Source organism: Armigeres subalbatus, chromosome 1 (genome assembly GCF_024139115.2).
Source record: "Armigeres subalbatus isolate Guangzhou_Male chromosome 1, GZ_Asu_2, whole genome shotgun sequence".
Lineage (NCBI taxonomy): Eukaryota > Metazoa > Arthropoda > Insecta > Diptera > Culicidae > Armigeres > Armigeres subalbatus.
Window position 1 is genome coordinate 180,803,770 of NC_085139.1, and position 72,089 is coordinate 180,875,858.

Below are 72,089 nucleotides of genomic sequence, written 5' to 3' on the forward strand. Positions count from 1 at the left end.
GCAACCTAAATAACTATTGCAGTGCTTTCTAGTACCGTCATCGGTCGGGTGTGACAATGGATCGTTGCTGGAGGTCCGATAACAAAATCGTTCAAAAAGGTCTCAAATATTTTAGTTTTCTTACACTCAGATACATTCAATCTTTTCTACATGTATTCCAAGTACATAGTCAAAACAGTGACTCATTCTCACCTCAATCTAACCCATTGTCACGCCCCACGACGTGACGCGACGGTACATTGATTGACTCGGGCGTAACGCCACATTTGGCATCGCAACAGTAAAGGATACTATTACCGACCACAAGGGATTCGTGGCCGTGCGGATAGCAACGTCAATCGTCTCGACGCATGTGCTATGGAGTGTGGGTTCGATTCCCGCCCCGGTAAGGAGGAAACTTTTCGTGATCGAAAAATTCTCCACTGGTCCACTGGGGGTTATGTGTCCTGTCCGTTGTCTCATGCTAGCCTAGCATTGCTAGGTGTTAAGTGTTCAGTCTGTACGACCTCTGGTCGACCCTGTCTTTTTTTTCTATTAAATCCATGTACAGTTCGGGATTACGCAAGTTCGTTGCTTTTCAACTTAGTATTTTATTTAGGATTTCCTCAGTTGTGAGTATAAAGCTTTTCTATGCACGCCATTTCCTGAGTGGTATCTTGTATACTTTGTTAAAGGATAAAAAATGTATACTGTGTGGCAAGCACAATGGAGGCAAGCAAGCCAAGATTGTTTCCCACCCGAACACACCCTAGCCAGACGAGAATCGAACTCGCGATGTTCGGATTGGCGATCCCACGACTTTGTACGCAAGGCTTACTGCAGATAATCTATTATGTCTAATTGAGCAAAGTGTAACACTTAACCTTTCCTGTAAAAAAATTTCATTCACTTAATCGATTCTTTAATTTATACTCCTCGTCATCAGCCTTTATTCAAGCACTCTTTCTCTCCAATCATTCAAAGCTAAATTTGATAAATTGTATCGCAAAAATTGTTGATGACATGATTGATTATCACATTATTTCTCTTTTTAGATACTACTCCTCCCAAGATAATCTTGTCGCCTGAAAGCACATTGGTCGAAGCAAAATGTGTACCGCAAGCCATCTTACATGTTGGATTCGAGGGCGACGTTAAACCAGATAAACCGCTAAGAGCAGATCTATACGAGCGCCTTTCGAATGCTACAGGGGCGGCGGAGCTTGCGGCTCAATCCCGAAAGAACGCGTACGGCAGTTTGCCGTCGACAACGTCATCCGTGATGGAAATCGATTTGGAGGAGGACACCGGCAATGCAGCCGGAACCGAGCGTAGCCTTAATCGGATACCAAATGCAAACTTTAGACCATCGTCCGTACAATCTGCCACAAGCAGCGGAGTTAAAACGCCCAAATGGTTTAAACCAGTGGGAAAATAATATATTTACTATGTTATCATTATACTTATTAGGTTTTGTTTTTCAAATATATTGTGTTTTTGATAAGTTGTAGGTAGTGAATAAACATTCAGAATGAATTTCACTGGAGGAATTTTTTATTTCTCTTCAAATTGATCCGAACATCATATTGTCCAACGGTCTACGGTTTCCTTTTTTGTGTCCCGCGGCCAGTAAAAAAAAACGAACAGTGGGTAATGTCTGTGCCATAACTGCGAAGTGGACGTAGGACTTGACTTGACCATGCCCATAAAGATACATAATATGTCCAAATCTCTCGCACATCAACTAATTTGGATAAAAAATCGTCGTTGTATACCATTCTTTGGCAACACCTTTTCATCAACCGACACTAAAAACTACCTCGAACAAAAATATTCAAAAACTATTCAGGAAGTATTGTTTTGACTCAAATTCCGAACATGACTCATAGTCATGTTCGCTTTGTGTGCGAACAGTATCAATCAATGTTTTTCTACATTTTTTTATCAGTAACGAAAAATTTAACATTTGATAAAAAACGATTGATAATTTTCGCAGTTATGTCACAGACATTATCCACAGTTCGTTTTGACACTATTTATAGAAAAAAAATCATTTCTCTAGATTATTGGATTTGGCACCCAAACACGATTTCTAACGCGATACCCTTTGAAACTTTTATATTGAATTCTTTAGTAATTCTATCAGTGGTTCTCAGAAGAACCGTTTGTTTTGTAGACATTATTATTTATTTATTCAGACTAAGGCCGAAGTGGCCTGTGCAGTACATAAAAGCCTTCTCCATTTGGCTCGGACCATGGCTACACGTCGCCAACCACGCAGTCTGTGGAGGGTCCGCAAGTCATCTTCCACCTGATTGACCCACCTTGCCCGCTACGCATCTCGCCTTTTTGTGCCCGTTGGATCGTTGTCGAGAACCATTTTCACCAGGTTACTGTCCGAAATTCTGGCAACTTGCCCGGCCCACCGCAGTCGTCCGATTTTCGGGGTGTGAACGATGGATGGTTCTCCCAGCAGCTCATGCAACTCTTTAACGATACTGGTACTTAACGATCCTCGTCCAGGTCTCGCGTTGGTAGAGGACTCCCGGTCTAATAAGCGTTTTGTAGATTGTCAGTTTGGTGTCGTGGCCGAGCGAATATCCTTAGGACATCCGTCGAATATCTGAATTGTCATGGGCTATGTACCCATAGGTATGTCCCGACAGAACAAGTAGCTTTAGTGATACATAGGCGATGCACCAAACCTTCAGATTTGTATCAACTCTTTTCTTCATTTCGTTCTGTCAATCGAGCTCATATTTGTGTGATAACGGGTGCCTACTATTTGAAAGCCGTTTGCTTTGATCAGCATTTCAGCATTTCAAATTTTATTCAAATAATTCATGCGTTCATTCAGTATCTTCAATTATTATTTCAATACCATCTGATACTACCACATTTGGTACGGCGGCAAACTCTATTCCATCGGAGCGTCTTGCGGGGTCCAAAGTACGTATGATTTCCAGCCACTATGCGTCTCCGAATTTCTCTGCTGGTATCATTTTCGGCAGTCACCAGTAAGCCCAAATACACAAATTCTTCTACCACCTCGATTTCGTCACTACCGGTACAAACTCGCGGTGGGTGGCTCACATTGTCTCCTCTTGAACCTGTTCGTATAATGTACTTCGTCTTCGACGTGTTGATGACTAGTCCGATCCGCTTAGCTTCCCTTTTCAGTCTGATGTAGGATTCCACCATCTTTCGTATTACCCCTTCCAAAGCGATGTTGAATAGCAGACACGAAAGACCATCACCTTGCCGTAGCCCTCTGCGCATTTCAAAGGGACTCGAGAATGCCCCTGGAGATCCGGATCCGGTGAAATTATGTCCTGCACGCGTTCTCCCAGGTTCATCACCATCGTCTGCCACATCGCCATTCAGGTGTTCTTCGTAGTGCTGCCGCCACCTTTGGATCACCTCACGCTCGTTCGTAAGAATATTCACGTTTAATTCCTTACTTCTTCTTCTTCAATGGTTCTACATTCCAACTGGAACTTGGCCTGCTTTTCAACTTAACACGCCGAATACCGTGATCAGAAAATCATGGCAACTAAATATTCAAACAGCTGGTTCTCAGCCGTCTTTTGACCGATTCTCACAATTCTTTTACGGATGTCTTACCCATCTCATCTAATTTCACCATACTGGTGAGTTATGTTTCTAGGGATGCTCATTTTTTCCCTAGAGGGGCGTGTGTAAGGATGTTTTTTTAAACATAGTGAAATATACTTTACATGACATATTTCAGTGTGAACAACACTTACAGGTTCCAAAAATGTTTCATAACACTATTCTAGCATTGACTAAACTATATGTGAACAATATGTTTCTTCTGGACATTCCAAAAAGACCTATATAACTGATGAAAGATGATATGCAAATTTTGCAGAAGAAAACTACGAAAACCCGTGCCAATGGAAATCCGTCATGTCCTTGCCAGTTCGTAGAGGCCATATGTACCATATTCCACTCAGTTTTGCCTAAACCAGATGTTCTAGGTTTTCCTAACTGTTCTGGAGTTTGAATCAATTGGTCTTCCAGGTCAACTGCGCCGGATAGCTATCCGAAATCGACTAGTCATGCCCTTAAAAGTCTGTAGAGCCCACGCGTATAATTTACAGCTCAGATATACCCGAACCAGATGTTCTAGGCTCTCCAAACTGTTCTGGAGTTTGTATCAATTGGTCTACCATGTCAACTGCCCTCGATAGCTATCCGAAATCGACCAGTCATGCCCATACAAGTCCGTAGAGTCCATGCGTATGATTTGCAGCTCAGATATATCCAAACCAGATGTCCTAGGCTTTCCAATGTGTTCTGGAGTTTGGATCAATTGGTTTACCATGTCAACTGCGCTCGATAGCTATCCGAAATCAACCAGTCGTGTCCAAAAAAGTCGGTAGAGCCCACGCGTATGATTTGCAGCTCAGATATACCCAAACCAGATGTTCTAGGCTCTCCATTGTGTTCTGGAGTTTGGATCGAATGGTCTACCATGTCAACTGCGCTCGATAGCTTTCTGAAATAAACTAGTCATGTCCGTGCAAGTCCGTAGAGCTCACGCGTATGATTTGCAACTCACTTATATCTTAACCAGATATTCTGTATTCTCCAAACTGTTCTAGAGTTTGGATCAATTGGTCTTCCAGGTCAACTGCGCTCGAAAGCTATCTGAAATCGACCAGTCATGTCCATACAAGTCCGTAGAGCCCACGCGTGTGATTTGCAATTCAGATATACCCAAACCAGATGTTCCAGACTCTCCAAACTGTTCTGGAGTTTGGATCAATTGGTCAACCATCAGTTCAATCAAAGTTAATTGCCTATTTCCGGGAATTAAACCACCCGACTTGGACATTAATTTACAATGTTGTGAAAACTCATATGTGAATATGTACATTATGTGGAAGATATTGATTTGGAAAATGTATTGGAGGTAACCACTTTCCCTTCGATGGGACTCGAACCCATGACCCTACAGTACGCTAGACTGGTGCTTTAACCAACTAAGCTACGAAGGACCTCCGTCGGCCTTCGCAACCTAGCGGCTACTGAACGAGCTCGAGATTCCCAAATTGGACGCATAGTCAAATCACTCGCAATCCATTTCTCAAGCCAACACTTCCACATGTGTGTAGTACACTTTCACATTAGAGGAGCGTGAGTATTTAGAATGTCTGGCGGCTATACACATTCTTCATCAGCAACTGTACTGATCAAGTGAGGTTGTGTAAGCTATTTGCCAGTCGGTCGTCAAGCTCAGACCCGACCGCATTGCGTAGACAAGAGCACGGGCCGAAAAAGCTGATGATGCGGACGATGCTTCCTTGGCAAAAGGTGCGAGTGCTTTCGAATTGACGCTGATGTTGTTTCGCTTGTCCCGGTCAGAATGAAAGTCGCGCTATTTTATACCTTCTCGGCAGCTCATTTGCCGGTGTCTGTGCCAATCAGAACGTGGTAATGGAATGATGCAAGAACGATGCGGTACTCATATTTATAGGCTCCGGTGAACTCAATGTTTTTCATTGAAAACAGTTTTATGCCTATTGAAACAAGTTTTTCGGGTCTTACGTTTAAAATCTTTCAACGCAGCGTAACGCGGTTGATAAGGAAATTTTGAAATCGGTATAGAAAAGAGAAACGTAAGTCCTACGTCAAAATGCTTCATGACCGGCCCGCAATATGTAAAAATTCTCGCAGGAGATCTAAAAACTACGCTATACATGAAGATTCTAGACTCTACATTTTGCTTCCGTGCAATCGCATTCTGGTACACCGCAAAGCACTGATGTGAAAAATATGCAGCACTTTTTCGGTTTTTATTTTCGATTTTTAAAATAGTTAGAGGCTTCAAAAAAATGTGGGTATTTGGGAAAGTTGACCTTTAATAAGCCAAAGAATCGACTGAGACAATAAAATGAGATACAATTTTTGAAGGGAAAGGTCAACTAAAACCCATTGTGAATCCAATGATCGTTGCACTGTTCGATTACCATTTATCCGGATACGTTGGAGGAGTGCTCCCGAGAAGAACAATACATTTTTCAGTCATCATCAGGCAGTTGTGACTTACCATCAAAACGCCATCGTATGGACTGCTCATCTGGCATCTGATGATGGTTTGGTGGCAGATCTGGAAATCGAACCCATGGCCATCCGCTTATAAGATGAATGTGTAGTCAACTTCCCTACGGGATCCCATACGTTGTGCAACGCAAACCAGGAAATTCTAACATGGACTTTAGTTTCTTTCGATTCAAAACGACAATGTTTGCACTATGGAAGAAAAGGAAATGTATATTTCTCTTGTTCGACGAGTAATAGATTGATATAACTGAAATATCGTGCGAGCATACTTGATCAGCATGCATCTAGAATTGCTATTTTTACCGCATTTTTTCAGCAGTGCAGTAGTGGTTCATTTGAATATATCTGTTCTATTTCACAATTTAAATCTGTAGTTTATATTGGTGATGCATCCTTACCGAAACTACATCAACTAATATTAACCGTTATGTTGTCGACATTATTGGCTGTTCTGCTTGATTCAATAACAGCATTTCATTCGCGTATCTCATTCTAATTATAATCCATTCCACTTTCACTGCATATGATAAACAATATTTGCTAAATGTCTCGATCGAGTTAATAATTTACAACACGCGTTGGAAAATCAACGAAACCCGGGAGTAATTTACGACTGACATTCATGATACCGTTGGGTATTTGGATACATGGTGTTTGATTTGAACAAACCGGTAATCAGGGAGTTAATATTCCAAACCAGAAAACGCTTCTAATACCTTCGCCTAGATGGAGACCGGGAACGACTCCGAGATCGTCTTCTTGATGATTTGTACCGATCGCGAGATCTGGATCGAGAACGATCGCGCGATTTATACGAATACTTACGATCTCGGTCGTCGTCTCGGGAGTCTCTTGAGTAAGATCTACGCCGTCGCGAATAGCTGCTTTTTTCGGAACTACGCGATCTACGCGAATGCTGCGAATACCGATCATCGTCGTTATCGTAGTAGTCGTCATCATCGTCGTCGCTGCGACTGCGACGAGACCGTTTACGTTTTTTACTTTTATGCGATTTATGCGACGCTTTGCGGGTTTCCGTTTCACGTCGCGAGGATGATGCCCGACTGCTAGAGGCATTAGATGGTGTCTCTGAAACAACACTGCTACCTCGTCGAATATCTTCCAGATGCCTTGCCGCGGCTATGGCTGCAGGAAAAAGGGGCGTTGATGTTGGATCGACCACTGGCGGTGAAACCACAGTACTATTCACGGCAGACGGAGGTACTTGGCTAGCCTTGGAAACGGCCAAAGGGGGTACAACTTCACCTGGTTTGTGGTTAACGATCGCCACATGCGTTATGTGGGTTTGACGAACGGTATCTTTCGGGTCGCTAAACCTTGAAATTCGCTTATCACGTGTTCGCCCTGCAAAACACAATGGAGAAGAGTCCGTCTGATGAAAAGTTAACACTTTCATCAGGTTCGCAGAGAACTGCCATATTTGTTGAGTAAATACTTGTCTAACGTAATTAGAGTTTCGAATCAAACTGATTTGGCAATCCCCTGCTTATTTATGAATCGTTATCTCTTAGGGAACGGTTCCTAAGAACGGGTACACATTGTACTCAAAATAGTAATCACGCTCACAACATACTTGACCCAAACTGAATGAACTTACCGAGCTTGTAGGCATATAGTTTATCATTAACAGGCTGGGTCTCACCGTCTCTTGGTCCAAATTTACCACCACTGGTTCCCGCAACCGCTGCCTGGGGATGTCCCAATCCAGCACGATTACTACTGCCGGCATAGTCCTCTTCGTCGCTGGCGTTGTTCTGTTGACTCTGTTGGCGCATCATTTGTTCATATTCTCGTTTTTTGCGTTCCTCTGCGGCTTCTTCCTTAGCAATTTCCTCCTCAATCTCACGCGCAGTCCATTCAAATTCCTTCTGCCGCAGCTTAATAGAACTCTGAAAATATAGTTTTGATGTAAAATGTTTTAATGTACCTAATATTTCAACAGAATCTATATGCATAAAAATAAATTTCTGTCTGTTTGTCCTTATAGACTAGGAAACTACTGAACCGATCGGCGTGAAAATTTGTATGCAGACGTTTTAGGGGCCGGGAACGGTTCTTAAGATTGTACGAGACCCCTCCATCCTTTGAAAAGGGGGGCTCCCAAACAAATTAAACCTAATTTTTTTCATAACTCGAGAATTAATTAAGCAAATGGAACCAAATCTGATATGTGGAGGCTTTGGAAGGGAAGATATATTTATGTGGTGGTTCGAAACCCCTCCCCTTTCTGGAAAGGGCGGCTTCCATACCAATGAAACAGGAATTTCTGCACAACTCAAGAACTAATCAGAGAATAAATCAATTTTTGGCGAAACAAAGTTCGTCGGGTCTGCTAGTGGACTAATAAATTAAATGATGACAGCGCAAGTTTAAAAAAAAATCCAACTTAATTCACTGAGTAGTGATACTGCCTTTCTCGCATTTAGCCAAGATACCAACCTTATATGGTGCTAATATGGTTTAATGTACCATTTTCTTCATAACTTTTAAACGCAACGGTCGATCGTTATCAAATTCAATAGTGATAAACTAGGCCTCTGTCGAATGAAACTTGTTGCGAGAAAATCGGTTGAGGATTACTATATGAAAAGTAGTCTAATGTTTTTCTTAGTTTTTGTGCACACACATATACACATACATACACACGGACAGACAGACATTTGCTCAGCTCGTCGAGCTGAGTCGATTAGTATATGGGTCTCCGAGGATTTTATAAAAAGTTCGTTTTTGCAGTGAAATGATAGCCTTTCGGTACAACTTTATTATACGAGAAAGGCAAAAATAGTACAGGCAGATGGTGTTCCGGGTGAAATTATAGGATAAAGGCATATAATTTATCTTCCGTTGGCCTACTTAACAGAACACATTATAAGGTACTTTGGGGATAGCAAGGCATTAATGTGATTTTAAAGACTAATATATCATCCGCAAAACAAATAAATTGACTGGATACTACCTATCTGCGACAGTCGCACTTCTATATTGGTATTGGCTACGGCCAAAATCAATTCTCTAGCAGTCTCTTTGCCGTGCGATCGATGCAATCTTCGTTCGGGGCGTCGATAGTGCAAAGGCAACAGCAGCAGCGAATGCTGCATAAGCCAGCTAAAAACAAACCGTCGTCGGTCGTCGTATACGTACATCGAGGGGCGAACCCTCGATCGAATAATTGTTTCGTGTATAGTATTGATTACAATTACAATAAATGTAGTGTCTAAATAAAAATAGCTTTGTTAAATAAACTGTGTAGTAAATTGGAACTATTGGTGTTTGTGTGATAAATGGTCGTTTGATGACGAAAATCCCCCAAAAGGATTAGTGTTTTGGGTCAAATGTTCACTTGTGTTGTTATTGGTGGAAAACATAGTTCTAGGTCGGGAAAAAACCCGAAAGAACTCATGTAAATAAAATACATATTGTTCAGCAGTTTACTCTTGTGTGTTGCCTTGAAATCAAAATTCAATGCATTTTTTCATGCATTCAAGAATTTGCAGTGCATAAAAGTCTTCTCCATTCAGCTCGGTCCATGGCTGCACGTCACCAACCAAGCAGTCTCGTTTTGTATGGATTAACGGTTAACACAGCAAAAATGAGAGCATATTTTAACACTGTGAAATAAAACTGAGAACAAATTTAGCTGTCAATAAAATCAACATGATTACTAAGGTTGAAATCATGAGATTTTAAATTTGATATCAAAATGAGATTGTTCTTATGAGCTCTCAAAACAACAACAGCAAATTTTGTTTGTATTTTGCCTTTAATCTTCGTAAATAACTCACTTTAGATAAGGGATTGTACAAACTCGTCTTATGACAAGTCACTTTAGATAATCGACAGCATAATTTGATGTAAAGTTGCTATCATTATGATAACTGAGGAATGTATATTGAAAACATGTTCCGAAATCAATTTTTATTAAATAATAATTCACATCAAGTTTTGTTTTCAATATAATCTCAACAGCAGAGCTTACTATCAATTTGCTCTCATTTTGTTAACCAACTTTGCTCGGGAAATCGTCCTCCACCTGATCGATCCACCTTGCTCGCTGTGCGAGGTTTCTTATTTTCATCGGATAGTTGTCGAGAACCATTTTCACTGGATTACTATCCGACATTCTGGCTACATGCCCATCCCACCGCAGTCGTCCGATATCCGCGGTGGTTCTGCCAACAGCTGATACAACTTCCAGTGGGAATTGGTCCTCCACGAGCATCATCCAGGTTTCGTATCCGTAGAGGACTACCGGTCAATGAGCATTTTGTAAATAGTCTCTAATAAGACGTACCGGATGAGCGAGATGATCCTTGAGCTGAAGCGGGGCGTCTCGCAAAAGGGCACCGCCTACAAGAAGTTGGCGGAGGAAGTCCTAGGCGAGACAGTCAAGGTGAGGGCACTCTCCATCAAACTCTTGGGGGTAATGATCGACGATAAGCTCACCTTTGGTAGCCACGTCAATTACGCCTGCAAGCGTGCCTCCACAGCTATAGTGGCATTGTCCCGGATGATGTCCAATAGCTCTACGGTGTATGCCAACAAGCGCAAGCTTCTGGCTAGCGTCGCTCTGTCCATACTGAGATATGGGGGGCCAGCTTGGGGCACGGCCCTGCGTATTAACTGCTACAGAACGAAGTTAGAAAGTACGTATAGGCTCATGCGCCTAAGAGTTGCGAGCGCGTATCGTACCGTGTCGCACGATGCACTTTGCGTCATCACCGGTATGATGCCTATTGACATCGTTATCGGTGAAGACATAGAGTGCTTCGAAATGCGCGGCACGAGAGGCATCCGTAGGACTGTCAGGTTGGCCTCAATGGTCAAATGGTAGCGTACGTGGGACAGTTCCACTAAGGGTAGATGGACACATAGGTTGATACCGGAGATAGGTACGTGGGTGAAGAGGCGCCATGGGGAAATCACTTTCCACCTGACCCAGGTCCTTACAGGCCATGGTTGCTTCAGACAGTACTTACCCCGGTTCGGACACTCGGCCTCGCCCGAGTGTCCGGTGTGCGCAGATTTAGAGGAAACGGCGGAACACGTGTTGTTCGTGTGCGAGCGTTTTCGCACAATGCGTGACCACATGCTTGCCACATGTGGTCTGGACACTACCCCGGACAACCTAGTTCGGAGGATGTGTAAAGATGAAGTTGGCTGGAACGCCGTTTTATCGGCTATCGTCCTAATCGTCTTGGAGCTACACATAAGGTGGCGCGTGGACTCGAGGAATGGCTAGTTCAGGCGCAAATAAGAGGTGGTCCAAGGGTTCGGAGTCGGCTTCATGGGTCATACCGGTGCCCTGTGGTCGAACTCGATCCTTTTATCGAACAAGTGGCCGCGTGAAGAACAACATGGTATCGTCGCTTTCGCGGAGTCGGTCAACCGGGCGGGTTCCGAGCCCGAGGACGTAAAGGGGTCCACGTCAAGGCTGGGGCAGGCGTAGGCACCGCGAGGACACGCAGCTAACCTCGAGGGTGCGTTATGCACTGGCCCCCCTTTGAAGCATTACTCTCTGGTTGTAGCGAAGGGACGATGGGCTTGGCGGCAATGGAAAGGGTTTAACGGGTCGGGGATCCAGTCCTGCCTCCCTCGTTTGCTGTTGGAGGTGGCCTCTAACCCCGCACTTCCTGGACAACCCAGGATGTCTGTTGAGCAGATTCCCTCTCCATTGCTTAGGAAGAAAAAAAAATAGTCTCTATTCGATCGGAGCGTTTTGTGGAGTCCAAAGTACGTACGATTTCCTGCCATGATGCGTCTCCGAATTTCTCTGCTGGTATAGGCTTACCAGATCATTTCGGGGAAAAAACGGGACAAACGCACTTTCAAAACGGGACATGTCAAAAAATCTTGTGACGAAATTCAAGAGCTGTGGAAATTTCAAAATGTATGGGCTTAATTTTCATTTCCCGTGTAAGATGTTATAGAAAATTTTTAGAGTGAATCATTCACCACCATAACCTTCTATTGTATTAAGTTGTGGAAAAGTACTAAACTACAAATATTGTGGAATTTTGAAATTTTATTTAAATCTACTCTTAAACAAGGATTTTATTACTGACCAATATCAAAAATTTTTCCAATTCTAAGCAATTGAAAATAACAAAAATCACGAAAAAAAAATTTGTCGAAAGACAAATGCGAAAAGCAGTAGAGTGGGATTATTGATTTTCTCGTGCTAAAACCTTTTTTCATGAATATAAGAAAATCTTCAAGTAAAAAAATAATAAAATGTACCTAATTTAAATTATTTCCACTCACCGCATCAAAACAAAGTCGCTACTGTATATGTAGGTTAACATGCGAGAGGTTTTGAAGTTTTGAAGGACTCATGCAATTTTGTCGCGAAAAGTAAAACAAATCCTGGCTAAACTATAGACTGGTCTACAGCTCGGACTCTCGGAGATTTCCGCCAGTTTATAATCGGGCCGAAATATAAATTCTGATCACACATATGAAAACGAAATGTGCAGACAAGCTCCTGATCTGTAAACTAGCCTTAAAGTACGTGATGACACCCGCCTGAAACGTGAAGCAACAAAAGTTGGACTGGTGGTGAATGCGTCAAAGACAAAGTACATGCTTGTGGGCGGAACCGAGCGCGACAGGGCCCGCCTGGGAAGCAGTGTTACGATAGACGGGGATACCTTCAAGGTGGTCGAGGAATTCGTCTACCTCGGATCCTTACTGACGGCTGACAACAACGTTAGTCGTGAAATAAGAAGGCGCATCATCTGTGGAAGTCGGGCCTACTACGGGCTCCAGAAGAAACTGCGGTCGAAAAAGATTCGCCACCGCACCAAATGTGTCATGTACAAGACGCTTATAAGACCGGTTGTCCTCTACGGACATGAAACATGGACAATGCTCGAGGAGGACTTGCAAGCACTCGGAGTATTCGAGAGACGGGTGCTTAGGACCATCTTTGGCGGTGTGCAAGAAGACGGTGTGTGGCGGCGAAGAATGAACCATGAGCTCGCCCAACTCTACGGCGAACCCAGTATCCAGAAGGTAGCTAAAGCCGGAAGGGTACGATGGGCAGGACATGTTGCAAGAATGCCGGACAGCAACCCTGCCAAGATGGTGTTCGCTTCCGATCCGGCAGGTACGAGACGGCGTGTAGCGCAGCGAGCGAGATGGGCAGACCAGGTGCAAAACGACTTGGCGAGCGTGGGGCGTATCCGAGGATGGAGAGATGCGGCCTCGAACCGTGCATTGTGGCGTCAAATTGTTGATTCAGTGTTATCTGTTTAGATGTTAACTAAATAAATGATGACCAACACATTGACGTTAAGGCGTGACCTGATTTTCAGGATATACTTGCCTACCAAGTTACCAGTTCCATTCAATCCACAGATGAAATTGGTCAAATTTTAATGCGTTCGTTGTCGTTAAATGTTAAAAACCTTAAGAAAAGTAGATCCATGCAAAATACATAATGGCATAAATAGCATTATTTTAAAAGCAACACTAATAACACAGACAAACAGACGTAACAGTTTGAACATTTTTCAGAAAAATCCATCGCCCAACTCCTCTACCACCATCTTGCGAGCATGTTTCACGAAACAAGGTTTCGTATGACATTGTCACCAGAAGGCGCTGGAGTGAAATGTCAAACTCGAAGGATTACGACGCTAGCGCCTCTAGTTGTGAAACGCGCAATCGATCAAATTCATATTGGTCGTTGAAGTCATGGTCGATGGAAATTTCTCTAGTGTTACGTCTGTTTGTCTGTGCTAATAATAAAACATCTCACACCTTATTTATGGGTTTCGTCCACTTTCTTTGTATTTGGTTTTAAATTCACTCCTAAAACACGTGATGAACTTATTGTAAATATAAAAAATCACAATAAAGATCTAAAAAAAAAAAAATCACTCCTAAAACATTGAATTTGTTTGAATAATATTTTGGAGCACTTTGGAAGAATCAATGAAAAAACGGGACAAATTGAGGATTATTTAGATTACGACGGGACAGCACAATAAGGTCTAAAAACCCAAATTTATCCCCAAGTGGTGATTATGCCTTTCTCGATTCGATATGTTGGATTCGAATTAATGTTGTAAATGCTGTGCTAATTGCCTACATCTTGGCGGTTAAAATATTTGATGCAACTCTATCACGCTGCTTATAAATTACTCAATAATTGAGTAATTTTTAAGCAATTATTATGAGAGTAATGGATTGCGTCATGGCTAAATTGATTAATGACTTAAAGTGTGCATGTAAACAGCGTATTTGTTAAAAGAAAAATAGAAATATTATTCAAATCGAATGAGTTATTAGCAAACAAAAACAATAGTGTCCAACTAGGAAAGTTTCTCCGTCGAATGAAACTAGTTGCACTCGAATCGGTCAAGTCCTTCTATATGAAACGTGTTTAAAAAAAAAAAAAAACCCGCGGCCACACACACACACACACACACACACACACACACACACACACACACACACACACACACACACACACACACACACACACACACACACACACACACACACACACACACACACACACACACACACACACACAGTCAGACATGTGCTCAGTTTTTCGAGCTGAGTCGATTGGTATATAACACTATGGGTCTCCGAGCCTTCTATCAAAATTTGGCTTTTGGAGTGAAATTATAGCCTTCTGGTACAACTTTGTTGTACGAGAAAGGCAAAAACGGTACTGTCCCGTTAAAAACGGTACGTATGGTCAGCCTACTGCTGGTATCGTATCGGAGGTCACCAGTGCGGCCGAGGTAGTAGTCGAATTCAATATTCGCACTGCGATAGGTGTGAATGTTCTTGATGTCGGAGAAGAATTTACCGTCGATTCGGTTTTCCATGGTGATCTTCATGTGGCCCGTTGTAGAGTGTTAGCTCATGAATCCCTTCTCCTGCAATTGGTGCTAGTCGACGGCATAAAACTTGGGAGAGTACCTTGTAGGTGGCGTTCAGCAATGTGATTGCGCAATAATTGCTACGAATCGAATTATCGCCTTTTTGTAGAAGGGACACACGACACCTTCCATCCACTCCTGTAGCTCTTCCAAATCTTGGTGATAAACCAGAGCAGCGCTCTAGCCAGTGCCTCATCTACGCATTTTACCAGCTCTCCTGGTAGTTGGTCAACCCCAGGGGCTTTGCTGTTTTTCAACAGGTTAATCTGAACTCGTGCTCCCAGGTTTGTTACCATACCGCCCTCGTTGTCTGCTACATCGCCATTCAGGTGCTCTTCATAGTGCTGCAACCATCTTTGGATAACTTCACATTCGTTCGTAAGAAGGTTCCTGGTTCTGTCCTTACACATGTCAGGCACATGTGGCACGTGGCCTCTACGCATCTTGACGATCTCGATCTTCCTGCTCGCGCTTTTTCTTCCTGGCGAACAATCAAGTATTGTTCGATCCCCACACGTTTGCATCGTGCCTCGTTCGCTGTCGTGCGATGTTGCATCAATATCACCCATGCTGCATTCTCGTGGATATTATGTTATGTATTACGGAGGAAGAAAGTGCTGCGGATTTTTGTACGAATGAAGAGGTTCTTGAAAAGTTCTTCTTGTATTTTATCTCGAATAAAGTTGTAGAGCATGTCTACATGCTTCATTCTTTTGTGGTCCCGTGATTCGTCGGCAATAGAAATGCACGACTGATTGTCTTCAAATAGCGGTACAGCATGTTGTAATGAGATTCCGAATTCTTGAATAAGATTTCGTTACCATACTGCTGCACAGATGTCATTGCTAAGTAAAACGTATTCAGCCTCCGTCGAAGAAAGAACTACTGTATTTTGCTTCCAAGTCATCCATGAAACGGTTGCATCGAAAACTAGAAAATCGTTCCCAGAAATTGAAATACGTTTATGTGGACCTTTATCCCAGTCGGCGTCAGCATATCCCTTGAGGGGTTCCGAATTATCGTTCGCTTGAAATACTAAGCCAAGATCCACAGTCCCTTCCAAGTAACGAAGAATACGTTTAAGACGAGTTGAGGGCTGCGCTGATCTTGTGAAAGTGCTAGATATCAAACATCCTATCAGCTCACTTGTAGTTTGCATCTAACGGCGTAGATGTTAATGCTGTCCAATGAGCAGCTCGAAGTAGCTCGATCCTGCTTGTTCTTTTTTGTCAACAAATGGACATGAGAGGGATCACCTTGTTTTCTCTATGAGTAGAGACAGCTTAACATCCATTTGGTGTGGATATGATACTTCCACAGACAAACAGACGTAACACTTCTTATTTCACCATCGTTCACGTGTTCAACGAATGATTTGAAATACATCTGTGCTACGCGATTGTGCCAAGAAAAGCGCCAGCGTTTAATCGCTTTGACGTTTGATTAGTGTACATATTGCTGAATGTTTGCTGCATTGATGATCTTAAGTATGCGTTAGGAGCAAACGTCAAATGGGAATCCACCATGGTCGACTGTTTTTCTCGCGATTCTGGTAATAGCATTTTTTTTTCTGTAAAACGAATGACGATATTTTTTCAAACAATTTATATGAAGAGTTACGCCTTTTTACATGTGATATTTCATTTGATTTGTCACACGTACTGTTGTGGCTTTGGGTGCTGGTGCATACGTCTCGTCATAATCAAAGCCTTTCCGCTGGTAATAACTTTTGGCAACATAACAAGCTTTATAACGGTCTTCCAGCTTCGTCCTTTTTGATTTTGTATACCCATCGGCAATTGATAATAGTCTTTCCTTTGGGGTTTGGAACTAGCACCCACGTTTCATTTTTATGCAACGACTCTAGCTCACTTTCAATGGCATCCTTCCAATGCTTCCAGTCGCTTCGTTTCCGCAGTCCAATGATCGTGCTTGGCAGGTCATCCACAAACGTTCCAGCATTCAGCTCCACCTTTTGTCCTTCCTGGTGTTATTTCGCCGTATCTACTTTTTGAAACGAGACTGAGTATATTCCGCCCGAATCCAATTGTTCAAGAATTAAACAATAAATTTGTAGAACGGATCCTTTGTTCTAGTCCACTGTATCTCACTATAATTTATAAGGGTGATGTGGTGCAGCATGATCTAGACTATTGTTGATGACACTCTAGAAGGCCAATCGGCACAGCCAGAGCAGTGCACACTCTTTTCGGGTAACGTTGACATTGATCTTGACTCTACAGAGAAGCTGACATGTAAATGATCGGAAGATACCTTCATTAAGAACTATTAACCTGGACATGTCGATTAGATTGTTGGACAAAACTAGGTCCATCGTTAAAACTCGCCCTCTGCCTGAAGTAGATGAAGAGCATTATCTTTTATGCTGTTTTTCTTCTCCAAAAATACTTTGGTTCCACCTGGTCAGATTGCTGAGTTCTTGTTTTAGCTCGTTTAATTCAAACTGGGATAAGCAGAATTATTTTAACCAAAGTGTCTGCAGACAGCATGTACGTGTAGTACAGTACTTGGGCTTGTTTAAGGATTAGACTTTTATGAATGTTATGTTGCTTATCAACGACAGATAGCTCTGGACACTGGACTCTCTCTTCACAAGGGTGGCCGAGATGAAACAAGTGTGTTTCGGCGTGTTTCAACTTACGCTTGATTTGAATAGGCCATTCTTAGTTTGATTACTACGTACTTATCGACCAAAGCCAACAACGATACAAGGAATGTCAAAACATGGCTAAAAAGTGAAAAGTATCTAAACCTACCTTCAAAGCTCTTTCAGCTTCCTCATCGTCTTCACTGTTACCATCGTCGTCACGATCGTTATCCGAAGCGCTGTCGTCCTCCTCGTCACTGTCGCCATATATGCCTAGACCTAAAAGCAAACAGTGCACCGATTATTTCGAATCCTGAAAATGCTGCCTCAAATTGTGTCGATGAAGCAACTCGATTTTATCTAACATTCTGTCCAATTCTTTATGTTATAGCTAATATCACGCAATCTCAATTTATTACGAGCGGTGATTGTTTTATTAAAATTACTTCCAGAATTAGCAAAACTAACTTACCAAGTCCACCAGTGAGAGTTGCGAGACCGGTCTTTCGTAGCGCTTGAGCTGTTGGTGCTAAGTTTTTTTTTATATTGGGAAACGACAATGAAATGTACGCAAAAGAGAGGAACAGTTTTGATTTTGGGCTATTTATGGGGGATTGAAAAAGAAACGAAAAAGATGGGGAAAGCAGTCGAGCTGGCCGACAAAACTTTATCAGGGACTCTTATAATAAAGACGTAATGGTTCAGAATCCGCCGAGAATTACATCAAGGCCGCATATTGACCCAATCAATGCTACAAAAAGAGAAAAGAAACTGGGGTTAGCACTTAATCTAATCCATCGGCTACCTTTCCTCCGTGTTTTATTAAGGGTTTCTTTTGCCACAAGAGCGATTTCTTCATTTGTCACCTCCAGTAGGATTTCAGTTAGATTTTTGCGAACGGCAATCATCTGAAAAATTTTAGAGCTTTTTAGTGGAATATCAATATTTGCCAGAAGAGTTACAGAGCTATTCCTTTTAGTGAAATTACTTCATTGTAACGTCCCAGATACGTGTTTCGACCTCAACATTAAGTCAAATCGGCTACAAGACACTGAAGATAGCCAGACTGATAAGATCGAAATACGTGCTTGTAAAGTTAAAATCAAGTAATGGTATTAAATCGAAAAATAGTAACTCGAGTTATGATGATTGAGTTTGTGATAACAATTTGACTGTAACTCACCAGTTCTTGTAGAATTTCTTCCCGTGAGCGAGTAGGTACAGGGCTATCTTCTCCTCGCCGTTCCGCTTCAGGTTGATCATCATTTCCCGTATCGTCGTCATCGGAATCGGATTCCTAATCATCGAAAAAATAAGTTAAAATAAATATTTCAAAGTTACATATTAACAAATTTTAATTGTGGGAACAGAAACATATTCACGAATTTGACAAGTTTGCAAAAAACATCCGATTTTTAATGAATCTTGCATATTAAAAAGCTATGAAAAATGTGAATCACCCCCAGCCTCGCATTTCAAGAGTACTCACAAATTTGCTTTTCCTTTTGGCGGCTTCCAATTCGTTTAGAGCTTCCAACTCAGCCTGTCTTCTCTGCTGCAGCATCTCGGCCCGTTGTTGCTGCTCTCGTTCCTTTTCTGCTTGCCTTTGCTTTTCGCGTTCCATCTTTTCCAGCCCCTCGCGTATCCAAGCCGGCAGAAGTTTACGCTTGGCATCGTTCAGGGTTTGCGTTGGATCGTCTTCCGGATCACCTTGATCGCCTACACCATCCGAATGGTGGTCAAACTTTATCACCTGATCCATGAGACCAGGGATTCGCTTTGGTGGAGCCGATGAATCGTGCTGACTGGAGGACTGACCGATAGGTTGAACCGTTCCAGCGATAGCATTCGAACCTTCCGAGGCGTCTCCCAGTTTATAAATCCGTGCCATCTTTGCCTGCCAATTGGCAACAGCGAGGGAAGCATTCGGATTGATCGTCGAAGCTGCGAAGGAGCTCGCATCATAGTTTTTGTTTGCGTCAGAAGCCCCAGATGACCAGTTCTGATCCCACGCTTGGTTTCGCCACTGGGATTGTGCAGGATATTGCCAAGAAACTGATCCATTATCCCACGGATTTGCCGAATGCTGGGCCATCGATGTATGATCTTCATCGCGTTCCACCTCCATCGGCGCTTCGCCTTGCTCCTCTACTGATCGCGTGAGATTACCGTCTGGCAGTGAATCCCTACTATTGGAACCGTAGCTCTCCGAAATAATGGGAGGTGGAGGAGCGGCTGGGACCATATCTGCGGGAAGGGTTTCCTTCATCTGAATCCACTGCTGAGCCAGAGCAGCCCAGTCAACCTGCTCGTTGGACATGTTTTGATACAGACTGGGATTTAGCGAGCTCCACTCGCCTTCAAGCATTGCTCCTCCACTTGAGCCGATTAATCCCGAATCCGAGGGAACTGTTTGATAGTTTTTCACGGGAGCCATCAAGGTGGATGAGCCTCCGCCACCACCGCCGGCTGTCGAACGAGCAGAGTAATTTTTGGACCCGTTTTGACTCCTTCCATCACTTTTCCCGCGTCCATACATTTCATTTATTTTTTGGTGAACACAATTTAACACTAATAATTATTTTGGTAAGCGAAAAATGTTGGTATTAACGGGAAAAGAATGAAAATTTTCACTTTTTCATTCGTAGAAACCACGGCTTCGCCTTTTTTTTCACAATGACAGAATGATAATAATGACATGTAAACTAAAAGGGCCAAACGGGTAAAAACATTACAGTGACTATAATAACAGTGTCGTCAAGTGTCAGAATTGGAACAGAATCGTCTGTCAGTTCCATACAAATGCGCGTTCCAAACGAGCAGGAGACCTGTCAAACGTGGCACATGACGTTACTCTTCTTATAGGACTCTAAAAAACATTAAAAACTTGGAACCGTGCGCCCAGCAAATGCACGAACTTGGAATTACTACAGTGACTATAATAACAGTGTCGTCAAGTGTCAGAATTGGAACAGAATCGTCTGTCAGTTCCATACAAATGCGCGTTCCAAACGAGCAGGAGACCTGTCAAACGTGGCACATGACGTTACTCTTCTTATAGGACTCTAGGAATTACATTACACGGAAAGCAAAAAGTATACTAAAATCAGAGTGTATGTAATAGGCCTTTTCACGAGACGTTTAAAATTCTGCTGATTTTACCGTCAATTGACAGTTCTTCTATGAAAGTGACAGCTTCGGACTTGCGGGCCTGTTCAGCGGTTGTAAACAAGTGCAGTCTCGGCAGTGTCACATGAAAAGGCCTATTAAGAGTGGCGACACTGTCAGAATTGGGACAAAATTCATCTGTCATTCCCATACAAAATCGTGTTCCAAACGAGCAGGAGACCTGTCAAATGCGGCACATGTCACCACTCTTAATTACATACACTCTGACTAAAATTTAAAACAAACCTCGTGTGCGATTACGGCTTATGGGCCAAACACAATGCAATCGAAAACAAAAACTGAAAAAATACTGCATTTTTTGAAAGGAGGAGGGGGGGAAATCGAAGATACTGAAAAAGGGTGGTCGTATTTTTGGAAGGACCACTTACCGTAAGTTTTGCAGTTTCTGACAAACTGGCAACCGTGATTGCTGTCACACGACTGTCACCATTTTCTGATGCTTTTGATGTTGTCGTTTTTCCTCTCAACCACCATCAGCAGCAGCAAAAAAGAACGTCCCAGAAAACTCAAAATATTTTCCAGTTTTGTTTCAATTTTCCTCATGAATAATTAGAGAAAAGTGTTATAAAAGTGAACGATTGCGTTTTTCAATAGTGCTGCAGTAATGTGTTGCTAAAATTTAATCTTAAACCACGGTTGCAGCTAGCTAGAAAAGACAAGTTCAAAGCATTATCTTCTCCATCAGAAAAAAGGAGGAAGCCACCGAGCGATCCAAAGTACGGTAAAACTGGAACGGTCAAATCTAGTACAGAAAATGGCCACGGTCAATCTGAACGGCCAGTCCCGGGAGGGTGGCGGAGGAGCATCTGCTTCCGGGTGCGATCCTTCGTCGTCATCGTCGTCGGCGTCGTGCTCCGCTGCGTCACAATACCCCATTCAGGGTAAGAAAGATCAATGGATCAAGCTGAACGTTGGCGGAACCTGCTTTTTGACCACCAAGACCACCCTGTCCCGGGATCCAAATTCGTTCCTGTCCCGGTTGATTCAGGAGGACAGTGATCTTATTTCGGATCGAGTGAGTAGTTTAGTTATTTTAGTAAACGGAGGGTCAAATTACGTAGGGAGTTTTTCTTTTATTTCTGCACATCAGCTTCAATTATACTCACTTGTGATGAATCGATACTATTATGCGCTATTACTGTGATGATAACTGTTATTTACCTTCTTTGTTAATTAACATCTAATTTATTGATGAGTTTTCGATTTGAGACAGATAACGCACTTATAGGTACCTAGTTAAAGCACTATTGTGCTGTCTTGAAGCTAATTTGACATTAATTTCCATTAAATTAATGATTTTGTGTGTGTTACTTCTACGTGAAGTTAAACGATTTACAATGATATGGAAATGCTAATATCATATTCCAAACTTAGACGCACATGTTCATGATAGAATTAGAGGTGAAAGTATAGAATTGATAGTTCCGTTAGGATACGGCAGGCATGAAGAATGTTTTTTTTTTATAAAAGTCGATTTGAAAGCGAGCGAAGGGCAATATTTGTGATGGCACATATCACATTACTCAAATTCTTTGTATCGAGCTAATAATACCCGAAATCGGATGCAAGACGGCCAAACTTTTGCCTATATTTTTCAAGGGTGAACCCAAACTTTTGGCCGGGAGTGCACATATCGTATGTGACTGACGATGACTATCGGATAATGTTGTTATACACCAATAATAGTAATGTGGATTTCCAAATTGTAGCATTCAATAAAATATTAACATTTAAACATAATTTACTAAACCCAACCGGCGGTTGTTAGATTTTCAAACAATTATGTATATGAATCTACCAAAACCTGTATAAGAATTGACATATGCGAAATTGTTAGATTCTTATACAAAAATTGTATAAGAATCTAACAATTTCGCATATGCCCAATTCTTATACAGATTTTGGTGTGATTCTTATAAAGAATTGTTAGAAAATCTAACAACCGCCGATTGGGTGTAGAAAGAATAATTTACGTTTTTCAAATTATGCCAAACGTCCATTAGGCCAAACAACCATTAGGCCAAACAATCATTAGGCCAAACGACTTTAGGCCAAATGACAATTAGGCCAAACGGCCTTATGCCAAGCGTCATTAGGCCAAACGACTTTAGGCCAAATGACCTACAACCGGCACGCCTACTCAGGGCTGCTCAACGTACGTCCCGCGGGCCGGATGCGGCCCTCGGTTCCATTTTCTGTGGCCCGCGGCGTGTAAAAAAAAAATAACCTCATAGTCGGCCCGTCAGCTCTTCTATCTAGCTTGAGAAGCTCTTTTTTATTATTCATTATTTAAATACGTAAGTTATAAATCAAAGCTCACACTGCAAAACCATTTATTTAAATTTGAAACGAAAATCAATATTTTACATAATTTGAATTGATTGCATTAAGCGACCCTAAGGGAAGATCCATTAATAACGTAACACAAAAATTGGCCGAATTCAACCCCCTCACCTTGTCACACTTTTTGCATGAATTGCATTGAATTTTTTTGTATGATTTGTCACACTTCGGTCCACCCCCTCCCCCTCTGAGCGTTACCTAATTTATGGATGCACCCTAAGACGCAGAAGGTTGATGTGGAACATCGGGTTTTCAATAAAGATTAGTCAGAGTAGTTCATGTTCACGTTGAAAAAAGGAAGGCTGGTTGGCTTAATTTGTTCGGAAATTTTTGATACATATATTGAAGGAATAAAATCTGAATCCAAGAATTGTATGAAATATGACATTTGAAAGGCCCCAGTCAATACAACTTTAAAGGCTCAAAGCTCATTCAATTTACATTTCCATTAAGGACGGAACAAATACTTATTTCTTCTTTGACCTTTCGATAATGAAGGGTGTAGGAAATAAAAATTGGGGCGTAAATTGATAAAATCGAAAAACTCATCAGTTTTCGTAAATAATTTTCTATGAAAGCTCAATATTTTATTATTTTTCCGGTAAAACTTTGTAATCCCCCCTCAAATAATAAAATTTAGCTACAAAATTTTGAGGTAACATTAGTTTGCGCGGAAGACGATGAAGAGTAAAAGTTCTCGCAGAAGATTTGAAAGCTACGCCTACTCTCTCGCAAACAATAAAAATACTGACGTGAAAAACGTGGCGTACGTGGCGGTCTTCATTACAGGAATTGATGGTCATTCTCAAATGACAAAGAAATTGGCAGCTTTGGTCCCAATGCAGAGAATAACTAACGTAAAAAACTGACGGCTGTTAAGACCTGTATGAAGTAACTTATTTTCTCTTTCGAAAACTTAAAGTGACCTTACGATTGAGCATTGGAGAATCAGCAATGACAGAAAAGAACAATGGCGTTGTTACAAATTCCTCAAGTATTGACGCTCGTTACTAAGACAATCAACTTTATCTACGTTTAAGAACTCAACCTTGCGAATTTCAGTTACTAAGCCGTGGTACCATGCTTGAGAAATTTTGTTCTTTTCGAAATGAAAATGGCACCATGTCTACAAGATGAAGGAAAACCACTGCCCGAGCTGAATGATCCTGAAAAGATGAGTTACTTGGTGTTTATAGCAAATATCGCCAAACATCTTAATGATTGGACTTTGCACAGTGATTTTCTGAAATCTGGTACATTTCTACAAATAGTTCGTGCAATTCTTTTCAATATGCTGGTAAAGTAACGAAATTTTCAACTAATGCAACGACGAAAACGAAATAAACAGAAAAGATTGTTTGAACACAACAAAATCGTGTTTAGTTTTTCTAGAAAATGAAAAAAAAATATGGTTGTTCTGAAAATATTTAAAAGTTATATGTACCGTCGTCGGGGGTGACAATGGGTCAAATGGGGGTGAGAATGGGTCACTGTTTCAACTACTTAGAATGCTTGTAGAATAGATTAAATGTATCTGAGGGCAAGAAGACTAAAATATAAGAGACCTTTTTGAACGATTTTGCTCTCCGACCTCCAGGCTGTCGGTGAGAGCGATGACCCATTCTCACCCCCCAGACCCATTGTCACCCCCGATGGCGGTACCGAATATTTTCTGGCCCGCCAACAAGTGTGAATTCTAAGAATTGGCCCATGGCTCGAAAAGGTTGGGCAGGCCCTACATGGATAGGCCTGCTACATCTCCCCCTCTTAGAAAATGTCATACGATGATACTGCCGTACTACGCATAATTGTCCCATGTTACCTTTGATGAAAAATCTCAAACTCGAGTCAATTTGCCCCACTGAAGAGAATAACTTGTTGTTTGATGATAATTGAGACTGAAAACCGTTTAAATAGGTAGTGACTCGTTTTATGTCCTGGTGTTGCCTACGCTCATAACATCCAAGCTTGCTTGTTGGACGAAGTGGTTGTTTCGGACCTCCTTACGTAATCGCCTTCTTAGTGTTGCGAACCTTAAAGCTATTCGAAGATATTTTATTAGAATAAGGTGAGAGAAGCGATGCCAGATTGGTTCAACATCAATTCCGTAGATTCACTCAAAAGTTTTGGCTGTCCCATTTCGGCGCTCATCCACAATCAGAATACATTACATTATTACAAGACATTACACGACAGATTTCTAACTTTTCTCAATGCATAGGAATTAGATAACAACAAGACCACTAACCGTCAAAATTTATAGTTACTGGTCTTGTTGTGACCTAACTTTCATAAAAATCCAAAAAGAAAGAGATTCATATGCGCAGTGCCCTATACAGTTTTCCACGCTCGTCATAATGGCAGTTGCTATACATATTTTTGACATTGACTGTTTCCAACGCCGAGACTGACATTTTCGCATTTTTTTTATTAAACTTTTATTGATTTAACATAGAATCAGTTTAATATTGTGGACTTCTTATTTTTCAGAACATTTTAAATTATTAAGCTGATTACTAGGCTGTTTAGTGCTAATAGGTTTGAACATTCTTAAATAATGACCCTTCATGGGAACAATCCCGAAAAAAATTGCCGATGACAACTACGAAGTAATCAAGGATAACGTTGGACCGAGCCCAACGCAATGCCTAAATTGGATTGCTTCGCAAGGTGGTATATGAGTGAGACTGTACAGATAAAAAAATCTGGATCCTTTCTACTGGTAGTTCAGTTTTCTCAAATTCATTCAGATTTCTCTTCAGTTTAGGCAAATAATTGAGTTTTTATTGCTTAGGAAATCATCTGGACCCTTGTAATTTAGCACTGGCGGTGCCAGAGTTGTGGTAATGTTGGTTCACCAGCAATTTTGACTTAATAAGCAGAGTCTCTTAATTCTCGTGTATACATGAATGAGACAGTGTGCCATGAGCTACAAAAGCTCACGTAGCACAGATTCAGTGCGACGAGAGCAGGTAGCGCGCATAAAATAACTGAGTGAGCGTGTCTCAATGTACGTCTCATGAGACTCATCTCATGCACGAAGAATGCATAGCTGGGGTTAATTAGGCGACGATTTTTTTGAATGAAAATTTCCCGCCCAAGCTGTTTTACGCACCTTCGTTGTTGTTTGCAAAGGTTTGCCATGGCAAACAGCGCATGAGCTGAACGCATTGAGATATCTCAATGCGACTCACCAATGTTAATGTGAGGTACACAAGCTTCGTGAGACTCGCGTGCGCTAATTTTTATGTGCGCATAGCAGTCGTTGCTCAATCTCATCCTTTTTTTGTACGCGTGCATGATGTCAGGTAATAAGTTCATAATTTGGCCACTACAGAAACCCTTCACAAATAAATTCAGATTTTTTTTAAATTTCTTTCTTGAGTTTTTTTTTAAATTTTGAAATAAAGTTCAACACCGGGAATTCAGAAATTTCTTCGGAAACTTGAAACAATTCGACCCCGGGAATAGCAGACACGAAAGACCATCATCTTTCCGTAACCCTCTGCGCGTTTCGAAGGGACTCGAGAATGCCCCGATCCATCGTTGCTTTGATCAACCGTGTCAGTTTATCCGGAAATCCGTGTTCGTGCATTAGCTGCCATAGCTGGTCCCGATCGATTGTATCACATGCGTCTTTGAAGTCGATGAAAAGATGATGTGTGGGAACGTTGTATTCGCAGCATTTCTACAGTACTTGGCGAATGGCGAACAACTGGTCCGTGGTGGAGCGTTCGCCCATAAAACCCACCTGGTACTGCCACACGAACTCCCTTGCAATTGGTGCTAATCGACGGCATACAATTTAGAGGTAATCATACCATTTACCATAGTGATGGACGATATGCAAAGGCGCGTGATCGGGTGCTGGTCGACCAACGAGACAATGTGCAGGTTGAGGATCAAAGGCCGGTTCTTCAACTTCGGCATAATCAACGTCTATAGCCCACACTCCGGAAGCACTGATGGTGATAAGGACGCATTCTACGCGCAGCTGGAACGTGAGTACGACAGCTGCCCAAGCTGTCAAAATCATCATAGGAGATTTGATTGCTCAGGTTGGCCAAAAGGAGGAGTTTAGACCGACTTTTGGGAAGTTCAGCGCTCACCGGCTGACGAACGAAAACGGCCTACGACTAATTGATTTCGCCTACTTCCAACACAGCCTCCCGTATCGGTACACCTGGAGATCACCACTGCAGACAGAATTACAAATCGACCACGTTCTGATTGATGGACGGCACTTCTCCGGCATTTTCGACGTCAGGACGTATCGTGGCACTAACATCGACTCTGACCACTATCTGGTGATGGTTAAACTGCGCCCAATACTATCCGTCATCAACAATGTTCGGTACTGACGACCGCCGCGGTACGACCTAGAGCGACTGAAGCAATCTGATGTCGCCACTGCATACGCGCAGCATCTCGAAGGAGCGTTGCCGGAAGAAGGTGAGCTCGATGGGGCCCCTCTTGAGGACTGCTGGAATACAGTTTAAGCAGCCATTAACGAGGCACCAGAGAACAACGTCGGGTGTGTGGGACGAAGTCGACGGAACGATTGGTTCGACGAAGAGTGCAGACAGATTCTGGAGGAGAAGGATGCAGCAACTTTATAGACGGAAGCGGGACAGCAGACCCGCCTATTTCAGGAGAAGAAACGCCGTCTGGAAGAAGCGGAGTGCGAGTAGATGGAACAACTGTGCCGTTCTCAAGAAACACGCAAGTTCTATAAGAAGCTCAACGCTTCCCGCAATGGCTTCGTGCCGCGAGCCGAAATGTGCGGGCTAAAGATGGGAGCATTTGACGGACGAACGTGTGTTGATCGAAAGGTGGAAGCAGCTCTACGAAGAACATTTAAATGGCGCTGAGAGTACAGGCAGTGAAAGTCAAGGCAGTGGAGGAAATGACTACGTCAGTTCTGCGGACGATGGAAGCCAACCTGCCCCTATCTTAAGGGAAGTTAAGAATGCGATCTAAAAGCTAAATACCAATAAAACAGCTGGTAAGGATGGTATCGGAGCTGAGCTCATCAAGATGGGCCCGGAAAAGCTGGCCACTTGCCTGCACAAACTGATAGTCAAAATCTGGGAAACTGAACAGCTACCGGAGGAGTGGAAGGAAGGGGTTATATGCCCCACCCATCTACAAGAAAGACGACAAACTGGAGTGTGAGAACTTTCGAGCGATCATAATCCTTAATGCCGCCTACAAAGTGATATTCCAGATCATCTTCCGTCGTCTGGCACCATTAGTGAATGAGTTCGTGGGAAGTAATCAAGCCGGGTTCGTTGATGGTCACTCGACAACGGACCAGATCTTTACTGTACGGCAAATCCTTCAAAAATGCCGTGAATACCAGGTCCCAACGCATCATCTGTTCTTTGATTTCAAGGCGGTATACGACAGTATAGACCGCGTAGAGCTATGAAAAATTACGGACAAGAACAGCTTTGCTGGGTAGCTTACCAGACTGGTGTGCAAAACTGTGTGAAGATTTCGGCCGAATACTCCAGTTCGTTCGAATCGCGCTGGGGACTAAGACAAGGTGATGGACTTTCGTGCCTGTTGTTCAACATTGCGCTAGAAGGTGTCATGCGGAGAGTCGGGTGTAACAGCCGGGGTTCGATTTTCAACAGATCCAGTCAATTTATTTGTTTCGCGGATGACATGGACATTGTCGACATTTGCAAAGGTGGCAGAACAGTACACCCGCCTTAAACGTGAAGCAACAAAAGTTGGACTGGTGGTGAATGCATCGAAGAAGTACATGTTTGTTGTATTGGTTTGCGTGCAATCAGATTCGTTAAATCGACGTTTGGATCTTTGTTTACAAAAGCAGATAAGTCGCTCTGAAAATTTGGTATTGAACACTCCTCTAATAAATAGGTTCCATTGCAGTGGCTAGAGCCGGAAGCGGACAACAAGCCGTTCTATACTCTCAATCTCTTTCTTCTATTATCTCTCAAATTTAATACCCTGAAACTGAATTGTTTTAAACCCCTTATGCGTCTGAAGCAGGACCGGACGCTCGAGCCTGCCAGTCAGTGGATAGAAAGGTCCGTTGTGATGAAGGGTCCTGGATAACCTGGAATAAGTTTTCCACGAGTTGAGTTCACATTGATTTCATGAGTTCGATATAATAATCGTCACGTTGAAAATTTAAGTCAGCAGTGTCATACAACGTAGATTGGCTAAGGCCCGGGGATGCTGTACGTCGTTAATGTAGAGCCAACAACATTGTATCGATACCTGTTTAAAAACTGTATTTCCCAAGACAACTTATTGATTAAATATACTATAGTTTCTGTGCAGTTGACGGTAGAAGAAACACGCGTTTTTCTTTCGCTACCGAATCCGAATATCGTCTATACAGTCCACTTGCCTTGTTGGACATAATTTGTGGTCCTTCTAGGCCGGATATTGTGATTACATCGCGCAGTGACCAATTGACGTGATTTTTGACGCGAAAATCGCGATCCTTCTCGGAAAAGATTATTCCAGAGCATTTGGCTGACGCAACAGCCGAATGTAGTGGGGCTCGGCCTCGTCGGCGCGGCTCGTAGCACTCGCTCGTATTAGTGTGTGCGTATGGCGAAGGATGTTTAGAACGCCTTCAAAATTGGAGAATAAGAATAGGGGAGTGAATAGCCCAATACTCAGCATTGGTGAACAAACAACAACAAAAGGAAAAAACAAAAATGATGGAAGAAAAACTTAAAGTGCTTATTCATCAGAGAGGAGCGGTGAAGGGCAAGTTGACACGCATTAAACATGCACTCGAAGACAATGATGAAGAACCGAACCCTAACCTGAGCAATGTGCATTTTTTGCAACAACACCTAAAAACAGTTGAACTGTGCTATAGTGAATATAATAAACTGCAAAATGCCATTTATGCCCTCGCCCTGTCTGATGAACGGAGAAGTGAACAAGAACAGCGATTCATTGATTTTGAGTCGCTATATAACGATTTGAGCATCCGACTTGCGATGTTCTTGGATGAAGTGCGTCGACCGGAGCAAACACCAGTTGTTACTGCTATGCTGCCAACACCATATTCCTCCACACCCATGCCAACAGTGTCCCAAAGCTTCCCTCAGTTGAAAGCACCACTTCCAACGTTTGACGGAACTTATGAATCGTGGTTTTCGTTCAAGTACATGTTTCAAACGATTATGGCACGGTACGATAAAGAATCGTCCGCAATTAAATTGTACCATCTGCGCAATTCCCTCATCGGCAAAGCAGCCGGCATAATTGACCAAGACATTATTAATAATAATGATTATGCAGCGGCGTGGACGATTCTGACTGAGCGGTTTGAGGATAAACGTCTGATCGAAGATAAACACATCGAGGCGCTGTTCACCCTACCGAAAGTTCAGAAGGAAAACTCGGTAGATCTCCGAAAGCTTGTGGACACGTGTGTGAAAAATGTTGAAGCGTTGAAGAAACTAGGTCTGCCAATGTCCGGTTTAGGGGAACGCATGGTATTGAATCTCCTGTCGTCTAAAATGGACAATGACACACGAAAGGCATGGGAAGGGGAACAGAAGTCCGGTATTCTTCTGGATTACCTCGGAACCATAGAGTTCCTGAAAAAGCAGTGCCGGATCCTGGAGAAAATGGAAGCCAACTCTAAAACAGTGGACAATATGAAGCCGATTCGACCGGCAGTGAAATCGAGAACTCTAGCTATGACAAGTGAACAGAAGTGTACCATGTGTAACTACAAACACGAACTGTATAAGTGCGAACAATTTAAAAAGAACAGTGTTAATGAAAAGTACAACCATCTCCGAAAGTTTGGATTGTGTTTTAACTGTATGCAGAAAGGGCATCGTACGACCGATTGCTCTTCTTCGAACTCTTGCCGGAAATGCAGTAAGAGGCACCATACCTTGCTGCACCCAGAAGAGAAGAAGCATGATGAAACGCAGGTGAAAACGTCCCCGGATGATTCGAGTTCCCATTTGACAGACGAGCGTAGAGCTCGTTCTGAGCTGCCCTCTGCTGGCACGCCCGAAACCGACCGTAGTGAACAGAATATCACAATGTGCACAACGGTGGTTACTCCGAAGAAACAGACTCTTCTTTCGACGGCCGTGGTACTAGCCGTGGCATTTCTGTGTCGAACGCCAATCGATTCGTGTTCGCAGAATAATTTCGTCACCGAAAGGTTCGCCAATTTATTGGCATTGAAGAAGCACGCTACGGATTATCAAGTTAGCGGCTTGAATGGTGGATCCACTAGAATCCGTCATGTTCTACGAACTACGATCAAGTCTCGCCAATCGGAGTATTCGGCGGAGCTTGAATTTCTAATCGCACCGAAGATCACCGAAGAGCTTCCGTCGAAATCGTTCGACATTTCGCACTGGAATTTGCCTGCACATCTCGCACTGGCCGACCCAACTTTCAATAAGAAGAGTCGTGTGGATATGCTATTGGGTGCGGAAACATTCTGGGATTTGATGAAAGAAGGACGAATGAAGCTGGCTGAAAATCTTCCATTGCTCTCTGCTACCGAACTTGGATGGGTAGTCGGAGGTGTGCTATCCGAAAAGAAATCAATCATAGCAAGAATGTTCTGTAACGTAATCGAAGAAGAAGATTTAAATGCCACTTTGCGGCGGTTCTGGAGTATTGAAGGAGCAGACAACTTTCGTACTGTGACGACAAAGATACCGAATGACTGCATTGAACATTTCTTGCGTACCCACGAGCGAGATTCCGAAGGCAGATTTACTGTAGAGTAGAGTGGGGCAAGAGTGCGCGTGGGGTAAGAGTACGTTTTCAATTTTTTGAAGTAATAAAAAAAGATAAACCAGCAGTACTGCAACAGTTTGACAGGTATTCTGGCCAACTATTATCATGTGTAATTGTAAACGATTTGAATAAACAACAAGGGAGATATGGAGTTAGATAACTTTTTGGTCATTTTGCTAAAAATAATTGGATTTCCGCAACTAGTATTTCATTACCATATATACGATCAATCAGGTGAACATTATACCATTTCGATAACCTATTGTATAGAGTACTTTATGGTACAGAACACCAATCCGGTTGGTTTTCCAAGAAGTCAAAACCATTACTTAAATAATTTTTGGGACTGTGGGGTAAAAGTACGCAGGAACCGGTGGGGCAAGAGTACGCATATGAATCTTCAAGTTATGATGTCAAACCCGTATCTCCGGCCGAGAAAAGACTTCTTCCAAAGCGTAAAGATCCACAACTAAGAAAAAAGGGACAGAATTTGAAATTATCACAAGTTTTTAGGATAAGTTGAAGTAATTCGTTGTTAGAAAGGACTTAGCGAACAAAGCACTGAAGCGAAATAATTAAATTGTATTAGGACTTGTTGTACACCTAAACATAGTACGAAAACACAATTTCATCTAAATGATAATTTCATTTAATCAAAAGAAACATTCATAAATTATGCAACGTTTAGCTGGGAGGGGTTGTGAGACGTGTGACGATCCATATAATTTTTAGAGGATTCATACAAATAGTGTAAGATAGGGGGGGGGGGCTGATGAAATAGCCAAATTTTACGTTACGTGATTGGTGGACTTTCTTTAACGAAAATGCCTTTGTATACGCTACGCGCAACCTGATATATATTTTTACCTCTGTAGTTTTTTGTATATATAAAAAAACAATGGTTTTTCGTATGAAAGTGTACATTTTTAGGACCCCCTCCCCCTTTAAGAGTTACGTAATCTTTAAACATTCCCTAATATATGCTCATTAAACATCAATTAAATGTTATTAACTTTTATTTGTGTTAATAAATACTTAAAGCACATAATTGGATAAATGCGTACTCTTACCCCACCCGATGCGCACTTTTACCCCACCGGTGGGGTAAGAGTGCGTTTTTCACTTGTCTTGCAATAAGGGTTCTACTAGAACGAATCTCAATAATTTCAGTATTTTTTCCACTGGATAACATAAAAGAAAAGTATATGAATCATCGACACTGATTTGATATGCAGAAGCTTGCTTTATAAGGGCCACATGATCGATGGAAAACTAAGTGCGTACTCTTGCCCCACTCTACTCTACGGTTGCCTTTCAATGAACGAAAGGATGAACTAGGCGAATCATTCGACATGGCGAAAAGGCGCTTCCTTGGTTTGGAACGTAGGTTAGACCATCATCCGGAATTGAAAGAGGAATATTCTGCGTTTATCAAGGAATACGAAGATCTCGGCCATATGCGAGAAATTGAAGCAAACGTGAATGAAATTCCAGGGTCCAATTATTATTTGCCACACCACTGCGTGCTACGACCAGGTAGCCTTACGACCAAATTGAGAGTCGTCTTCGATGGGTCAGCGCCAACATCCACAGGTGTTTCGATAAACGATGTGTTGCAAGTTGGACCTACCATGCAAAACGATCTGGAATCTATTCTATTGAATTTCCGAGTCTTTCGGTATGTCTTCACTGTAGATATTCTAAAAATGTTCCGACAGGTTTCGGTCCATGCTAGCGATACTCCATATCAACGTATACTGTACCGAACGAAGCGCACTTCTCCACTTAAGATTTTCCAGTTGCAAACTGTTACATACGGTTTAGCTTCATCGCCGTTTCTGGCCACCATGTCACTATTTAAACTTGCGGAAGACGGACAACAAGAGTTTCCAGCGGCTGCAGCAGTTATCAAGCGGTCGTGTTACATCGATGATGCTTTAAGCGGTGGCCATACAATTGAGGACACGGTAAAGCTATGCACAGAACTCGAGAAGCTGCTACATTCTGGTGGATTTGAAGCGCACAAATGGTGCTCTAACACGCAGAAGATTCTACAGCATATTCCAACTGATTTGAGAGGAAACGATTTTAATGTGAAGGATGGAAACACCTCTTATGTCATCAAAACACTCGGCATTTCATGGAATCCGGAAGAGGACTGGTTTACTATGCAGGTGGAGCCAGCAAGGAACGAAAGCGAAGGTATTTCCCGTAAGAAGATTTTGAGCGACATAGCGAAAATTTTTGATCCGCTGAGATTTGTGGGTCCAGTAATTACTGCAGCCAAGTTGATATTTCGGGAAGTTGGAATGCTGTACACCAATTGGAATGACGAAGTACCCGAACATCTTGCAAAACGATGGAGTAATTTTCGAGAGGAGCTCTACGTACTGAACAATCTGAAAATACAACGGTGGATCATCTGCGAAAAATATGGATCGTCTGGAGCTGCACGGATTCGGAGATTCATCTGACGATGCGTATGGGGCCTGTCTCTATACGCTCCTTGTGCAAAACAACCGTGCTGTTACCATGAAGCGTGTGTACAGTAAATCCCGACTTCTACCAAAAAGGCTGGTAAGGCCAAGGCTATAACTACCCCTAGAGCGGAGCTAATGGCAGCTGTCCTATTATCTCGTATGGTAGCCAAAGTTATTGATGCCATCGATCTTCATTTCACCTCGATAACTTTGTGGACCGATTCTACGATCGTTCTTAGCTGGATTCAGAAATCTCCTGCTACACTTCAGCAGTTTGTATCGAACAGGGTCAGTGAGATACAGCAGCTCACGAAGCAATACAACTGGCGGTACATACCTACAAACCATAATCCAGCGGATCTAATATCACGAGGTGAGCGTCCTAGAAAGTTGATCGACCAATGCGTGTGGTGGAACGGTCCTGTAATTTTGCAAAGTCATGATGATATTATTGTTCAACCACCCGTGCTGCCGGAAAGTGAATTACCAGAGATACGACCAAGTTCCTGTTTGGCAGTAACAACTTCTGTAGAAAGGCTACCAATCTTTGGGAGGGTGAGCAACTTTATGAAGATGCAGCGTTGTATGGTTTACGTCGTGCGCTTTGCTTACTACATCATTTCGAAAAGGCGTAAAATAGTGACAGGGCTACCGACTGTTCAGGAAACAACTCAAGCTTTGAAACTTATTGTGCGACTGGTTCAATGTGAAGCTTTCCGACCAGAAATATTGGCGCTACAGAATGATTCAGAAACTAAACACCGCTTACGAAGTCTGAACCCGTTCATGGACCCTGAGGATGGAATTTTGCGAGTTGGCGGTCGCATTAAGCGGGCGTTTATACCGTTTGAAAGTCGTCACCAGATCTTGTTACCTGCGAAACATTCTTTCACTGGAAGCGTTGATTTGACACCAACACAAAGAAAACCTACACGCGGGCCAGAAGGCTTTGTTAGCAGTAGTCCGTCAACGATACTGGCCGCTCAATGTAAAATCCACCATCCGGAAGGTTATTAGAGAATGCATCACCTGCTTCAAGGTCAATCCAGTAAAAACTACTCAACTGATGGGTGACCTACCATCATATCGAGTTCAGCCTGCTCCTGTGTTCGCTCATACTGGAGTCGACTTTGCTGGCCCTTTCCACATTAAGTCACACACCGGGTTGAGAAAAGCGGTCATCACGAAGGGATACGTCTGCCTCTTTGTGTGTATGAGCACCCGCGCTATACACGTCGAAGTGGTGTCAAACCTTACAACAGAAGCTTTTCTTGCGGCGCTGAAAAGATTTATCGGTCGTAGAGGTTTGGTGATCAAAATCTATTCCGATAATGCCACTAATTTTGTTGGTTCGCAAACTGAGTTGGAGCAGCTTGCAAAGCTATTTGCCGAGGAGCAACATGCAAGGTGAACGAGTTTTGCTGCAGCAAGGGGATAGATTGGAGCTTTATTCCGCCGAGGAGCCCCCACTTCGGTGGGATATGGGAAGCAGGTGTGAAATCTGTTAAATTTCACTTGAAGCGTATTGTGGGTTCTCGCAACTTGACATTCGAGGAATTGACAACTGTGATGGTGCAGATCGAGGCTCAACTTAACTCTCGACAGCCGACGCCATGTCGAGATGACACCAACGATCTAACAGCAATCACTCCCGCGCACTTCATCATTGGTAGAGAAATGCAGTGTATCCCAGAACCATCTTACATCAACTTGAAGGAATCTACATTATCACGATGGCAACTTCTACAAGCGATGCAGCAGCAGTTTTGGAAACGATGGACCTCCGAGTACTTACCAGAACTACAAAATCGTCAAAAATGGTTTAAGGTTACCAAGATACGACTCGGTGCACTAGTGCTAATCATCGAGCCAAATACTCCACCTATGTACTGGCAGCTCGGCAGAATCACCGCTCTTCATCCGGGCCAGGATAATGTTATTCGAGTGGTTACATTGAGAACGATGAAGGGAGAATGTAAGAGAGCAGTAACTGAAATATGCCTACTGCCATTGGATGAAGATTAGGGATTGAAATATTACATTTCAACGGGGGGAAGATGTACGTCGTTAATGTAGAGCCAACAACATTGTATCGATACCTGTTTAAAAACTGTATTTCCCAAGACAACTTATTGATTAAATATACTATAGTTTCTGTGCAGTTGACGGTAGAAGAAACACGCGTTTTTCTTTCGCTACCGAATCCGAATATCGTCTATAGACGAATCCAAGTAAAAATAAGAAGAAGACACACGACGGTGTTAACTTTGACAGATCCTACAGCACAGCATAGGAAGATCATTTTAAAATGCTTATTGTAAATTCTAGATAAAATGTAATTAAAATCTGATTGATGTATGATACGGAAAAAGTTCCGAACTGTATGATAGATACATTTATGGAAAATATTCAAAAAATTGAGATAAGCTTTCAGATACGTAATTCAGAACTTTTTCCGTACCGTACATAAATCAGATTTTAATTACAATTTGTCTAGAATTTATTATAAGCATTTTAAAATGATCTTCCTATGCTGTGCTGTAGGATCTGTCAAAGTTAACACCGTCGTGTGTCTTCTTCTTATTTTTACTTGGATTCGTCTATACAGTCCACTTGCCTTGTTGAACAGATGCGTTGAGTATACCAAGAGTAACAAGAATGATCAACATTGAGCTTTAATATTTATTCGATTTGTTTATAACACTTCTGGTAAGCCTTTGGAAAATACCGTCATTCCTGATTTTTCTTGATGATTATTTATTTATTTATTTATTATTATCCATCAACAGGCTTGTTGCTGCCCCAATGATGTTATGGATGAAATATATGAAAATACAATATTCATAATAAAAACATACATATAGTCAAGTCATGGCAACACACATTAATATAGCTAATAAGCTTCTTCATTAAAAAAAACAATAAAATTTACGCCGGAGAACCTCTCGGGACAAATGGAAATCAAACACTTGGGAAACTTGATTGAATATCCGCTGCAAACCGCCTAAAGCTCCTTCCTGACCGTAATTTGTTCGATGGTGTCTTGGCCTCAACATTACATAATTACGAAGAGCTCTCGGACGGGCGTTCAGGTTGATAAGCTCAAGAAGAACCTTTGACTCAACCCTGCCTTGTACGACGTCAGCAATGGTCAATGCTCTGGTGACGTTCCTTCTAACTTGCAAAGTGTCAAGGTTGATCAGGCGACAGCGGCTCTCATAGCTTGGTAACTGGAAAGGGTCACTCCACGGCAGCCTTCGAAGTGCGAACCGAAGAAAACGACGCTGAACGGATTCCAATCGTTCCACACCATTGTTGTAGTATGGGCTCCAAACGGCTGAACAATACTCTAGAGTGGGGCGCACTAAAGAGCAATATAGCGATTTCAAGCAATATATGTCAGAGAAAGTTTTAGCGATTTGAAACACAACTGCAAGAGCTCTTGAAGCCTTATCGACGACGTATGCGATGTGCTGCTTGTAAGTCAGTTGTGAATCCAGGATTACCCCGAGATCCTTCACGTGATTCACGCGCTCGATTGTCGTTCCTCTCAATTCATAGTTATACATGATCGGCTCTTTCTTTCGAGAAAAAGTAATAACGGAGCACTTTGCCGGGTTGATCATCATTCGATTCAATGAACACCAATTTGCGACGGCGTCGAGTTGGCGTTGCAGGTCTACGCAATCTGCATATGAGCGGATCTTCAGATAAATTTTGAGGTCGTCTGCATAGGACAACCGTGGGCCTTCGATAACAGAATTTACATCGTTGAAATAGAGCAGAAAGATCAATTGTCCCAGGTGACTGCCCTGGGGAATGCCAGAGGTGGCACTAAACATAGGTGAATAACAGTCTTCTAAAGTAACCGTTAGTTTCCGATCCGTAAGATAGGAACGGAACCAGCTAAGAAGATTTCCGTTGATTCCAATTCTCTTGAGCTTAGCGATTGCAATCTCATGGTTCACCTTATCGAAAGCGGCAGATAGATCCGTGTAAATAACATCCGTTTGAGCTCGTTCTAGTAAGCTGTCGGTAACATACGAAGTTAGGCACAGTAGATTTGTCGTGGCGGATCGACCGACAATGAACCCATGTTGATCATCGCTCAGGTACTGCTTACAATGGAATAGCATTGGATCCATGACAACCAACTCAAATAATTTTGAAACAGCGCTCAATGAAGTAACGCCCCGGTAGTTATTGACGTCACGCTTGCTGCCTTTTTTGTAGACTGGAAACATTTGCGCCTTTTTCCAACATGACGGGAACAAACCGGTTGACAGAGAAAGCTGGAAAATGCATCGAAGTGGAGAAAGCAGGGAAACGATGTGTTTCTTGAGTAATGAGGACGGAATCCCATCGGGGCCTGGATGGAATGAGGATTTCAGTCTGGTTGCGGCATTGGAAATCGTCGTGTCTGAAACATCCACGCTGCTTAGCGTCTGATTTGTGACCGGAACACTCTCTGCGGCAAGTGAGATGTGATCGGCAGGGGGCTCTTCATTTGAGAAAACGCTGGCAAACTTAGCAGAGAATATGCTACAGATATCTTGTTGCGTCGAGGCCGATACGTCGTCCAATACCATAGATGAAGGCAATCCTTTCTCCTTTCGTTGCTTTTTAACGTAATTCCAAAAGGATTTTGGATGTGATCGGAGCCTAGATTGAATTCCCTGCTCGTATCGGTGATAAGAGGTCTTACTCTAGCGTTTGTATTTGTAGTTCAGCCTGACATAGTGTTGTTTTAGCGGGAGTGTACGATATTTGGTAAATCTTTTGAGTGCGGCCTTCTTCATTCTTTTTAGCAAACGTAATTCATTTGTCATCCAAGGAACGCGGGAGCCATCGCGAACAATCTTCTTCAGGACATGCCGATCTATAACATAAGCCAAGACGTGCGAGAAAGTTTGTGCAGCGAGATTGACGTCGTCTGAATCCAGAATATGCTCCCAATCCAAATTAGACAACACAGCGTCTATACTACGGTGGTCTGCCTTCCGAAAATCGTACGAAACTGCCGATGAAGTGATGGAGAATTCAAGAGAACCATAATTCTTGACTGCGATAACTAATGCGGGATGATGTTGAACGAGCTTTACTAATGGTGCGGGTGCAGTTGAAATGAAAGGGGCAATGTCGAAGCCGTTAACAAAGCAAAGATCCAAAATGCGATTGTTGTCATTAGTCACGTTGTTGATCTGGAACATATCTGCAGAACTATAGCTGTCAATAAACGTGACGGCTCCAGGATGAAAAGTGGAGAGTGCATGATCTGGACAGAGGAAACCACTATGAATCGGAATCCAAGCGACGCCCGAAAGGTTGAATTCCCCCAATACCGTGCACGCACCATACTTTGCGCAGTTAAGGAAATGCAAAATTGAATCAACTCGTACAACTTACAGAAAGTAGCTATCTGCCTGAAATAGTTTCCATGCTGTAGTATTATTATTATATTATTGTTTGAAAACTAAATTTGGTACAAAAATTTAAAATAAATAGTAAATTGAACTTCAAAGCAGACCCCTTATTATATGCCTAACTTTGCGCACATAACAAATTTCTAACACGAAGCAAGCGTCTATCATACAATTTTTCATCCAAATTTTATTTTTTCAGCTAATACTACTAGTACAATTTATGTTCATTCCATTTGTAGGCATATTTGAGCATATTTGAGAATATGAGGATGCCCGGCATTATTTTCTTATGATTCGACATACTTAGTATGTTTTCATGTCTGTTGGCGGATGTACAGCCTCATTTATGTACATTGGCCACAGCTAACAAAAGTACTTTTTTGCGTAAACCCTATTCCGACGGGGTATATCATAAATGTTGAAAATATCGAAGAAATACGAGTTATGCGCAAAATTAGGTACACTGTATTAAAAAATTGTTCCTAACATTGCGCGTCATATATTTTAAAGAAAAATGTGAATAACTAACCAAAAACTCATGGAATGGCTTCTACAATATTATAATAATTGGGTCCATGTGTAATCAGTTGGCAGCTAATGTAAAAATTTACAAAAAATACAGTTTTTCGGGTAAACCGTCACTTGTCATTTGTGCTAAGAACACGCCATTTTGATCATTTTCACTGTTTTCAGTACAAGTTTGTACTATTAAAATGAAAAATATGTCATTTAACAGCGAAAAAATGCATGCACTGTTATGATAACATGTATATTGTGCTGACAAGTAATAATCATATTTCGAAATTCAGCTTAAACGCATTCTATTACAAAAATAACCGCAGAATGCGCAAAGTTAGGAGCTGCGCAAAGTTGGGTGCGTGCACGGTACCACAATTTCGTCACAAGGGGCCGCGTTGCTCGACACAGTACTAACTGACCGGCAATGTGCATCGATGAGATGAAGATCTCGAGTACGGTCTGGAGGAATGTAGGCAGCACAGAGTAACAGGTGACGGTTTTTGAGTGCGATAGATACCCAAACCTGCTCGACGGAATTCCAAGCGTCATCCACAATGGCTTTCGCCTTTAGTCTCGTCCTAACAGCGACAAGCACTCCTCCTCCTATAGCTTTCGCGCTGTTGTTTGAGGTGCGATCACATCGGAATACCTCGTACCCGTCCCCGAAAACGTAACCAGAAAGCGTTCTATAATCTAGCCATTTCTCAACAAGCACGATGATGTCATAGCATTGGTCCAGAGCGGCTAAATGATAGTCTTCAACACGACTATTCATCCCTCCAACATTTTGGTAGTATATGTTGAGATCGGAATTCGGGTACCCGGATGATGGAGCACTGGAAATCGAAACACTATCAGATAGGGTAACGATTACACGCTCGTTGTACTTGCCTGACGATGGAGTTCGGAAGACCTCATCTCCCAACTCAGACGCAGGACCGGGACGGCTGTTGGACGCGTGCAGGAAGGGCTCGACTGCGCTGAGAGGGATAGAGGCTTCCTCAGAGCTAGCGGCAAGATTAACTATAATCTTGATCACACGTGGCTCTGCAATCGCTGTATGGAAAATTGTGTTTCTCATTTTTTCGGGAGAATTTGTATTACATTTGTAATAAAATTTCAAATATAGATAATTTAGGATGGGTCAATAACTCACTAAAGGTGAATTAATCCGTTTATTTTTTGCTCCTAGGACGAAACGGGGGCCTACCTAATCGATCGTGATCCGCGATATTTTGCGCCAGTATTGAATTATCTGCGGCATGGTAAGCTGGTACTGGATGATGGTCTATCCGAGGAGGGTGTCCTCGAGGAAGCCGAGTTCTATAATGTAACGCATCTGATTGGACTGATAAAAGACAACATTGCACGAAGGGAACAGGTAACTTGGTGTGCATAGTCAGAACAGTGCAATCAATTAAACCTGTTTGAACTTACAGCGACCGGCGGCGGATAAAAAACGTGTCTATCGTGTCCTGCAGTGCCAGGAAAATGAACTGACACAGGTGAGATTCTCTAAGTAGTGTGTCTCAAATGTGGTTCGACAATTTTGATTTGTTGTCTTTCAGATGGTATCTACCATGTCGGATGGGTGGCGCTTCGAGCAGCTCATCAACATCGGTACGTCGTACAACTATGGTGCCGAGGAGAACGCCGAGTTCCTTTGTGTGGTTTCGAAAGAGTGTGCAAACACGCTGATCGGTCGCGAGAACGAATCAAATGATCGGGCAAAGGTGCTGCAGCAGAAGGGTTCTCGTATGTAATCGAGGTAAGTCGGTTCAGCGGACGAGAATCACCTATAACTTAAATAAATTTTACAATATGTATCTAGCGACGAGATTAAATGTAGGGTTCGAGAAGTAAATCATTAGTAGAAATCGCACTGAAACTCGTTGCTGTTACTTACGTATATAAGATTAGTTTTTTTGTCACATGTTAAGTTACTTACATTGATGCAACATGTCAAAGGTGGATTATTTATATAATCCTTTTCGGTTTCATAATGTACATCTTGAGGTAATCAAATGTTTTTTTCTTTCTCGTTTTAAATCAGCATACGGTACTATGTTCAGACCACAAGTGAACCATTTGTTTGAGAAACTGCATTTGTGACATTTTTGGCCAAAATGAGATTTTTATATATTTTGAATCCTTGTTCAACAAAACGTATTATGGCAAAAATTTCTGGCAAATTTGTTTGGAAAAGTAGGTATGTATTTTAAGAGTAATTATGGAGTACTGTTTGCAGTTTTTGAACTGGAAGTGCCGCAGAGTATAGAGTTTTGCGTAATACTATTGATCTGTTTCAAAACATTTCTCGTAATTGTGTAAAATTGATATATGCAGTTTCTCACACAAATGATTCAAGTGTGTAACAGTGCTACATGCTCTTCGGCATTTTTATGTCATACCAGCCAACCGAATTTTCTTTTCTGTCTCTCTTACAAATGAGGTAAGAGGAACATCCCAATAAAAAAGGTTTCCAAAGAATTTGTTACCCATCGAAAATCAAAATCATGGTTTTATTGAGAACTATCATAAATGCGAATCATAAATGCAGTGCTATGTATTGGGCTCCTCAACAAATCTAGGTATATGCATTCCAGATATGGAACCAAAATTGTCAAATTTTCTTAAACTCCTCAGTCTATTTAAACGGGGAAAACATCTAATTTCCCGAAATCCTAATACTTGACAATGCATCAATCGAATCATATCGTTTAGTTTAATATCAACGTAACAATTGGATTAGCTTAAGGTACAATTAACAAATAACAGCGAAAAACGGAACCGAATACCGGTCGATTATTTTTTACGCTCTTACACCGACAAACTGTGTTCTGCTAATCCTACCTATCACTCAAACACATTTTAGATTTAGGATTTATCTTCGATCAACTAGCGTCAGAGTATGTTGTTTTGTTTCGTTTACATTTGGTTCTGTATGTCATTGCAATGAGTTTTAGTTCTAGGGTTTTCTGTGCAACTTAAGGCATGTTAGTCACTGACGCAAAATAACACAGTTTGTAGTGCGGATTTAAATTTTGATAAGACAACAATGTGTACTAAGTGCGATTACACAGAAAGTGCACCATGTTTCTAAATTGACAAGGGAGTTTATCCGGCAGTTTATAGAAACGACGAGTTCGTGAAACGTGCCGACAAGCACTGGCAGAGACAGAGGCGGGGCATCACACGGTGCAAGTGGCGTGGTGCTCCACCATCTCTCAAAAGTTGGCGCCGCTAGTGCCGAAATGATAGAAATTTATGTAGATTGGTAGTCGTATCAAGATCAAATCAACTATCTACTAATAGCGCCACTAAGACAGGTAAATGTTGTGATTCAAGGCGGATATAATTTGGATGGAAGATAAATATAATTTAATACACATTTTGGATGAACAAATATATCATATAGAATAAGAAAGAACTCCATGATTTTGTGTACACCCACGTTTTTTGCGAGGTCTTTTGACGCGAGACTACGTCTTCGTTTTTAATGCGGATATGGGAGTACATTTCAGAATTTGGAAAAATTAGATCGTCACGAAAATATGATAGGTTTTGAAGCCTAAGTTGATCATTTTGCAACGGATTTTCATAATTTTGTCATCAATCGATTGCAAATTCATAAGGGTATGCGATAAAACGCTTTTTCCTAACGAAACAAAATTTAAAATATCTGTGTTGATACGAAACGAAACGAAATATATATTTACCTTTGAGACTTCGAAACGATACGAAATCAACGTTCATTTAATTCGAAATTTTTCGAAACGATACAAAATTTTATTTTTTTTCGCGGAATTTTTATTGAATTGATTTTACATTATGTACGCAATTCTGATTTCATTTTCTCAAAGTAAAATAACTGATTTGCTTTGCGACCAATAAAATTATAGTAACAGAAGAAGCAGTCCGTGTTCCCGCCGTGTTCCCGTTTTCCATTGGGGATAAGGCAATACCCCAGAGTTTGTCGCTTTCAAAGGAATTCGTCGTGGAGTGGGTGCTCCCGAATCCGATTCCGATCAATTTAATATCAGTTCAGCTTTACATCAGTACAGTAAGTATGTATAAAAAAATATATGGTGGGATTTTTTTTTGTATTCTGGTTCAAAAACCTTATTTCATTTAAGACATATGTGATTTTTTTTTAATCTTTCGTTTATTTGGAAGGCTCATTTGCCGTGAAGCGTTACGGAGCCGAAATCAAGTTTAACAATACATTTCTTGATTCTTATACATAGTGTTAGTTTTGGGGAACCGAAAGACTCGCGGTTTAGTCGAGGTTAGGGAATACAATAATACAGTAGGAAAGGAAAGGATTTTAGGGTGCTTAAGTAATTACGATGCTGATGTTCACAAAGTTGACATTCCTCGCATTTTTACATCTGTAACGGGACAAACAAACTTTTTTGGGAGACAACGACGAGAGGAAGACATACGGAAGGGATTAACGACAGACATGGAAATGTACAACAAGAGGAAGACATTCGATATGGGGTACGACAGATAAGGGAATGGACAGGCAATGATTACAGTTTTACATCAGCAACTTTCAAAAATTGGTGGACCAGGGACATGTACTCGAGATCAAGGCCCGACAACACTTCCCTTGTTTTCAGAGATGTTCAGTTAGCGCAGATCTGGGGCCACGATGCTCCTCGCACGCCCACACGACATGATCGATGTCCTGATAATCCTCGCCGCAAACACAGAGATTTCCTTCCGAGAGCCCCACTCTGAAAAGATGTGCATTTAGAGTGTAGTGATTGGACATTAGACGACACATGGTTCGAATGAAGTCTCGTCCCATATTCAATTTTTTGAACCATGGACGCTTCGACACCTGCGGGCGAATTAAATACAGTCATCTACCCAACTCCCCATTTGTCCATTTCTGTTGCCAGCTGTTCAAGGTTTCCTGTCGAACTAATGTGAAAAATTCATCGAAGGTGATTTTCCGATCGTAAATATCACCTTCCATAGCGCCCACCTTAGCCAAAGAGTCCGCTTTCTCATTTCCCGGGATCGAGCAATGAGAAGGGACCCAAGCCATGGTGATTGTGTAAGACCGTTGTGATAAGGCACTCAAAGCTTTCCGTATCCCATTCAGAAGATACGCTGAGTGCTTAACCGGTTTCATTGACCGAACAGCCGAACTTAGACTGTCGGTGAAGATGAAAAAGTGGTCAGGAGGTAGGGATGCGATTTGCTCGAGTGAATAGTGTATAGCTGCTAGCTCAGCAGTATACACGGAACTAGGCTCTTTGAGCTTAAAGTAGCCGCTATGAAAAACGTTGAAAACACCGAAACCAGTGGAGTCATCCATTTTTGACCCATCTGTAAAAAAGCTTCGCTCCTCACTGGCGTGCCCGTATTTGCTTGCAAATAATGGAGGTATGACCTCCGCACACAGAAAGTCTGGTATTCCATGAACCTCCTGCTTCATGGACAGATCAAAAGTAACAGAGGAACTGTTAGAGTCTAAGAAGTTAGCACGATTGGTGTCAACCGAAGATGGGCTTACCTCCAGCGTCATATACCAGTGGTAAATACTCATGAATCGAGATTGAGAGTTTTGTTCGAGCAGCTTCTAGAAGTTGTCAATGACCAATGGATTTAGAACCTCACAACGTATGAAGAACTGAAGCGATAATTCCGCGGATCTGCAAGTACTTCCAGACTCATCGTATGAGTCGAATTCATACAACTCAACGCGATACGGAGACAGCGGTACTGAATCCGTTGAAGTTTCAGCATGTGTGATTTAGCCGCGGACTGGAAGCAGAAACTACCGTATTCGAGAACCGACAGAATGGTTGTTCGGTACAACGTGATAAGATCTTCGGGATGCGCTCCCCACCAAGTTTCCGTTATCGTTCGCATGAAGTTGATTCTTTTCTGGCATTTTTGTGTCAGATACACAATGTGCTTCCCAAAGGTGCATTTCGAGTCGAACCAGACCCCGAGGTATTTAGAAGACATGCTATGAGTGATTGTCTTACCCATCAGTTGGACAGGGAACTTTGCCGGCTTATGCTTTTTTGAAAAGACAACCATCTCAGTTTTCTCCGGAGAGAATTCGATACCCAGCTTCGTAGCCCAAGTGGACAAATTGTCCAGAGTATCTTGCAACGGTCCTTGCAGATCAACTGCGGTTGGCCCCGAAACGGATACAACACAATCATCAGCAAGCTGCCTTAACGAGCAATTTGGCATGAGACATTCATCAATGTCTCTGACGTAAAAATTGTAAAGAAGGGAGCTTAAACATGAGCCCTGGGGAGACCCATGTAGCTAATTCGTGAAGTTGCTGAGTCATCATGAGAAAAACTCATACGCTTCTCTGACAACAAATTGTACAAATCATTGTTTAAAATTGGTGAAAGTCCACACGAGTGGAGTTTGTCGGATAAGACATCAACGCAAACTGAATCAAATAAAAACGGGCTTGGTGGTCATATGGCTACCGCTTCTGCCTCATACGCAGGAGGTCATGGGTTCAATCCCAGGCCCGTTCCATTCCTCCTACTTTGTATCTTTTCATATATTTCTCATGTTCTAGCAATCGCTAGAACTGGAAATGGGCTTTCATACCGTTTCCATCTTCTATCCCTATACATACCTACAACTTGATTAGTTCTAGCAGGTAACTGTTAGAATTCGAAATGAGCGAAAAGTTCGTTTCGGAATCTAATTAGAATACTACATCACCCTTTCATAACTATCACATTGGCAACCCGTTAACCAAGACGAACCTCTGCCATACCTTAACCCCAAGATTCCAATAAAATTCCGCAGGAACTCGTGGCGAGTGCAGAGGTGTTCTCGGCTTGCAGTGGGCGAGTGACTGCATCATCAATTCCTTCCCATCCCCGATGACCGTGAGGACGTGGCCAGCGCCGTTATCGACTATCCAAAAATACTAGAGCCCTCGGACTGTGCACATTGAGGTTGGAGAGCAAATCCCATGCTTCCATCCATTGGTTCCCTGTGCAATTGCGATTGTTCTGGTCGATCACGGAGTAGCAACTACGAAATGCACGGTCATCATGCTCATGCTCATGCTAAGACATCAACGCAAACTGAATCAAAAGCCCCCTTAATGTCCAAAAACACTGAGTCCATTTGCTCTTTTTTAGCGAAAGTAAGCTGAATTTCTGAAGAAAGCAACGCAAGACAGTCGTTCGTTCCCTTGCCCTGCGGAAACCAAATTGTGTATCTGACAAAAAACTATTCGATTCAACCCATTTGTCTAGCCGGAAAAGAATCATCTTCTCCAACAACTTCCGAAGACATGACAGCATCGCGATGGGGCGATACGAATTATAATCCGACGCGGGTTTTCCGGGCTTCTGGATGGCTATCACCCTCACTTGCCTCCAATTATCCGGAACAATGTTGCACTCCAGAAACTGGTTGAACAGGCTCAATAAGCGCCTCTTCGCGACGTCTGGGAGGTTTTTGCCAAATTGAACCTGATTCTTTCCATCCCTGGAGCGGAATTGTTACATGAAAGGAGAGCAAGTGAGAATTCAATCATCGAAAAGGGACGATCCATATCATCCCTGTCAGCAAAAGCATCACGTAGCTCTTGCCTCACCGGTACCGAATCCGGACAAACTTTCTTTGCGAAGTCGAGTATCCACCGCGACGAGCTTTCACGATCTTCTTTTACGGACGACGCGTTACGCATTCTTCTCCCGGCGGTCCACAGAGTTTAAATTGAAGTCTCGCGCGATAAACCTTCAACAAAAGTGCGCCAATATCCGCGCTTCTTCACTTTGACCAGTTTCTTGAACTGGATTTCGAGCGCGGTGTATCGTTTGTGAAGGACGATCGCCCCGTGTTTCCGAAATTCTTTGAACGCGGCGGATTTCACGCGATAAAGTTGCGTACACTCGATGTCCCACCACGGGTTTGTAGGGTTTCCTACGAACCGAAGCTCCTGGCACCGGCCGACGTTGTGCCTGAAGAGCGCTTTCAAGAATCAACTGCGATAGAAACTTGTACTCTTCCCGCGGGGAAGTGCTTCTATCGACTGTATGCCATCGCTGATGGCGTCCGCATATTGTCCCAATCGATGTGCTTCGTGAGGTCATATGAAAGATCGATGGAAGCAGATTGCTTATGTCCATTGGAAATCGAAACTTCGATCGGCAAATGATCACTACCATGGGGATCTTGGACCACCTTCCAAGTACAGTCCAACGATAATGAGCTCGAACAAATGGAAAGATCTAGACGGCTATCTCTTGCTGGAGGAGCCACTCGTGTAACTTCTCCTGTATTCAAAATTGACATATTAAAGTCGTCGCAAAGGTCGTATATCATTGTTGAACGGTTGTCGTCGTACAGTTCCCCCAGCCTGTTCCGTGGGAGTTAAAATCTCCCAAGAGCAACCGTGGCTCGGGCATAACCGAGCAGATGTGCGAGAGATCTCTACGAGATATCGCGGTGTTGGGAGGAAGATATATCGAGGCGATACTGAGGTCTTTTCCTCGAATAGTCACCTGACATGCGACAGCTTCGGTGCCAGACATCGGCGCAAGAAGGAGTGCTGTTTTTTGATCCCTAAAAGCACCCCTCCATATCGATTTTCCCGATCGCGGCGGATTATGTTGAAATCAGGAACTTGAAGGTTCACATCTGGTGTTAGCCATGTTTCACATAAAGCAAAAGCATCGCATTGTGATTTGTTAACTAAAAATTTTAAAATTTTAAAAATAATTTCGGAAAAATACTTTGACAGTTCCACTGTAGAATCGAAATCATGTTAGCCTTATCGACGAAGTTAGCCATCGAAGGATACAAATGACTCGAGGAGGGGTATTTTGAAGCCAGCTGCTTCAGGAGAGGAGTCAGAATAGGAAGAACAGTTTTGACCATGTTCTTCACGGGGTCGGAAGCATCAAAGAAGTTGAGGATGAGCTCCACGATGCCAGAAAGTGTGAACATTGGAGCGCTCGGGAGTTCTTCTGCTCGCTCTCTATGTTCTCTTTCCGACTGAGAAATCGCAAAAATTGGGGCATCTGGGATTTTAGATGTTCCCGGAAGCGGTGGAAACTCTCGATCATCCCGATGTGAAACCACAAAAGTTGAACGTTTTTGAGTATTTCCACCCGCTTTGAATTTGACCATGTTGGATTGGGGCTCACTTTGAGGCTGTTTTCTAGGCTTTTTTGAGGGTCGCTGGCTCTGTTTTATTCTCTTCCTCGTTGAGCCATTGAAAACAAAGGGAACCCCATTTCCAACCTCGGAGTCAGAGCTACCTTGATCGTCCAAAGGAAGAGACGAGTAGATGGTGTCAGAAACGAGTGGAGGAGCGGCCTTCCTCAACATTTCGGCGAAACTTCGCCGAGAACGCTGCTGAAGAGACCGCTTCTGGTGTATTCGCTGCTGTATGTACGTTGGGCAAGCTTCAAGAGCATGTGGAGGGCTTTCATTACAATAGACACATTTCGGTGCCGTCTTGCACGCGCCCTCCATATGCTTCTCTCCGCATGATGCACAGCGAGGTTTATTGCAGCAGTACTGAGCAGTGTGGCCCAGCTGCTTGCAATTAACACAATTCATCACCTTCGGTACATACAGCCGAACAGGTAGACGAAGTTTGCCAATCACCAATCGCCAATCGTAGTCAGGCAGTGCGGACCCAGAAAAAGTGACGTAGAAATTGTCAGACGGGGAATAACTCAGCTTCTCTCCCTCCTGCGACACCGAATACATTTGTTTGCAATCCAGTATCGCAACAGTAGGCAAAGAAACGTTCTTGAAACTACCGAAACCTTGTTTCAGATCGTCGCATGTCATACTTCCCTTCGTCACCACCCCCGCGATCTCACACACTGCTGACGGTGAATACACCTTATATTCGAGAGTGAAAAGCTCGCAGGTGGCAATCTCGTTGGCCTGTTTGCGATCACTGACCGTGACGCGAAGCTTACTGGACGCAACCATATGTCAATGGTCATGACAGATGAGAATCCAGATCCAGATCTTTGCTGATCTGGCTGATATTCAAACATTTGCCTTTGGGTCGAAAGAAAACAACATACGGCCCACTAGAGTCGTGAGGGTAGACCTTGGGACGGGGGCTCGTAGAGGAAATTTTAGCGTTGCTGGTGTCCATTTCGTTTTGGTTTGGAACACCGAATGCAACGAAACATCTGACATGGAATACGAAGTACCCCGCCAACTTCGCCTCGCGCATTGCGGACACGAAATGCGCCGCTGCAGCGAGGCACAATCTATTTTAAAACTAAACAATTATCACAAGGGCAGAAAAAACACACACACAAACAAAATAATGATTTGGGACAGAGGGGAGGACGAGTAAAAAAGAAAGAAAAAACTATTCCAATAAGATGGAGAAGAGAGGGGAACAATGAGAGGGAGCTCAATTAAATATTTGCGTTCACACTGCTGTGTTGCCGGCTAACAGTTCAGGCAGCTTACACTAGCTCGATGGACACTCGCCGGTGGTGCGGTTGAAGCGAACCACGCTATTGTTGGTGTTCTCGCCGCACCCAACACTGCAACTGGGTGGATGGATGGTGGCAGGACGGCAGCGTCTGTGTTGGTGGAGACGCGCGATGGATGATGACTGTCGGCGTGGGACGATGATGCCTGCGCCTGCGACGGACGCCGAATAAACTGCAAAGTTTTGCGTAGTTGCAAAACCAACGAAATGGCTACTTAACTGCTACAGCTAAGCACCACTTCCACTCAAGCACTATGCTTCAAAACACTTTCGAAAAAAAACCGCTACCTGTACTTCAGGAAAAAAAAAACCGAATGAGAAGCAGACCGTACGTGGACTTACAACCGTCTCGCACGGATGCTCGACATGGAATGACATATGTGATTATGCTGGAGCATACTTCATATTTATTCATCAGCTTGGTTTTATGGTATTGAGCTAAATCAAAACCAGAATATACGAATATAGTATGCGTAGATAGAGAATTGATAATAGCACACATGTAAAACGCACAAAGATATGTCTTTTGGATTGTGTTTCAGAAATGTGATCGCAAAGTTTTTACGACTGCAGTTTGCACACTTTACTCATTTCACCGTATTCGGTAAATTTTACCGAAATCTCAACAGCAGAACTGTTCGGTAATTTATTTTACAGATTTTTTGTAATTTTTTCCATTGCTCAACTGTCAAAATCACCGAAAATCAGTTAAATTATTTACCGAACAGTTCTGTTGTTGAGATTTCAGTAAAATTTTACCGAATTCGGCGATTTATTTTAAGTGTGTGCAGACTGCAGGTATGATAAAATAATTTTTCCTTTCTCTTACAAAAACTTGTAACAAAAAGATGTCATTTCCTTCCTAATTCAACCTTTTTATAGAAGGCTCGGAGACTCATAGTCTTATATACAATCAGCTCTACGAACCAAGCTATTGCCTGTTTGTCCTAGTATATGTGTTTGTGCATATGAGTTGTTAAATTTACACCCCCAACGGACTTTAATTGAGTGCAAGAAACAGCTGCTATGGACAGTATGAGCCGGTCAGCCCTTACAGTCAATTTAGGATTAAGAGAGGAAAATTAGTATGATACTCATTATTATAAGATTATAAGAAAAATGCTCTGCATCTCCGTGAGCGCCACGGGAAAGGAATTAGTTTGTTGAAAAAGTAATTCATCTGAAGCCAACTTGGTAAGCGACTAAATATTTATTGTAAACTAAGTTATTTTGAGAACTCGAAGACGAAAACCGTGTTTCAAATCAATCCATTGCAAAATCATGTGCTTCGTTTGATGTTTTCCTTAGGGCCGTCTTAACTCTTAAGCGGTGCTTACTCATGCGCGTAAACCTTGAGGCATAAGAGGTGAAGAAGTTGGCCTTTAACCTCAGAAATCCACGCCACGACTTTGCCTCTTTGAGAAAGTTGTACTGATCTAATTAATGCCTGATCACATTTACACTCTGAGCATGACGTCTTTAATATTGAGTCTGCTCACTTTTGAAAAAATGGGATAGATTAGTTAAAGATATTTTTCGTTTTCCGTTGGACATTTCTAACAAAATAACAAAGATGTTTTATAGAAGAAAGCTTAATACGTATTTGAACCGGTGCCAGCGAAAGTGATACATTTTACATTGAACAAATTTTGCAAAAAACGAATTTTCCCAAAAACTTTGAATATAAAATTCTAATTAGCTTATTTCCAATTCGAAAACTTTCTAGACCGGCACCGGGAATCGAACCCAGCCACCCTCAGCATGGTCTTGCTTTGTAGCCGCGTATCTTACCGCACGGCTAAGGAGGGCCCGAATGTGTGATTGATGAAAAACATATAAATGAAGAAATAATTCTACTAAATTTTATTAGATTCAAGTCTGCCATAGCATAAATAATGTTACAATCACTGTTTAGCTCTGTTTGCCCAGGCCCAATAAGCCGCCTGGAAAACCAATAATAACGAACAATATGAGTGATAATGCGACTCGATCTAATCGGCAAAGACCTGGGTGACGAATAAAGGATCTCGATTGGAAGCTTGGAACATGGAACTGCAAGTCGCTAGGTTTCGCAGGTTGCGACAAGATGATCTACGATGAATTACATCCCCGCAACTTCGACGTCGTGGCGCTGCAGGAGATTTGTTGGATAGGACAGAAAGTGTGGAAAAGCGCATCGAGCGGCTACCTTCTTCCAAAGCTGTGGCACCGCCAAAGGGCTGGGAACCGGCTTCATAGTGCTGGGTAAGATGCGCCATCGTGTGATTGGGTGGCAGCCAATCAACGCAAGGATGTGCAAGCTGAGGATTAAAGGCCGTTTCTTCAACTATCAACGTGCACTGCCCACACGAAGGGAGACCCGACGACGAGAAAGAAGCGTTCTACGCATAGCTGGAGCAGATATACTGCGGGACGTCAAAATCGTCATCGGTAACATGAACGCACAGGTAGGAAGGGAGGAAATGTATAGAGCGGTCATCGGACCGGACCGGACCGACCGGTCTGCACACCGTATCGAATGACAACGGCCAACGATGCATAAACTTCGCAGCTTTCCCCGCAAAAAATATCCACAAGGCCACATGTAGATCACCTAACCAAGAAACGGAAAACCAAATCGATCACGTTCTAATAGACGGTAAATTCTTCTCCGACATCACGAACGTCCGCACTTACCGCAGTGCGAATATTGAATCCGACCACTACCTCGTTGCAGTATGCCTGCGCTCAAAACTCTCGACGGTGTACAACACGCGTCGAAGTCGGACGTCGCGGCTTAACATTGGGCGGCTACAAGACGGTAGACTAGCCCAATAATACGCGCAGCATCTGGAAGTGGCACTCCAAACGGAAGAGCAGCTAGGCGCAGCGTCTCTTGAAGATGGCTGGAGAGATATAAGAGACGGAGCAACTGTACCGCGCTAATAACACACGAAAGTTCTATGAGAAGTTAAACCGTTCACGTAAGGGCCACGTACCATAGCCTGATATATGTAGAGACATAAACGGGAACCTTCTTACGAACGAGCGTAAGGTGATCCAAAGGTGGCGGTAGCACTACGGAGAACACCTGAATGGCGATGTGGTAAACGAAGATGGCGGTATGGTGATGGACCTGGGGGAACGCGCGCAGGACATAATTCTACCGGCTCCGGATCTCCAGGAAATCCAGGAGGAAATTGGCCGGCTGAAGAACAACAAAGCCCCTGGGGTTGACCAACTACCGGGAGAGCTATTTAAACACGGTGGTGAGACACTGGCTAGAGCGCTGCACTGTGTCATTACCAAGGTTTGGGAGGAGGAAGTTTTTGGCGCAGGAGTGGATGGAAGGTGTCGTGTGTCCCATGTACATAAAGGGCGATAAGCTGGATTGTAGCAACTACCGCGCAATCACATTGCTGAACGCTGCCTACAAGGTACTCTCCCAAATTTTACGCCGTCGACTTGCACCAATTGCAAGGGAGTTCGTGGGGCAGTACCAGGCGGGTTTTATGGGCGAACGCTCCACCACGGACCAGGTGTTCGCCATTCGCCAAGTACTGCAGAAATGCCGCGAATACAACGTGCCCACACATCATCTATTCATCGACTTCAAAGCCGCATATGATACAATCGATCGGGATCAGCTATGGCAGCTAATGCACGAACACGGATTTCCGGATAAACTGACACGGTTGATCAAAGCGACGATGGATCGGGTGATGTGCGTAGTTCGAGTTTCAGGGGCATTCTCGAGTCCCTTCGAAACCCGCAGAGGGTTACGGCAAGGTGATGGTCTTTCGTGTCTGCTATTCAACATCGCTTTGGAAGAGGTAATACGAAAAGCAGGGATTAACACGATAGTACAATTTTCAATAAGTCCGTCCAGCTATTTGGCTTCGCCGACGACATAGATATTATGGCACGTAACTTTGAGAAGATGGAGGAAGCCTACATCAGGCTGAAGAGGGAAGCCAATAATATCTATCATCGGCTTACGACATAGATGTTATGGCACGTAACTTTGAGAAGATGGAGGAAGCCTACATCAGGCTGAAGAGGGAAGCTAAGCGGATCGGACTAGTCAACACGTCGAAGACAAAGTGCATGATAGGAAGAGGTTCAAGAGAAGACAATGTGAGCCACCCACCGCGAGTTTGCATCGGTGGTGACGAAATCGAGGTGGTAGAAGAATTTTTGTACTTGGGCTCACTGGTGACTGCCGAAAATGATACCAGCAGAGAGATTCGGAGACGCATAGTGGCTGGAAATCGTACGTACTTTGGACTCTGCAAGACGCTCCGATCGAATAGAGTTCGCCGCCGTACCAAACTGACTATCTACAAAACGCTCATTAGACCAGTAGTTCTTTACGGACACGAGACCTGGACGATGCTCGTGGAGGACCAACGCGCACTGGGAGTTTTCGAAAGGGAGGTGCTGTGTACCATTTATGGTGGGGTGCAGATGGCGGACGGTACGTGGAGGAGGCGAATGAACCACTTGTTGCATCAGCTGCTGGGAGAACCATCCATCGTTCACACCGCGAAAATCGGACGACTGCGGTGGGCCGGGCACGTAGTCAGAATGTCGGACGGTAACCCGGTGAAAATGGTTCTCGACAACGATCCGACGGGCACAAGAAGGCGAGGTGCGCAGCGGGCAAGGTAGATCGATCAGGTGGAAGATGACTTGCGGACCATCCGTAGACTGCGTGGTTGGCGACGTGTAGCCATGGACCGAGCCGAATGGAGAAGACTCTTATATACCGCACAGGCCACTTCGGCCTTAGTCTAAATAAATAAATAATAATGGTAAAACGGACCGAGAATCGAACCCAGCCACCTACAGCATATGGTCAGCGATTCAACTCGCATCGTTTGAATTTGTACAAAAATGTAGCGCGGTTAAAAATGCATCTCTGTGGCTACGGTTTTACTCCGACCGAACCAAGTTTCTTGGTGGCGGAAGCAAAGTTGCCCGAGTAGCACACTTGTCATATACCAATCACTGTGACTCATATGCAACCAAATGTAGTCACATTGAAGTTTCTGCAACACAATCGATGTGAATTGTGCTACTAATGTGTACAACACATCGGAGCACGTGTGGGGTTCCTTAAAGATACTGTCGGATAAAATAAAAACCTTTTGATTCATGTTTTGTCTGAACACTGGTCTACTTTATTGTTTTTCTTGCTAATTATTTATGAAATATACAATTTAGATTATATATTGTATATTAATAAATATTTATAAATATGTTTATCTGAAGTACATATTTATGTGTCTTATATTTTCAAGGATTTTAATTATCCTGTTATTCCAACAAAATATTATACTTGTATAGGTGAAATTTATTGTTTCATTGTGGATTTTTTTTACTACTCTCTACTTCATAATGTACAGTAATTTACACATTGTACTCTGCAGATAACAGAAAACTTCAACTGCTTTTCAATTGTAAAGCTTGGCATCCATTGTAATGCTGCCACTTTGGATTGCATGTAACTTGTAAGGTTTTATCATTGTTTTACAGATTATAATTTGGCTTCAAATATTTTTTCAGAACAATGATAAAACTTCAAATGTAAGTTACATGCTTTCTCTTTGTCTTGTCTTCTTTCAATTATTTAGAAATTTTTGAAAGTATTTTGTTTTAAGATTTCATTGACATTATTTTCTGTAGAAATTTAGGAATAGATAATAATAGTTATATTGAGGCTCGTCATTAGGTGCAATAAATGACTATCTTTTTTTGTAATATTTTAGGCAGTGATAGTTTAAATTTGGTAGGTAGTTGTTCATTTGTAAATGATCGACTTCGTACTTATCCTACAGCGCATAAATAGACGAGCAAGGGTTAAGATAGATCACTACGAAACATTCTGTGTTTTCATCTAGTATATTCAGCTAAGCGTATTGGTATTAACTTTCTATAATCTCTGTCACATGCGTTAGAAAATGCCTTTTCCTAATTTCAATCACATCAGGTACGATTTAAACCTATTCAGTCCCAGATTTTTTTTTGTTAAAATTTATTGAATAAATTAAGTCCTATCGAAACATTCTTTTAACAAACGAATTAACAAATGAAGCCTAATGAAAAATCGTGACACACCTCGTAACCCTTGCTCTCTACACGGATGCCTCGTCGATCACAGATATAACTCGGTTGCTAAGAAACGCCCCTGATTGCTGCGTGGGACGCCATTTATGACTCAGCCGGCAGTGTTTTCCGCCGTTACTGTTAGTATCGCTTTTCATTGAGATTTTTCCATGGCCTCCGCCGTCCGGTAATTGATTTTGATGATGATGATGGTGGGGATGGTCTTGTTTTTCCCTATCCGAGGTATCTTCATTTTCAATGATTGGCGAAATTGGACCGAGACCAATATTGCCGTGCTGTTCCATGGCACAATCGGGGTGATGCTGAAAATGTATTTGGCTGGAAAGCAGCGCTTTCGTTTTGGACAATGACAGTTTTCGACCTCGTTTGTCCAGCAGAATAGGAACTTCGGCACTTAAATTGTTTTCGAATTCACTCAGCATTAAGTAATTTTCGACCTGTGAAAGGAGAGAAAAAAGAGCGAATGTTAGCGTCATGTTGTTGTTCAGGGATCAATCGATAATCAAAACAAACCTTATTACACGATGTGATACAGTCTCCAACGTAGTCAAGGTCGTCCAATAGATTATCGGGAAGGTCCATGTCGGCGATGCCTTCTTCGGAGATACACGTCAATTCCGGTTTGTCCAAGCCGTTAACTGGCTCGGCAATCCCGTCGCTGAGCTGTGGAATTAGCAACTCCGGACCTATCATCATTGCTGTATTTCCAGTTATGATGCCCGGTTCGTTGTCTGGTTCCTGGGAGAATGAGAGTTTCCTTCGCTGAGGGCATGTTTCCGATACGCAGAGTTGTCGAGTTCCGTTTGCCCTAGTAGAGTAATTGGAAATTTTCACAACGATGAGCATTATGTATTAGTGAAACAATAAAGAGTTTTGGGCGATATTCTTTTCAACGGAATTGATTCAAATACAGAGGGAGATTTCATGTTTATGATTTTTTTTAGTTCAACCTAGTATTGATTTAAAACAAAAGTTTTATTGAAAAGTAATATTATGAGTCACGTGAAACAGAAAAATCTAAGATAAATTTTTAGCTACGGTATTTACCTAGTATGCTTATGTCTAGAGACATTCCTTCGGTGCAGATCGATGAGGAACATCAGCAAGCTGCCAATTAGGGCACAAGCCGAACTGAAGTAATAGCCAGCTTTCCCAGATCCTCCAATGTTCATATATCCGGACAGCGGCACACCCAGTGCAATCGGTATGGACTGAGAAAACTGCACAAAGCCCCAAGCTCGTGCAAAGTTTCTCGCTCGCACCTTCTCGTATGTATACATCTTCAACGCGTAGTGATATCCACCACAGAAGATGCCATATATCCACACAAACATCACATATCCGTGATAGTTTCCGTGCACCGCTGTCAACGCCAGGATGCATAGCCCGCACATGAAGGTGGCAGTTTGGCACAAATATTGTCGCGCTATGCGGCATTCCACACTATTTCTAACGACTAGCATCCCGAACGCTGCGCAGCCCAACGTCCACGCTAACCCCAGATATGCCTGGAGTATCATCACTTTATCGCTGATACCATCTTGCTCGACTTGGTGAGCGAGGTAGAAGATCGGAGTATTAATTCCGAAAGCACTGAAACAGAATCCGAATTGTTGAATTTTACTTTGTTATAATTACAGACTACAAACCTTATCCCAGTGGAAACCAGAAGTATTCTTACGGTTTTACTACGTAGTGTGCTAAAATCGAAAAACGGTGGTCGATCGTCGTGTTTATTCTTGTCTTTGATTTTTCGTTTCTGATTTTTGAGATGTAGAATTGCTCTTCGTTGAGGATGATATAGAGACGCACTTCTGTAGCACGTTCCCAAGATGAACGTTATGAACACGGTCCCAGTGACCGCCTGTAACCCTAATCGCCATCCAATGGCGTCGATTGCGGTTTTGATGAACGTTGACATAACAGCTATTCCCAAGCCGCTTCCGGAAACGATGAATATTTCCACAAACTCCCGCCGCCTTTTGAAATATTGGGCCACCATGAGCGTGGAACAGTCTCGCGTCATACCGACTCCAACCCCAACAACGGCACCTAAGGTTTCCAAAAAAAAGAACCTTCTGCATAATAATATTCTTTCCGTCAAATAACATCCCACCGACCACTTACCATAACTGAAGAATAGCTGATGGAACTGCGAAGCGAATGAGGTGAAGAGACAACCCAACGCGGTTACCAGTCCCCCGATGACCGCCGTCAGGCGAGTGGACTTCCGTTTGCACACCGCTATCGTGATGGGCGAAATGAAAAGGGCTATCGCTGTGGAGAGGGCCCCTAGCCAACCTGCGAACGAATCGAGAATAGAGAGAAAAAGTTTTGAAACCGAATTATACTTTCAATTGTTGTTTTCGCAAAAGCGTGGTACAATTTACCAAACTTCCAAACTAGACACCGTATAGTTGGGAAGTTCGGTCAATTGCACCACGCTTTGGGAGTTTGCTTACATTTGAGTTGATTTTGATATATAAATGCGTTGTAGTTATTTACGCACAAGTTTATATTTTGCGATGAGAAAAAAGTAGAGCATTGGATACGTTTGTTTATTGAATCAATGATTTGTTTATTCATTGGATACGGATCAAGAACTGTAACGGCGCCACTCCATTTGGATATAAAAGTTGACATAGTCCTATATTCAAATATGTAATTCGCTAGGATTCGAGTGCTGTTAATAGACGTCTACGGCAGTGGTGCGAATTCTCAATCTCAGTGACTGAAATTTGTTGGATATTGATACCATTCCCTCTTCACACTCACTTCCTAGCAGTGAAAACTGAAAATGGTTAGCAGCAACAATCAAAGATAAAGTAAACAAAAGACCTCTCTTCTCATTGCACACGCAGCCCGCACTGACAGTCTATTCAGTTCACTCGCTGCTGTGTGAATGCGACGGCCCTATATAAATGCATGGGAGAATACTATCACTTGAAAGACAATGACAGGAAATTTGTGCCGAATAATCATCAGCTTCAGCCCGTTGTTGGCAAACCGAGTTTGCTAAGCTACTCCTGCTTTGTCGTTCTGAATGAAAGGCACCGTCATAGGCAAAGAGGAGCAGAGAAAAATACAAAACAAAAGAATGACACTCAGCAGGTATTGTTGATAAATTGCACCACTGGTCTACGGTATAGACGAATCCAAGTAAAAATAAGAAGAAGACACACGACGGTGTTAACTTTGACAGATCCTACAGCTCAGCATAGGGAGATCATTTTAAAATGCTTATAATAAATTCTAGACAAATTGTAATTAAAATCTGATTAATGTAGGGTACGGAAAAAGTTCTGAATTACATATTCGGAAGCCTATCTCAATTTTTTGAATTTTTTCCAAAAATGTATCAATCATACAGTTCGGAACTTTTTCGGTATCATACTTCAATCAGATTTTAATTACATTTTGTCTAGAATTTATTATAAGCATTTTAAAATGATCTCCCTATGCTGAGCTGTAGGATCTGTCAAAGTTAACACCGTCGTGTGTCTTCTTCTTATTTTTACTTGGATTCGTCTATATAAAACGGAGGTTTTGAAGTCTGGTTCAACCTTGGCGACCAAACGATCGTTATTAATATAACAGGACAACATAGTTCATATTAATAAACCAGCATAGAAAAAGAACTGTTAAGATAGGAGAGCAAACTATTTGTAACCTGCGAAGTGCTTAGGACGACAATGCAAGTGGGACAATTTTCGATTAACAGTACATAAGCAGCGGTGTTGAACTTAATCTAGAATTAAAAAAAACACCTAAATAAAGAATAAAAAAAAAGTGCGTAAGCAGGAATTCAGAAATAGAACAGTTATGATCGATAAGATCATCAGGCACTTACATTGAGGCAATACAATCAACAGCTCTTTTTCCCATACTAGAAATGCAATTATCGTGGATATTTTTTTTTTTCAAAATACAAAGCACACATTCTTTTTTTCTATTCTCTCCATCTAAAATTTATATTAATCCGCTGACTCATAAAGATTTGACAGGCTGTTCTACACCCAGGTTTTTTTTTACGCGGTTGGAATTCATAAATTTCTCGGTTAACCCGAACTTTTACAGCTTTTTAAATACCACCTGATTTTTTTTTTAATTTTTGGGACTTTTTCGTGGTGTTAACTCATTGTTTCATTGACGCTGAAGGTCTTAAACGACTAAAACCAAACCGTGTAAAAAAAACCTGGGTGTATAGCAACTATTCTTGTTCTCGCGCCAAGCGGTGCTCTATCTGTTGGGAAGAGTTTTGACAGATGATATGAACATTTTGGAGGCCGTTATTGTGTAGGTCTTACGACTTCTTTTTCTTATTGGCATTTCATCCCCACACTGATACCAGCAGAGAAATTCGGAGACGCATAGTGGCTGGAAATCGTACGTACTTTGGACTCCGCAAGACGCTCCGATCGAATAGAGCTCGTCGCCGTACCAAACTGACAATCTACAAAACGCTCATTAGACCGGTAGTCCTCTACGGATACGAGTCCTGGACGATGCTCGTGGAGGACCAACGCGCACTTGAAGTTTTCGAAAGGAAAGTGCTGCGTACCATCTATGGTGGGGTGCAGATGGCGGACGGTACGTGGAGGAGGCGAATGAACCACGAGTTGCATGAGCTGCTGGGAGAACCATCCATCGTTCACACCGCGAAAATCGGACGACTGCGGTGGGCCGGGCACGTAGCCAGAATGTCAGACAGTAACCCGGTGAAAATGGTTCTCTACAACGATCCGACGGGCACAAGAAGGCGAGGTGCGCAGCGAGCAAGGTGGATCGATCAGGTGGAAGATGACTTGCGGACCCTCCGTAGACTACGTGGTTGGCGACGTGTAGCCATGAACCGAGCCGAATGGAGAAGACTCTTATATACCGCACAGGCCACTTCGGCCTTAGTCTGAATAAATAATAATAATCCCCACACTGGGACAGAGCCGCCTCGCAGCTTAGTGTTCATTAAGCACTTCCACAGCTATTAACTGCGAGGTTTCTAAGCCAGGTTACCATTTTTGCATTCGTATATCATGAGGCTAGCACGATGATACTTTTATGGCCGAGACTATTTCCAATCCGAAAATTGCCTAGACCGGCACCGGGAATCGAACGCAGCCACCCTCAGCATGGCTTGCTTTGTAGCCACGTGTCTTACCGCACGGCTAAGGAGGGCCCTTACGATATATACGATCCAAACCAGAACGTTTTGCGAATTTCAGAATGTTGTTCTAGAGGAATGCCAAAAATAACCGCTTATACCTTTTATACCTTTGAACTAAGAAGTATGACCTAAGCCTAGTTTAAAATACGCTTTACGCCTCTACATAATTGTAGATCTGATGACCTAAACTCAAGAACGATTTGGATGGTCTACTATGTATTGGAATGCAATAAGATTGGTATCATATATCTTCATAGGTATGCAGGTATGCATAGGTTTGCAGATTGCGACAGGATAATCTACGATGAATTACATCCCCGCAACTTCTACGTCGTAGCGATGCAGGAAATCTGCTGGCAGGACAGAAGTGTGGAAAAGTGGCTACCTTCTACCAAAGCTGTGGCACCACCAACGAGCGAGAATCACCTAATCAAGAAACGGAAAACCAAATCGACCACGTTCTAATCGACGGTCAATTCTTCTCCGACATCACGAACGTACGCAGATCGGCCAGCTGAAAAAAAAACAAAATCCCTGGAGTTGATCAAATACCAGGATAGCTGTTTAAATACTGTGTTGAGGCAATCAACTGGCTACAGCGCTGCACTGGGTATTTATCAAGGTTTGGGAGGATGAGGTTCTGCCGCAGGAGTGGATGGAAGGTGTCGTGTGTTCCATCTACAAAAAGGGGGATAAGCTGGATTGTAGCAACTACCGCGCAATCACATTGCTGAACGCCGCCTACAAGGTACTCTCCCAAATTTTATGCCACCGGATGTCACTAATTGCACGGTAACTTTGAGAAGATGGAAGAAATATACATCAGACTGAAGAGGGAAGCAAATCGCATTGGACTAATCATCAATACGTCGAAGAAGAAGTACATGATAGGAGGAGGCTCTAGAGAGGACAGTGTGAGCCATCTACCACGAGTTTGGTTAGGTGGTGACGAAATCGAGGTGGTTGAAGAATTCGTGTACTTGGGCTCACTGGTGACCTCCGTTAACGATACCAGCAGAGAAATTTGGAGGCGCATCGTGGCAGGAAATCGTACGTACTTTGGACTCCGTAAGACGCTCCGATCGAACAGAGTTCTCCGTCGTACCAAACTGGCTATCTACAAAACGCTCATTAGATCGGAAGTTTCCTACGGACATGAGAACTGGATGATGCTCGTGGAGGACTTGGATTAAAGTGCACTTGGGGTTTTCAAAGGGAAATTACTGCGTACAATCTATGGTGGGGTGCATATGGCAGACGGTGCGTGTTCCCCGCGTTTGGAGCCTTTTGAAAGAAATTGATCATGAGGTGTAGCCTCCCGAATCAGTTCTTTATCATAACAGCTTGCGAAAAATGTCTGTCGCGGTATGCTACTTATCGTATATGTATACAGAGATAGTGAGAGACTTTTTCATTCTATATTGAATTCAATCCCTGGTTCAAACTCATTAACTCATTTTTCATGATTCTTATATAAAAAAATGGTTCAACAATCAACAATAGTCATGCATCTAAAAAGAAACGGAAACAATCACACAATGTTTAGCTTTAGATTCAGTTTCCCTCCAACTAATAAATTTCCTTTAATATCATTAAACTAATCCGGAAATTATCCTTATTACAAATTCGTTCGCCTCGATGACTGCATTCAATGTAATCCACTGAAACGACCTGCAATTTCAGCTCTTGAATTACGCTATAACTCCCCGCCACAGTAGTTGAGTAGCACCAATCCATGCCAAAGCCAAGAGAATGGTGGCAATCATAAAAATTGTACACTTCCTCCCGGTTTTTTTTTCGTCGAAAGGTTCTGATCTCCGTACAGTAGCAAAGCCAATTTGGGGCAATCATGTAGGGTTACTGTTCCGGTTTTCCATCTAATGGCTCCCATGTTCATCCTATCAAACAGAAAGGTGCTTTATTCTTCTATTGTGGAATGAGATGAATTCGTTACAGCGAGTTGACACATGGAAGAGCTTTCTTATTGAGTGCAATACGGTTAGAAATAAATGCTAGAGAAGCATTATAAAAACGTAGATTAAAGATGGCAATCTATTTCAGTTTTGTTTAAATCATTGAAGAAGTTGTGTTATGCTGCGTTGAATTATGTCGATAAAGTTAGAGTTAAATAATCAGTTCAATGCTACAGTTGATAAAATTCTGATTGATGATTAATTTGAGAGAATAACTAACATGAAAACCCACCTAGAATAATATAACAGAAATGAAATAGAATTCAAATGCTAAAAATCTATTTTCTGTTGTTTGTTGGAATGGTGTTGAATACCATACCTACTCTACAAGAATATTTACAAACAAACTTAAATCCATAAAAAAATAACAAAAAAGTCAATCAACAATAGCTCTAGTGAGTTAAACTATAATTAGTTAAATACATAGTCAATAACTTAATGGCCAAGCTTGGCAGATATTAAAAATGTTCTAAACATTACATCCACTTAAAAAAGTTTTAACGTGTTTCATTATTCAATGTTTTGAAATGCTTCAGAAGTATAAGATTACTATTAGTGAAAGATATATGCGTGATATCAAAGCCATTTATCAGCTGTTACATATAATTAAAATCGGTTCAACGAAAGATGTTAACCTTTTTGAACGTTTCCAAAGAAACAATTGAATCCTGAGACATTAAACCTACGTTCTCATCGTTTAAAAAAAATCCCTCTCGTGTCCTTGCTTAACTGTTTTCGTTAAATTGGCATAAGGTCATTTAGCATGAAGACTTTGGCCAAAAAGAAGCTATTTCAGCTAAAAAACTTTGTTGGGATGTTACAGGAACGCAAAATACGGAATTATAATTGGATGTAAGAAATAAGTTTTTCTTGCATTTCCAATACTAACAGTTACTGGAAATGGAAACGCTACGGAAATCCATTTCCTGTTCTAGCTGTAACATGAGAACATGCTGTAACATGAGAAGTATACAAAAAGATACAAAGTAGGCGAATGAAATGGGCCTGAGATCGGACCCAAGGCATCCTGTGTTTGAGGCAGAAACGTTAGTTATATGACACACTTTTCTGAACACAAATCCCAAATAACTGTAAATAACGGCACTTTTAAATATCCTGCGACATCTAACAAAACTGGTTGATCCATATATCAGCACCCAGCGGATATAATCCAAACTAAACAGTTTTTCAGAATAATGGTTTTCATCTTCGAGCAGCTGTGAAGAAGACGGCCACTCTCTAATATCACAGATCCGGGTTATCTAATCAAACTGGTGGTCTCACATGTACTATCACTACTCTACGAATGAATTTTAAACTTCACAATATTTCAACATATTGGTTTCCAATCCCCGAACAACTTTATAGAAAACGGCAATTTCTTAAATCCCCCAGATCCCAAGACATCGAAGAACTGATATCTCATATGAAATAGCACCTCCTTGCGGATGAATTTTAAATTATTCTATGTTTCAAAATATTGGTTTCCAGTCCTCGAACAATTTTGTTTTTTTTTGTTGCAATTTTCTAAATTTCACAGATCCCGAAATATCGAACTAAACTGATCTCTCATATATAGGTGTCCAATGCTCGAACAACTTTATAGAAGATAGCAACTTTCCAATAGATCCCGAAATATCGAAACTAACTGATCTCTCAATTTTGATAAGAAAATTATTTTGAGCTTTTTAGTGGAATGTTTTCACTTGTCATAAGACGAGTTTATACAATTCCATTTAATTCCACCACTTAATTGTATCTTGACAGATACGTATTTCGACCTCAACAGTAAGGCCGTCAATGGGATTGTATAAACTCGTCTTATGACAAGTGATCTCTCAAATACAGTAGCGCCACCTTGCGGATGAATTCTAAACAAATTAGCTTCTCAAGTCTCAACATATTGATTTCCAATCCTCGAACAACTTTGTCGAAGACGGCAATTTTCTAAATCCCACAGATCCCGAGATATCGAAAAACTGATCTCTCATATACAGTAACGCCTCCTTGCGGATGAATTATAAATTATTCAGTTTCTCAACATATTGGTTCTCTGTACTCGAACAACGTTGTAGAAAACGGCAATTTACTAAATCCCAATGATTCCGAGATATCGAATGATCTCTCATATACACTAGCGCCGCTTTACGGCTCAATTATGAACTAAACAGTTTCTCAACATATGGGTTTCCAATGCTCGAACAACTTTATAGAAAATGGCAACTTTCCAAAACCAACAGATCCTGAGATATCAAACCAAACTGATCTCTCATATACACGCCACATATACAGCGCCACATTGCGGATGAATTTCAACCAACTTAGCTTCTCAACATATTGGATTCCAATCCTCGAACAACTTTGTAAAAGACGGCAACTTTCTAATTCCCACAGATCTTGAGATATCTAACCAAACTAATAACTCATATACACTAGCGCCGCCTCACGGCTGAATTCTGAACTTAACAGTTTCTCAACATATTGGTTTCCAATTCTTGAACAACTTTGTAGAAAACGGAAATTTCCTAAATCCCATAGATCTCGAGATATCGAACCAAACTGGTATTTTCATGTACACTAGCGCCGCACAGTGGAAGAATTCTAAATCATTTTTTTCTTGACTCATAGGGCGACATGGGATTGTAGATGGATCTAGATTTTTTCAGAGTTTTTAGAATTCTTATAAGAAACATTGCACCATTTATTGTGAAGATGGACTATTTTCATCGGTGTTCCGTTGGTTCCACCTTACCTTACCTTACCAATACCGGGCAATACCTTTTCCGAACTAAATCTATCACATGTTGTGCATATGCATAATCGAGTTTCAGACATAGACTTTACGTAGGACGAAAACGAAATCTGCAAACAAGTGTTAGATTGTAACCCAGCAAGTATCACAGCAGAGGCAGATCCAGAGACTCATGGCGGCGTAGCGTCAACAAAGAAATCAAAAAAGTCCACTAAAATCATTCCTGGGGACAGATTAAGGCAATCGCCCAGAATGAAGATTTACAGACTAAACTAAAAAGCTAATAATAGATGCATTCCTGCATTTTTTGCTCAGAACGGCGATCATTTAGGCGATTTTTATATTAAAATGTACAAAAAGTTACGGAGTTACGCAAATGGAATAACCTGACAACATTTCCACTGCTAATCAATATTTTGTATCAGAGAGTGGTAAAAATAAACACACATATTTTCACATAGATAAAACAAATTGAAGATAAAGCACATCGATAAAGAATTCCCTCCAAAACATAGTTGTTAGTGTCTGTTTCACGTGATGAACTATACAACATGATTTCGATGCGCTTCTTATGAGCACTTCCGATGCTATGCTCAAATATCGTTTCTCTGTGGTCTGGAAGCTGTTGCTGGAGTTTCATTGTAATGTTTTGCCCCCAATGAGTGCCTCCCATGTAAGTTGACGCTTTGGCTTTTGCCCTGACAAATTAATCAAAAAGGTGGGACATAAATTGAATTGTGTTTTTTTCTCGATCACTGCAGGCAATAAGTTATTCCCATTTCATCCCCCTTTAAGACGGGTACTTCGATACTGTTCCATACTGTTTACTAGACTAATCCATAAATATGAATTTTGGATTTTTTGGTTGTTTAAGGTACCTCTTCACGGAATCCAAGTTTCAAAGTGCTCGCGTTTTCGGGGGCACACCACTCGATACGGAGGCGGCGCACAACTGTCATTTTTGTTGATTTAGCTTTGCTGCAACATCAACAAAAGCCAGGTTATATAAAGAATTCTTTCTATAATCTGGCTTTTCCCAAATCCTTAGCATCGTCTATCCTTAAACATTGCAAACTAACCTCGAGTCACCACGAGTACGATGGCTTCTACCCCTCTCTTAATAACTGAATAATTAATTGATATTGATTGTATATATCAAAAAGAACCATGGCTTCGTAAAGTTTATACACGCCTGAGCCTACCAAATAAACTAACTTGAAAAAAAAACTTGGTTTTTCAACTTATTTTAAATTGATGACCCTTCTAGCACTCAGTCACGAACAGCAGTTTAAATGTGATGGAAGTTCAAAAATACAGAAATCCCTTCGTCAGATAATTTGAAAAAAATCTTTACTTCTGAAAAAATTATAAAAACTAGAAGCAAATCAATTTTTTTCATTATTTGGATTTGAATAGGTTAAAATGGAATAGATAATTTGAATAGGAGGAAATGGGAGCTATGAGATGAAATCCAGGAGACAGCCTACTTGTGTGAAATTGAATAATTAACAATCAAGTAGCAATTTCATTCGTCCCTAAGTACATTTTCAACTGTACAGTGAACATATTTTGAGATTCTAATGTACGTACAATTTGGAATTTTGTTCCAAGAGTTTTGTGTAACATGATAATTTAAATAATGCGAGCCTCTACTTGGGATCCTCTAGAAAAAGTCAAGTATTTTGTATAAAACTGGATCAGTCTGAAGTATACAACGCATACAAGACAAGCAGCCACATAAATTATCATCTTGGACGTTTAGGGTTTTCTTGTGGTTGATAACGGAGTGCGAGATGGCTAGATTTTCCACATTGTGGAAATGCAGCAGTAGTAGAAAGAGCTGCAAGGAGTCTCGACGGCAGACAGCATGGGTTTTATTCATTCATATTTACCTCGGTAAGACCGACCGACCCTCCAACCCGTCTATGCTACTGAGTTTGATTTCTAGTGAATCTGGCCAAAAACGATGATAATATCCATCCGAAAATGTAGAACGACTTGTCGCTCCAGTGGAAATGTTATTTATGGCCCTGGAGAAGTGCTGTCGTTGCAATCTGTATGGAAATTTTCAGCTGCAACAGTTGTTTCGAACTGCGGGGGGAACTGGCAGAGTACTGATTTGAAATCACTATGTGTATGTATACGTCTATAACGAAGTCATTACTGGGGGAGTAGCTCAGAAAGGAGTTAAAATAATTCTGTGGGGCAAACTTTCTACGACTAGTCATTTAAACAACTGCGTATCATATTATCACAACAAATTAACATCAATTGTAGTTGTCGAGTCCATTTGTTCAGCCGGATGGCTTTTCCATTTCCAGACCATATCGATTGACAGCATTTACGAGTGCGAAAAAGGGAATCCATTAAAACTTATGTTGTTAATGTTTATCGCTATGTTTACTAGTTTCAGTATCGTTGTATATGAGCCACAGGACACGATATGAAATGTATAACGAATAAAGTTAGTAATTGAGAGATGTAAATGGTTGCCTACCTATGATATGCATATTGCTTCAAGAAATTGTTGATGAAACAATGGAATGGAACACGTTGGGCAGTTGTATTTATTTCGCTAGGTGTTCATTTTATTGGAAGGGTATTACATATAGGGCTAGGTAATCAAATGGCTACCGTTTCTACATAATATGTAGTACCTTTCCTGCTGCGTATCCTAACCTATGAGTATTATCTGTGCTTGACATTCTACCGGACCACAGAGAAACAAACGTCACACTTAACATATCTTTCATTATTCACCTGCAAAATTGTGAATTCACAATATAAGAACATGTTGAAGGTGGCTGCATTTAATTCCCGTTTTCAGTGTAGGAGTTTTTTGGATTGCATTTTCTTGGCTTGAGAGTAGCATCGTGTTTTCCTTATGGTATGCGGATGCAAAATTGCAGCTTGGCTAGGAAATCTCATAGTTAATAACTGTGAGAGTGCTTAAGGACCCAGTTGGAAGAGTACCACGATGGCGGTCAATAAGACACCCGTCCGCTAGCGGGTCTCCCCCACTCCTCTCCCACCAACATTTGAATTGTACGAATGGCGACAAACAAAAATTCAATACTCAAATCATTAACCTGGTTATAGCTTATGAAATTACTTCCCGTTATAATGAACATTTTTCGTTATTAGATCCTATGTACTTTGGCTCAAATTTTGGCATAAAATAGCTTGTTGTCGTTTTAAAATCCATCCGCGATTTGATGGATTTATCACTGCACTTCACTTCTTCACCCAATAGATTTGAATACAGTTCTGCATTATTCACATACAGGTATTGTATAAAAAACTAGGCATATACAAGAATGACAAAAACTTTTTCTAAAAAATAGATTTTTTTTTATAAAAAAATAGGAACTTTCCAGTAACGAAATCAGGGTAGAAGAAGGGGTCATCTATGGAAAAATGCTCAGATTTATTTATTTCTTTTCTTTTATGGAAAATTTCATATTTTTTATTGCTTTTTAATGAATTTTTCGTGTAAAGTTTTGTAATTGCTTATTGTTCAGAGAGTGAGTGCTAGTCATGGACCCCGTACGTATAATGGACCCCCTGAACAAAACACCAAATTAAACGCTTGAATCGACTATTTTCTGCACACTTCCGTCGGGTGGAGTTGCTTCATGTAAAAGACAGCTGTTCCATACATTTGTCATGGTCTGGGAAGCAGGAATTTAGTTATATTAACTAATTTGTAATTGTAAATACACTAAAGGGTCCATTACTAGCACACAAGGGGGGTCCATAACAGGCACAAGGAACATGTGGGAATGGAACATGTAAATCAATTGGGGGGACCTTAATAAGTATATAAAAAAACTCGACGTTGCGTATTATGGACCCGGGGCCATAAAAGGCATGCTATCTACATCATTTTAAAATGCATGCACGGTAGTAAAAATGAATGTATTGGCTAGTTTTATTTTATCAAGTGGCCCGCTCTATCGACTGAAGTAAATTTCAGTCGTTAAGGTGTCCATTACTGGCACTCACTCCCTACATTAATATTTACATAAAATATTGATAACCTAGATTGGAGCTAGCCCCCTAATTGGAGCCTGGCATTCGAATGCAAGCAACGGACCCTAAACTTTTAATTACACTCGCCAAAGCATTCATGTATTGTTTTTATCCCGGCCATACGGTGGACCTCGGATCTTTTCCTGGGGGGAGTGTTAAGGATCATCATCAGGACCTCGTTTGGACTCGTTGGAGTTTCAGATGATGAGTTTTTGCGCAGCTCTCCCAGACCGGAATGCCGTATTAAAACACGGGGAGAATGATTTGCTTGTAGATAGCAAGCTTATTCTTCAGGGATAATGACAATCGGTAGTTGATCAAAGGGTACGGGTACAGTCGTTTCAACAATACGTTACACTTCGTCACCGTCTTGTCAACCTGTTGTCTGAAAATAAGCTTGCTGTCGAGGGTCAAGCCAAGGTAGTCTGCGTCATTGTCGTGTCATTGAGGATGATTTTACAGTCCTCAGGCGGAACATGTTTGGCAGATTATGAATGGGGGAAGATGATGAACTGGGTCTGGGCCGCGTTAATACAGATATTCCAGCTGGTGAGGTACTCTGACAGGGCGTCCAGGCCTCGTTGAAGTTTTGCCACTAGCGCTCTGATGACTTTACCTTGGTAAACGATGGAGGTGTCATCTGCGAACAGAGACAGAATGCCGCCTTCTGGAGGTTCTGGCATATCGGAGGTTAATAGATTAAACAGTAGAGGCCCGAGAATATTGCCCTGGGGGACGCCTGCGATAATGCTGTGCGCATTAGAACTCGCTTCGCTGATTGAGACCCGGAATGTCCTTCCCCGTAAGTAACTGTTGATGATTTTCACCAGGTATCTGGGAAGATAGTAGCGATGTAGTTTGTACACCAGGCCATCATGCCATACATTGTCAAACGCCTTCACAACATCGGGTAAGACAGCGGTTCTCAACCTGGGGTACATGTACCCCTGGGGGTACCTTCGCTGGCCCCAGGGGGTACCTCGGACAAAAATGCGTAATGGCGGATGTTTAACAGTTCCAATGAAAACTTTTCAATAAAGATCTGTTTGAGACAAAAAAACCCAAATTTATCCACCGGTGGTGATGATGCTTTTCTCGATTCAATATGTTAAATTCAAATTAATGTTGCAAATACACTGCTTATTGCCTACAGGAGATCGAAGCGTGCTGCGCTCAAGATAGGTTGCGAAATTGATTCCCCTGTCAAATTTCTTTCCCAAGCAGATTTTTGTGTGAACTAAAATTCTGCTAGT

The 72,089-nt window shown here is 42.0% G+C and overlaps 4 protein-coding genes across 16 annotated transcripts in view; 2 read left to right on the forward strand and 2 right to left on the reverse strand.

The window, feature by feature from the left end:
- The window catches only part of LOC134208869 (tether containing UBX domain for GLUT4), a 6,643-nt gene extending 5,123 nt beyond the window's left edge, over positions 1-1,520 (forward strand). Inside the window, exon 3 of the mRNA XM_062684818.1 lies at positions 1,035-1,520. Within this exon, the coding sequence (XP_062540802.1) occupies positions 1,035-1,417 (383 nt within the window). The 3' untranslated portion in view covers positions 1,418-1,520. The remainder of the gene's footprint in view (positions 1-1,034) is intronic.
- Positions 1,521-6,252: 4,732 nt separating this feature from the next.
- Positions 6,253-20,299, reverse strand: LOC134205574 (arginine/serine-rich protein PNISR-like). Its single transcript, XM_062680927.1, has 7 exons — positions 19,085-20,299; positions 18,779-18,892; positions 18,401-18,503; positions 18,068-18,124; positions 17,765-17,874; positions 7,688-7,979; positions 6,253-7,434 (listed from the first exon to the last, which is right to left on the reverse strand). The coding sequence occupies exons 1-7, from the start codon at positions 20,132-20,134 to the stop codon at positions 6,779-6,781; spliced, it is 2,382 nt and encodes a 793-aa protein (XP_062536911.1). The 5' UTR covers positions 20,135-20,299; the 3' UTR covers positions 6,253-6,778.
- A 928-nt stretch (positions 20,300-21,227) lies between these two features.
- On the forward strand, positions 21,228-43,712 carry LOC134205575 (BTB/POZ domain-containing protein KCTD5). Its single transcript, XM_062680928.1, has 4 exons — positions 21,228-21,799; positions 41,514-41,702; positions 41,761-41,826; positions 41,890-43,712. Exons 1-4 carry the CDS (start codon positions 21,539-21,541, stop codon positions 42,082-42,084), a joined length of 711 nt encoding a protein of 236 aa, XP_062536912.1. The 5' UTR covers positions 21,228-21,538; the 3' UTR covers positions 42,085-43,712.
- Positions 43,713-55,934: 12,222 nt separating this feature from the next.
- LOC134205576 (monocarboxylate transporter 12-like) overlaps positions 55,935-72,089 on the reverse strand; it is a 471,854-nt gene continuing 455,699 nt past the window's right edge. For 12 of the 13 annotated variants that reach the window (XM_062680939.1, XM_062680938.1, XM_062680937.1 and 9 more), the window contains 5 exons: positions 59,043-59,216; positions 58,565-58,967; positions 57,963-58,508; positions 57,429-57,723; positions 55,935-57,352 (listed from right to left, as the gene is read on the reverse strand). In XM_062680939.1, coding sequence (XP_062536923.1) covers positions 56,924-57,352; positions 57,429-57,723; positions 57,963-58,508; positions 58,565-58,967; positions 59,043-59,216 — 1,847 coding nt within the window. In that variant the 3' untranslated portion in view covers positions 55,935-56,923. Of the gene's footprint in view, positions 57,353-57,428; positions 57,724-57,962; positions 58,509-58,564; positions 58,968-59,042; positions 59,217-59,377; positions 59,831-72,089 lie in introns of those variants that run through there. The other variant, XM_062680941.1, reaches the window with a different exon arrangement.

Excerpts from the sequence above, each read along its gene's own strand:
- LOC134205575 (XM_062680928.1), top strand. The coding sequence starts at position 21,539 with ATGGCCACGGTCAATCTGAACGGCCAGTCCCGGGAGGGTGGCGGAGGA. Across the intron at positions 21,800-41,513 it reads GTGATCTTATTTCGGATCGA|GACGAAACGGGGGCCTACCT; the intron begins GTGAGTAGTTTA and ends TTTTGCTCCTAG. Across the intron at positions 41,827-41,889 it reads AGGAAAATGAACTGACACAG|ATGGTATCTACCATGTCGGA; the intron begins GTGAGATTCTCT and ends GTTGTCTTTCAG.
- LOC134205574 (XM_062680927.1), bottom strand. The coding sequence starts at position 20,134 with ATGTATGGACGCGGGAAAAGTGATGGAAGGAGTCAAAACGGGTCCAAA. Across the intron at positions 18,504-18,778 it reads AAGAAATTCTACAAGAACTG|ATGATTGCCGTTCGCAAAAA; the intron begins GTGAGTTACAGT and ends AAAATTTTTCAG. Across the intron at positions 7,435-7,687 it reads ACTATATGCCTACAAGCTCG|GGCGAACACGTGATAAGCGA; the intron begins GTAAGTTCATTC and ends TGTGTTTTGCAG.